The sequence below is a fragment of the Dipodomys merriami genome, unplaced genomic scaffold, assembly GCF_024711535.1.
Source record: "Dipodomys merriami isolate MVZ:Mamm:240054 unplaced genomic scaffold, mDipMer1.0.p SCAF_14, whole genome shotgun sequence".
Classification (NCBI taxonomy): Eukaryota; Metazoa; Chordata; class Mammalia; order Rodentia; family Heteromyidae; genus Dipodomys; species Dipodomys merriami.
Genome location: NW_027202715.1, coordinates 37,785,277 through 37,848,082, shown reverse-complemented (window position 1 = coordinate 37,848,082; position 62,806 = coordinate 37,785,277). Strand labels below are relative to the sequence as shown.

General features: G+C 37.4%; 2 protein-coding genes and 1 non-coding gene across 5 annotated transcripts in view; 2 read left to right on the top strand and 1 right to left on the bottom strand.

Moving 5' to 3' along the window:
• The first annotated feature begins 3,699 nt into the window (after positions 1-3,699).
• Positions 3,700-34,997, top strand: LOC138826160 (cytochrome P450 2C19-like). 2 transcript variants are annotated; one of them, XM_070021259.1, is made up of 9 exons: positions 3,700-3,933; positions 5,040-5,202; positions 5,367-5,516; positions 8,303-8,463; positions 9,903-10,079; positions 13,061-13,208; positions 21,206-21,393; positions 26,723-26,864; positions 34,480-34,997. In XM_070021259.1, exons 1-9 carry the CDS (start codon positions 3,766-3,768, stop codon positions 34,659-34,661), a joined length of 1,479 nt encoding a protein of 492 aa, XP_069877360.1. In that variant the 5' UTR covers positions 3,700-3,765; the 3' UTR covers positions 34,662-34,997. The 2 variants fall into 2 exon arrangements, with proteins under 2 accessions (XP_069877360.1, XP_069877362.1); XM_070021261.1 differs by lacking the exon at positions 26,723-26,864 and having other exon boundaries at positions 34,480-34,627.
• LOC138826232 (U6 spliceosomal RNA) lies at positions 23,251-23,353 on the top strand. The gene has a single exon (XR_011371594.1). It is a non-coding gene; the product is annotated as a U6 spliceosomal RNA (small nuclear RNA).
• Positions 34,998-57,779: 22,782 nt separating the features above from the next.
• The window catches only part of LOC138826159 (cytochrome P450 2C5-like), a 23,603-nt gene continuing 18,576 nt past the window's right edge, over positions 57,780-62,806 (bottom strand). For both annotated transcript variants that reach the window (XM_070021257.1, XM_070021258.1), the window contains exons 8-9: positions 61,603-61,744; positions 57,780-58,302 (exon numbers count right to left, since the gene is read on the bottom strand). In XM_070021257.1, the coding sequence (XP_069877358.1) occupies positions 58,121-58,302; positions 61,603-61,744 (324 nt within the window). In that variant the 3' untranslated portion in view covers positions 57,780-58,120. The remainder of the gene's footprint in view (positions 58,303-61,602; positions 61,745-62,806) is intronic.

Sequence of the window (62,806 nt, the reverse complement as noted above, 5' to 3'; positions counted from 1 at the left end):
AGGATTTTTGTTTCTTAATATTGCACTGATTTGTTGTCCAGTGTTGTTTCTTTGTTTGGCCTAAAAGCTGACACCTCACCTTTTAGCATTCTCAGATCTGCATAAGGGATTATTTTACTGTTTGTATTAGCTTAGAATATCTTAATTACTGCTATATTACAAGCATGGTAATAGATTCTTATAATCCCAGCTACTTGAGAGGTTGAGGCAGGATAATGATAAGTTTAAGGTCAGGCACAGTAAAGCTCCAGACACGTTGTCTCAAAAATGAGATTCAAACAAAAGGGCTGGGGTTATGGCTCAAGTAGTAGAATACTTGCTTAGTATACAAGAGATGCTGGGTGCCTTCCCACATTATTTCATAGAAATGTTATTGCTAGGTATAAAATTCTTCCTTGAAGCTTTCCTGTCTGTATTTTAAATATATTATGGTAACACATGCTGACTTCCACAGTTTCTAAAGGAAAGTAAGCCAGTTGTTCATATTGAGACTACTGTATGTGAGGAATTGCTTCTCTCTTGCTGCTTTTCAGTGTTTTCTTTCTCTTTAATTTTAGGCAGATTGATTAAAATATGCTGTGTTATGAATTTCTTTGTCTTTGTCTTTACTTTCATTGAATTTCCTACATAAATATCATTCATGACTTTCCTTGAATTGGAAATTTTTCAGCCATTATTTGTTGTTTTTCAAGAATGGGAAGAGTGTTTTAATATTTCCAGTAATTCAAGTCTCTACTCCTGAATACAAAGTAAATAGCACAAGTTCAAGATTAACAGATACTAATTGAAATGCTAAATGATAAATATACAGGGTAATTATCCATTTTGAAGTTCAACATTTTGAAGGTAGTTCTATATGATAAAAATTGTTCAGAGACTAAACACATGTCATACTATAGAAAGAAGAGCACTGAGCATGAGCTGGTGGCTCACGCCTGTAATCCTAGCTACTCAGGAGGCTGAGAGCTGAAGATCATGGTTCAAAGCCAGCCCAGACAGGAAAGTCCTTGAGAATCTTATCTCCAATAAACTACTAGAAAACCGGAAGTGGCGGTGTGGCTCAAGCGGTAGTGTGCTTGCCTTGAGCTGAAGAGCTGATGGATAGCACCCAAGCCCAGAGTTCAAGCCCCAGGACTGACCAAAAAAAAAAAAAAAAAAAAAAAAAAAAGAAAAAGAAAAAGAAAGAAAGAAAGAAATGAGCACTGATTTTTCTAGATACTTTTAACATTTGACAACATATGGTATTTTATATTGACTTTGTAAGCAAGCACCATATTTTTTAACAGATGTCATTTCTCTTCTGATTATTCTATCCCATTATGAATTACCTCTGTTGGGAAAAGGAGCAGAAAAAATGTTTTCATCAAAACATAAATCTGTGTGCCTGAAATACATGGTGTTCTGAATATAATAAAAAATACACACAAACAATAATCCATCTTTACCAATTTGAAAACTCATCAAATCATTACAGCGGAAATACTGAGGTCTTGGGAGACACAAAAAAATCAATAGTGCAGTATATTCATACATCCAAAAGTTATATTCTACGCCCAATAAAACCTTTCCTTTATGCAAGGATACTGGCAGGAAGGTAAATTGAATTATCTATAAAAAATATTATGTTTCTCTTTTACTGTTGCTAAAAAATATTTTAGGCTATAATGCTGTTAGCAAATGCTATCCTGTTGTACGTCATCAACATAATGTTTTACTTTTCTGTGGAAATTTAGAAACATTGGGATTGTTTGATCCTACAATAGTTCTTTTTAAAAAATTGCTGAGCTCACAGATAATATTGCAGAATATTGACACTACTTCATATTCACACCAGTATGTTCAAGAGTTATAGTTAATCCAAAAAACCACAAGCACTTGCTATCTATTTTCTTATTAAGAATAACAATTCTTATGGGAATGAGAAATTATCTCGTTTGTGTTAGCTATTACATGACTTAATCTCAAAGCTAAGTTTAAAGAGGGTTGATGGATCACTAGCGTTTCTAGATAGTGAGAAGCTCTGAGTACATATATATATAACTTCAGAGGCTGAGCTCTGAAAATGGCTGCTGAAAACCAGGAAAAGAAAGTCCATTAGATTCTTATCTTTAATTCACTCCTAACAAAAAATGGAACTAGAGCTTTGTCTTCAATGGTAGGGCACTAGCTTTGAGCACAAATACTCAGGGATAGCATCCAAGTCCTAAGTTCAAGACCCCAGAGCTGGCACACACAAAATAAAAGAGATAAGATGATGATGGGTGACATAGCTCACTATTCTTCCTATAGATACACTCCATATACACTGTATATTCTCATACCTAATTCTTAACAAAGCTGCTATAAATGTGAGTGCTATGGAAAAGAAATTTTGATTTATCAAGAGTGCTGAGGCCATACTGAGGGAAAAGTAGTTACATAGACTGTAGAGATAGAAGTCCCAAGGCACACACAGTGGGCACTGAAGCCATACATTCCATGCATGGATGCCTCTAAATCACAGGAAAAGCCAGCAAGAAAATCAGCAGAGACAAGAGATGATACATACATAAGAACCCATGATGAGTTAATGTAACATACACACACTCACACACGCATAAACTATACATAGACACACACACACATATATATATATATATGTATTATTAATCTATCAGGAATAATGATATTGCATCAATTACAGAGAAATGGATGGACCTAGAAAAAAATTCATACTGAGTGAGTTAAATCAGCCTGAGAGAGATAGAATGCTTGATTTATCTACTATATGGAAATTACATTTAAAATATAAACACATATTAAAGCATGCATAGGAGTATGTACACAGTCAAACTGAAAAAGCCTGGTTTGCATGGTATAACTCCTTCAACATTTAACAAGCAGTTCAGTGAAGTGAATACTAGGAAGCTGAAAGCTGGCTGGTCTGAGTCAGGGTACAATCTAAGGGGAGGCGCGGTCATGTGGAGAGAAGAATGTCGAGGGTAAGAAGTCTACTAGCCACGCAGCATCCACGTTCTCCTATACTCCTGCTCCTCCCTTACCTCATTAGAAAAAGAAAAATAATGATGAGCTTAGCTTTCCATTTTTCTGTTCTATAATGGTCAAGGACCTGCAACTTTTGGTCAGTACTTATCAAAATGCATGACTGATGCTAAGAATTTTACATTTGGTTAGAAATAACAATGGACAAGTCTACCAACTTGTTGAAGAGTCTCAGTAGTGACAACACATCTGGAAGTGTTGAATAGAGCAAAAAACAAGTTTAAATACACATTTCCTGGAAAATACAGAATATCATAAATTCCAAAACTTCCCAACGTGTCACTAATCTGAGAATCAAGAAATATATTCTTTATTTGACTTATGTAATTGTAACCCCTCTGTACATCTACCTTAGAATAGCAACAAAAATGTTTAAAAATGAATACCATGTTTGAATAATGTTCAAGTTGTTGACTTTAATACTTCTCAAGCATAGCTGAACATTGAAAGAAGGCAGGTTTGTATTTTAAGTACCAGTATTTGATCACTAAAAAGTGCAACTAAATCACAATTGCCTCTGTGCCCTCTGGAAAGAGGGACATGTGTACAGGTCATTCTACTTTTACCTCTACCATCAGGACAAAGTCTAATCAGAAGAAAGATTAAAGTAAACTTCTACCTAATTCATGACTAAAGCATTAAAGAGGCACACCTACAGTCTCAGGGAGCATTATAAAAGGTCTGCCCTGCAAGCTCACAGTACTCTCAGAAGAGAAGGCCTCAATGGGTCCAGTAGTTGTCCTGGTGCTAGGTCTCTCCTGTCTGCTTCTCTTTTCAATATGGAGACAGAACTCTGGGAGAAGGAAGCTCCCTCCAGGTCCCACTCCTTTCCCAATTATTGGAAATATTCTGCAGATTGACATTAAAGACATCACCAAATCTTTAACCAAGGTAAGTACTCTTCATGTTTGCCCAATGGTCTCTGACAGATATAAATGAATATTTATTTATTTTAAATGTATTGCTGAAGGTAGAATAGCATGATTTGTTATCATAAAACAAAATCCTTGTATAAAGTGTTACATGCTTGTGACTTTTCAAGTTTGTATTTTAGTCATGGAATGAACTAATGTATTATGTGAGTGGGTTACTGTCTATTTTAGTCTCCGTCACAAAATTGCAAATGTTATGGATGGTTCTCCCCAGCTTAATTAGACAGTCAAGTTTATGATTTTTTTCCTGCAGATTCTTTGAAAGGAAAATTCTGTGATTAAATGGTCAATTCAAAAAGTCAAATAGCATATTAGACACTGATTTTTTTTCAGAATCATTGTGAAAGTTAACTTCTCTGAGAAGCTATGAGTGATTGATAGGTAATATCTGTGAGGATGAGAGAACACCTGGATTTTTGCATAAAACTTTTGTCTGGGGCAAATAATGTTGCGAGTTGAGAAATTGTTTTTGAAGATGATTCATGTACTGGGGCACACCCTCTGTTTCTAATACCAATAGATCCCAAACTATACTTGCCTGTACAAGCACCTGTGCTGACTTAAAACTGCCGGTTTTCCTTGTTTGTCAAAGGAAATAAGATTCTCAAGAATAAGTGCTTCAGAAGTTATCTGAAAGCAGTAATCTGCCACTGGTTTGGTGTACAAATGAGAATTAAACATATCTCAAGCATGGAATGTTGAATAAGCAGAGTTCAACTACAAATTGTCTATTCATTATCAGTGGGCCTCTAGAAATGAATTTAGATCCCACAGCCGTCTGCCTTGTTCTTTGTGAATCATGATAAGCTTGTGTGTGTTTTGATGTGAAGATGAGTTATTATGGAGTATCAACTCCCTGCTCCATTGCATGGCACAGTGCAGGCCATCTCTAAATGACAGCTGTAACAAGCCTCCTCTATAACATATGATCTTTGCAAATATTTTAAGTTGTGTTTGCCAAAATAAAGAAACACAAAATAAACTAATGCTATCAGTTTTGCTCAGGCTCACTCTGAGGAGCAAATAGTGACTTCTTTCGCTACTATTTTTTTTCTCATTTTCCAGTTCTCGAAAGTCTATGGCCCTGTGTTCACTCTGTATTTGGGCCTGCAGCCCACTGTGGTGTTGCATGGATATGAAGCAGTGAAGGAAGCTCTGATTGACCATGGGGAGGAGTTCTCTGGAAGAGGCAGGCTCCCATTGGCTGAAAAAACTAACAGAGGCCTTGGTAAGTGTACATATCCAAGTGTGTGTATATTTGTGTGTGGGCAGAGGATGTGTGGATAAGGAGGATGGGAAAAGAGCCAAAGCTTGGCCATCCCTGTACCTGCCATCTGTCAGCTTCCTTTTCCTTGCTTGACTTCATCCATGTTTCTGCTTCCCTTCATTTAGGAATTGTTTTCAGCAATGGACACAGATGGAGAGAGATGAGGCGCTTCTCACTCATGACCTTGCGGAATTTGGGGATGGGGAAGAGGAGCATTGAAGAGCGTGTTCAAGAGGAAGCATGCTGCCTCGTGGAGGAGTTGAGGAAAACCAAGGGTGGGATCTGCTTTATTTTATTTATTTATTTATTTATTTATTTATTTATTTTGGGTCCGTTCGTGGGACCTGAACTCTGGGCCTGGGCGCTCTTTAGCTCAAGGCTATAGTACTCTTTCACTTGAGCCACAGTACCACTTCTGGCTTTTTTCTTTTTGCTTATGTGGTGCTGAGGAATATGAACCCAGAGCTTCAGGCATGCAAGGCAAGCGCTCTTCCACTGAGCTACCTTCCCAGCCCAAGGGAGCTGCTTTATATCACTATTTTAGAGAGGAATATAAAAGGCTCCATTAAGTCCCTTCTATTTAAGAAATGGGTTATTTTGTCTTCCAATCAGAAATCGTGAATGTAAATTTCCTTTTTTGTTTTATGGCGTAATTGGGGTTTGAACTCTGGACTTTAAACTCTTGCCCAGATCATGGCTGGTGCTCTACCATTTGAGCTATCCCTCCAGTTCAAGCTTCTAGCTGGTGAGATACGATAGGTGTCATAGATTTGCAGTGATTTGTTTGCCTGGGCTTGTTCCCAACCACAATACCCAGATTTCAGCCCCCAGAATACCTAGGGCTCTCTTCATGAACAACACCATACAAGGGTTGCCAAAAGGAAATTCTCAAGTGGTTGAAGGGAAGAGTGTTGTTTATTGAGAGAGGGAGAAAGCAACCTTGAGCCTCACAAAATAGAGTTGGGCAGAGCAATAGAGATAATGGCAGGAGGAGAAAAATTATATAGGGGAGGGCGGGGGAAGGAATGTGTCCATGGTGTAAGCAGAGATGATCTCAGCGTCTGGAGAACCTCACACTGCACCCAGGCATGCCAGTTGCTTGGGTTACAGATGCTGGGCAGGGACTTCTAGAATTCAAGAGGAGAGAACCAACTGACTGGGTCTCTAGTGTCTGGCCTCCTTGGCAGACCAAACACACCAGTGTCTGGCTAAATAGATGTTTTGAGTTTCTTTTCTAAAAAAGTTAAGGAGCAATGCTTCTCACTTAGCATAATTGAGGGTACGTAGCCATTAAATGATCTTGCTTGCTAAATGAACAGGGTGATAATGACCCTGTCTACCTTCAGAGACCCCCTCACAAAGATGCAACTATATGGTATGCTCATTATCATTGACTTCTCAATACCCATGCCAGAATTTTGGATAGTCATGGAGTGGTGTAAGATAAGATTTTATTGGTTTTATTGTCTCAAAAAAATTCATCTAAAAAATTATTTCTCTGAAAACGCAATTGCTATACCCCAACATTATTTCTTCTTACCCAAAACTTTAGAATTTTATTTATATGTTTTGACTAATTATGTACTCTATCATGAATCTGGAAATACACACTTTGATTTAATTATGACTCAATTAGCTTTATTTCAACTATTATGATCAGTTCTTTATCCAGTCTTCTTTTAGTGTATTCTAGCTCAATTTTCAATTTTGTCTATCACTTTTTCTCCCTGTATATTGGATGTTATATTAAAAATCTTCTGTTAATTACACACTTACCCAAATGCAATGGATAGCATTGTCCACTTGGATTCCACATAACCTGGCTTTTAAAATTCATTATTCCAAATAAAAAGAAAGACTTAAAATCAGACTTAACCTGTGAATGTCACACCTGCAGTCATAGCAAATCTCAACAACTTCTCAGATAACTGCCCCATTCATAGTTATAATAAAAGTTTTTCTGAGAGCTTAGACTCATTTCAATCATTAACTAGCCTACATACATGCAACCAGCTCAATGACACTTGTTTAATCCAAACAACCACATCAATTCACAATGTCTTTAATTCATGACTACTTACTTTCAGTTTAAACTCAGTAGAATTTTACATGTTGATGATTTGCTCATAGCCATTTCATTGTACAGAGTGCCAAAAATAATGTTTTCTTTAATTAACCTGTCAAATAATAGAACCTGAGATGAAGACAAATTTAAATATATATGTACATATTATTTATTGTAGAATTCTAAAAATTCAGCCCTATCCATAAATTAAATTTTGTGTTTGATTAGACTTAGTGTCTACATATTCCTTAGGGAGGGGAAATTTACTTAATAATTTTAAAATGAAAAAGAATCTCCCATTTATTAATGCTATGTTTTTGTTTGCCTTCTCTGATTTTACATTTAATAACAGGCTTAAATTTAATTATTACTAAATTAGTAATATTAGTGAGAGAAGAGATGGGTTAAGAGCGATGGGTCATAATGTTGTTAGACATTCATATACTGTTTTCTAGAATGGGAACTTCTTTGTACAACTACTTAAAAATAATGATAAAAAATTAAAAAAAATTAGTCATTCCCCTTTTCTTCATAAAACATGAAACCATTCTGCTTTTGACCTTGGTTCCTTATAGTACTTGAACTCTGGTAAAATCTCTCTTTAGTTTCTCTCCATTGGTAATTCAAAAAAGTTATAGACACCTGATATTCCATCACCATCCTTCTCAGTTTTGGATACTCTATAGGTTTTGGAAACAGATATATTGCTACTCTGAATGGTTGACTATTAGGTATGTAAAAGTCTTCTTTTTCCAAAATAGCATATATCTGATTGAAAGACTATAGGTAAAGGCAATTAGTATGAACTGACATTATTTTGCTAGTTGGTTTGTACTGGCCAACTCAGGCTCCAGGTTAAAAATATGCAGGTTTAATTCAAATAGGATATTTGGCTGTTAGAGGAATTTATAAGTAAAACAGTAATAAAATGGTAAAGATGACAAAGGCTGAGTACAGTATTTCATATGCATATTTCATTTGTTTCTGACTCTTCAGGCTCACCCTGTGACCCCACCTTCATCCTGGGCTGTGCTCCCTGCAATGTCATCTGCTCCATTGTTTTCCAGAATCGTTTTGATTATAAAGACCAGAACTTCCTGAACTTGATGGAGAAATTGAATGACAATGTCAAGATTGGGAGCTCACCATGGATGCAGGTGAAGCCAAGATCTTTTCTTCCTAAGAAAACACTTATCTTTTTATTTTTTTCAACAGACCCAAATTAAATAAAGAGCCACTAGTAAGGTGAATACTTGGACCCAACAGTGCTACCTAAAGAATGGTAGAGTGCCATTCAGGAAGTTACTGCCTATGGCCACACATTCTAGCATTTTCCCTATTCTATTTTTGTAGTAGCTTCAAAATTTCTGGTTTTATATTAAGATCCTTGATCAACTTTCAATTGATATTACTTCAGGTTAATAGATAAGGTCTAGTTCATTTTCTGCAGTTCCAAAATGAAGTCTGTTGAAATTGGTTTGGGAAGCAGGGAAGGAAATGATGAGGGAGAGTAGCAGAGGAGTCTAGATTTATTGTTTCATCTAGATATATTGTAAAACTGGGCCTTGTTGGCTCATACCTAAAATGTTAGTTACTCAGGAGACTGAGACCTGGAAGATCAGGGATTTGAGCCAGCCAGGGCAGAGAAGTCTGACAGAATCCATCTCCCAAATAAAAAGTCAGAAAAAACAAGTCATGACCAAGAAATTGAAGCAAGAATCTGGGGCTCTGACTTCAAACCCTGGTACTGACACCAAAAGGAAAAATGCATTTTATTTATATATGGACATGTCAAAATGAGAACCTTTGACAGCTAACTGATAATAATAGAAATGGAAGAAAAACAATATAATCAGCTGAGAAAGATGTCTAAACCTTTAGGATTTACTCAAGGTAATGCACTCAAGCAATTAATTTGATATTTCCCAATAAATCCCAAATGGATTTTCCTATTAATTGCTTTGTTCAGGTCCTGATAGATGCCTAGTGGATCAGTGGATATCCAGGTGCTTACTGAAAGCTTACATTTCCCACAGGTTTGTTTTCAGACATCTCATATTCATGCTATTACAGAGCAGAAGTATTTTTCCTCAGAAAGGAAGCATATTTGCAACAATAGAAACTACTAGGAATCACTGAGTAGAGTCAGAGTGTTTGCTGATTCCACTGTGAACTTAGATGAAGAGGTAGCCTGGGGAGAAATGACAAAATTAAACCATAAAAATCACAATGGAAGTGGCGCTGTGGCTCAAGCGGTAGAGAGCTTGCATTGAGCTGAAGAGTGCAAGGACAGCACCCAAGCCCAGAGTTCAAGCCCCAAGATGGACCAAAAAAAATCTTCACAATGTTTTATAGACTTTGGCATGTCTTAAACTCTGTAAAAGTTAATAACTATGTGATCACAGGGAGGTTAGATACTCTGTTATGAGACTAAATTTTAGAGCATCTTTGAACCTCTCTCATTTTATATGTTCCATCGAAAATTCCCTTCAAGATGGAATCCATGTGTCATATTTATTTACAGCCAAGTTTTCTATAATATGTATATAGTATGTATATATAAATATATTTAATAACTTATTACTTTTGCTTTCAGATCTACAACCTTTTCCCTGATCTCATTGATTGTCTACCAGGAAGTCATAAAACATTACTAAAAAATTTTGATGATATAAATAGTTACATTTTGAAGAAAATAAATGATCATGAAGAATCACTGGATGTTAACAATCCAAGAGACTTGATTGATTGTTTCCTGATTAAAAAGAAACAGGTATATGTCAAAAATTATATTTATTTGAATCCTTGAGCATTCTGTGACATATTAAATAATCTGTGTTACTTGAAATGTTTAAACCATCAGACCAGCAGTGCTTGAAAAAGTAAGTTATCAGTTGTATAAAGGAAGCTACACTAAGCATTCTGGAAAACTTAAAATTAATTTCTCAAATAATTAGAATACATTTACTCTTTTTATATAAAATAATATAATAAGGAGAAGCAGAATGCCCATGGCAGGTGAATAGAAACAATTTTCCTGCAAAATATGTGTCATTATGTAAAGATGGGTGTCATTATTATATAGAATAGAATATGTGAATATTATGCATGTTCTCTAAGTCAGAATTGGTTTTGAAGAGATAATTCTGGGATAATCCTTAATTGGTCATTGTAAATGTTCCTTATAAAGGATTATAATTGTTTTATTTAAAAATATATATATCACAATTTTTATTAACAAATTTATTGTGCAAAGGCTTCTATTGTGATATGTTACTGATGCATATAATGTAATGTAATCAATTTCACCTCTTCTGTTATGTTTGCTAATTCATCTTCTTTATATAGATTTTACAGGTTTTCCTTATGTTTTATCATATGAACATACAATGAGTATGTTATATATGTAACATATATGTAAAATACATATAGATAATGCATAGATAATATAGATATTATATACATATATAATATACTGCAATAAGCTAAGCAAATTTTTTAAATTTTATTTTTTATTGTGAAGATACTATACAGAGGGTTACAGTTACATGAGTAAGGTAATGAGTACACTTCCTATTGTGCATTGTTACCCCCTCCATTGTTTTACCCCTACTATCCCTTCCCTCCCTACCTTCTCTGAGGTTCTTTTTTTTTTTTTGATTGTGATTAAATGATTACATAATTTCCTGAATTTCACAGTATTGTGGAATAATGATGCTCATTTAAAGTCACAAGTTCATTCTAACTTTCCTGGAGCAAATTGTCTATCACAGTCTATAACATATAGTGGTGTACACATGTTATACACCTTACATGTGATCAGCAGCATGGGGATATTTAGTTAAGCTAAGCAAATTTGAATCCTTAATATTTACCATGGGATTACTATAACACACTTATGACAGTCTACTGTGAAATTAGAGTGAATTAGTGTCTGAGAACATTTTTAATCCTCCCCCTAAAACTGCAGCCTTCTTTAGTTGTTTTTGTCACACTTTATATCTTTAATACATTGGGTATTCATAGAATTCATCTATGATTATTGCCTCCTATACTTCCCTTAAATATATATATACATATATATACATACACATATATATATATATATAAAATCTAAAAAGAGGTTGAATAAAAAATGTAGTATAATTAACATTCAGATTTTCTGTATGGTTATATTTAACAAGGATATGTATTTCTTGACTTGGAGTGAATTTATTGTTGAATATGCTTTAGTTTGTACTTGAAAGCTGATTCCCCTTCACACTTCTTGTATGGCAGATCTATTCATGGCCGACTCTCTTCTCTTTTATTTATCTTAGAATTATTAACTTCTCCTGCATAATGATAGCATATGAGATAAAATTAGTGTTTTAGTCCATGACATGGAATCATTAGATTTTCATTCTTTTAGATTTCCATTAATTTTTCAACACTTATACAGCCTAGAGTACAATAGTCTATGTTACCTGCAACTATTAAATCTCCAAATTTATTATGTCATATGGAACCTTGAATATTGGTGTTTGAATATACTATTCTAGAGTAAGTTGACCTCAAGATTTAAGAGTAGCTGTAATTTGATGATCATAGAAAAGTACATAAAGTAGATATTACCAAAGTTTGTTTAACTTGACCAGCTTTCAAAGCATGTGATGTTGATATAGTCAAAGGAGATGACCCTTTTCCAGGAAAGTACAAATGTTGAGAGGACCCGTTCATTTTCATTGTTTTAATTACATATTATTAGACATACTGCAAGTCATCTGGAGATTACAAAAGCATGATGGACTTAATGTTGGCCCAGACACCAGTTAGAAAATGATGTATTTTGACCATTTAATGATTTCCTCATTCAACATCTAAAACTGCAGCCTTGTTGACAACTTGGTTTTGGGCCATCTTCTCAGTCCTTGGCACTGCTTCATCCATCCTCTCTCCTTTGTTCCAATGAAAAGTTAACGTGAACACGTTTTGTCTTCATGATTAGTGTCACTTTAGCTCATGCATTCCTAGTCATTCCTACTCAGGTTCCCTAGACCACCTGACTTGGTGCTTCCCATCTGCTGACTCATCGTGTTTTGATGAACCCATTCTCATTCCTTGTGATTCCTAAGTTTTGCTGCCTTTTAGCATTTTCACAAGCAATATTGAGCATATGCAAATGTGTGATACAAGAAGTTAAGTTGCAATGAGGAGCCATGCTTGTAATACTACTATCAAGGGGCTGAGATCTAAGGATCAAAGTTTGAAGGCAGCCTGGACATAAAAGTCTTTTTGAGACTCTTATCTCCCAATTAAACAGAAAATAGTGGGAAGTGGAGCTGTGGTTCAAGTGGTATAGCACTAGCCTTGAGAAAAGAAGCTCAAGGACAATGCCCACACTCTGTTCAATAACATCAACTGCAAAAAATTTTAATTGCAGATATTTGCTTCAGGCTTACAACACCTATGTCCCTAACTTTCCTACTTGCAGTATTCAATTTTCTGACCCTTTAATATTTAGAAAAAATTCAGTTATTAGTAGCTTAAATGAATGATGAGTTTCATGACCACAGATTCAGTTATAGCCCAGATCAGTTAGAGTCAGGACAGCCCAGGAGGCCTGAAGCCTTACTAAGTCTAAACTAGTCACCATCCCACTGTCAATTGTGCATTGCTCTTATTCCTTTACTCTCCAACTTCATACCACTGTGAGATACTGAATTCACTGTCATAACGTGTGCTGGTAAATAATATAATTGCATCAAATCTTAGGAGCAGGAAAATCACAAGGAATCATCGGAATTTACTAATGAAAATTTGACAATGGTTGCATCTGATTTATTTGGTGCTGGGACAGAAACGACGAGCACAACACTGAGATACTCCCTGCTGCTCCTGCTGAAGCACCCTCATGTCATAGGTAGGAGCACAGGGGAGACCTAGCTGAAACTTCGGAAAATATAGGAAAGATGCTGGTAGTGATTTGCCTTGTCAGGTATGTTTCACAGCTCAACATCCTGTGCCACCAGCTGAAATCAGAGACAAGTGATGAGAACAATGTAGTAGGAAAAGCAGCAAGACTCTGTCTTGACATCCAATAACATACTGATTTTACACCCAAAACTCCAGCTTTTACAATGGGTTCTTCTATATATTTTTCCTCATTCTGACTATTCTAATGCTGCCATAGGCCAAAGAGATCTCTTGTCACCAATGCATAAGTACAAGTTCTAAAAATTAATGAGGAAGTATGAGATAAATTCCATTCCTGAATATTTTCTCATTAGAAATGCACACATGCCATACCAGAAGGTATTTAACAATTTCAGAAATCTAAGTCCATAAAACTTATGTTTGGTAAAGTTACAATTTTACACGGGCATCTGTAAATTTTATCTTTTACAATGTTGTTTTGTATTTATAGAGTTTTAGGTGTGGAAACACTATGTAAAGTTTTAGGAGATAATTATGAAATAATTCAATTGAGAATTAGACCTCTCACAACAAAAAGGAAAAGAGAATACTAACTGGATAACATGTCTACCAAAATTCTGATACTCAGAGTAGATTTAACTGTGATAAAATAACTGAGCCAGACACATGTTGCTTTCACCTAAATGTGGTAACAGGAATAGTTCTGAGGGAAGAAAAACCAAGCTATGTCTCCAAAATTCCCATAAAGTTTCTCCCTTTTTATTTTGCCAGTCCTGAGGCTTGAACTCAGGGGCTGGGTACTGTCTCTGATCTTCTTTTGCTCAAGGCTGTCACTCTACACTTGAGCCACAACCCTACTTCTGCCTTCTTCTGTGTATGTGGTACTGAGGAATAAAACCCAGGGCTTCATGCATTGTAGGCAAGCACTCTACCACTAGGCCACATCCCCAACCTCATAAAGTTTCCTATTTAGAAGTAACAAGTATTAAAGAAAATAGTAAAGAATTTAGCAAACAGACTCTCCATGTTCAAATTTTTACCACACCTCCACTCCTCAGGTGAAAAGGAAAACTCTCTCCACACCAAGAAGACTCTCTCTCTCTCTCTCTCTCTCTCTCTCTCTCTCTCACACACACACACACACACACACACACACTCTGTACAAAGAACTCTGTACTTAGAAATTTTGGGTAAAGAGAGTGAAGTATAAAGTTGAGAGGCCTGGCCAAGCCCTCTTGTTTTTGATGTATAACATTTTGTGTATATATCTTTTATTGTAAAGACACTGTACAGATGAGTTACAGTTACATGAAAAAGGTAATGAGTAAATTTCCTATGGAACATTGTTACCTCCTCCTTTGTTTTCCCCCTACCATTCCTTCCTTCTCCACCTCAACATCCTCCCTCCCCCACCCACAAAGTTGTAAAGTTCGTTTTTAATATAGTGTCTTGTACATATTGTTACAATGGGTCAACCTGTATCCTATTTCAGCATTTTGTTATTTCCCTTCCCTTCCTCAAATTAGAAAAATGTAGGGCACTGGAATCAAATACAGTGAAGACAGTGGTTATGTCATAGGGGAAGAACATACAAAAGAAACAAAAATATCACATAGTACATTATAAATACATTGAAAACAGCAGCAAAAAAGATAAAACTTTGTGTCTCTGTCTCGGACAGGCTCTGTTGGGACGACGACGGAGGACACCTAGTGGAGGAACTGGAATAGGTGGGGAGATGGCAAACAGACAACTCACACACAAGAGGAGTGAATGCTGAGTGCGATTTATTGCAGAGGATGACAAGCTTTTATAGCAAAAGTCTCCATGAGAAAGGGCAAAAGATTATACAATCTTGTTGCAAGGCTTCATTCTTGGGTGGTCACCAGCTGGTCACCTGATCTTGTTTTTTGGATGACGAGCTATGACGATAGGCACTTGTTCCAGGCTTTACCTCTATTTTTAAGAAATACAATTGGTTTTGACGTTTATCACCTATTAACCACTAACCAGAGCATATGGGCAAGGTGCTGGATGGAAAGGCATGAACTCTAGTACATTATTGTTACTTTTGTTTAGTTTTATACTTTATACGTTTCACATCTTTTTTAAGCAATTGTGCTCTTTGCCATTCTTTAGAGGGTTCCCAATTTGTGGCCAAAAATCTTGATATTCAGTATACTTAGTTAAATCTGGCCATATATCAAATTTAAGCTCATAGTGTCTTTTCTGTAACCCTTTCACATAATCGTTTACTCTTCTCTATAGAGGCCTTAACTGTCTCAGAAGATCATTCTTGTTCCTTCTTTGATAGTAAGCATCAAGGAGACCTAGATCTAGCAAGTCTCTCAGTAAATGAAAGAGAGTAATAGGAAGTTCTTTCTCCTAAGTAGTTTTCCCAACGATTGCCATCCTTATCATACACACCTGTAAAAAGCTATGGATCTGGGGGAAGTCTCTGGGGTCCTCTAGATAATGGAGGATCCCACCATTTTCCTCTGATAAGAAATTGCCACCTTCCATCTACCAACCTTTTAGGAATCTTATTTAGCTTTGGTCTAAATATCCCTCTACATCTTTCTTATCTACAGGATATCTATATGAGTCTATTGTATATGCTTTAGAATTAAAGGAAAGTCTCCAGTAGCCATACACTCTTTCTGCTCCAGCCATGCTTACAGCTTCTTGTAAATCTCTTACAAACAATTCCTTTTGCTGAAGTGATGTCATGAAACCCCCAATACTTTTATATTTACTTATGACTTGTCTACTAGCCTCCATAAGAGGGGCTTTCAGGGTAGCACTTAACTCTGGTGAGTTAGTCATATTCTCAAGACACTCATCAGATGTTGGAGTCAACAACACTTTTAAGAAAGAGCTTTAAATAAGGGAATGTTGAGCATGAGTAAGTACAATAAGCAGCAGGAACAGTAAAAGATGAATAGGCACTCCTATACAGTGAAGAAAAGAAAAACAGGAACAGAAACACATCTTTCCCAGGGGCTTGTCAGCCTTTCCAGGAGGTAGGCCTCTTTGAAGCCCCATTTTCTGAGGTAGACTTCGGTGAAGTCCCATTCTCAGAGATAGGTGAAGCCCCATTCTCAGGTCTGAAAGCAGGTGTTCCATGCTAAGCAGACTCCACTGAAGTAGGCATGGCATGTCTCTATCTTTGGGGTGATTTCACTTAGCATCACCTTGTATGTTCATATGTACACAGCTTTTGACCTTTAGTGCTAGTCATAGACATATACTAGTTTATATATATATATATATATATATATATATATTATATACCAAATTTTCTTGATCCATTCATCTATGGAGGGTCATCTGGGTTGGTTCTATGTCTTTGCTATGGTGAATAATGCTGCGATAAACATAGTTGTCCTGGTAGATTCAGTATAGCCTTGTTTGTGATTGTTTGGGTAAATGTCCAAAAGTGGGATTGCTGGGTCATAGTGGAGCTCTATGTGTAATCTTTTGAGGAACCTCCATACTGCTTTCCATAGAGGTTGAACAAGTTTACACTCACACCAACAATGCAGTAGGGCTCCTTTGAGACCACATCCCTTGCAGGTGATGCACAACTTTCTGTCTGTCTTTTTTCCTGAAATTTTTCCATATTGAAGAACTCTAAGAACCTCCATATTTTACCAATTTGATAGAAAATTCTCTCTAAGTGTCCAGCAGAATAAAGGGGTAAAAGCCTTCACTCAGCATAAAGTTGTAGCATTCCAGAATACCAGGGTTAGAAAGATCATCACAAGTTTCAGAAAGACACAACTAGGTCAGATATCAAGAGATGATGGGATTGCATCATAATTCTTAAGAGTGGGCTGGGAAGGTGGTTCCATGGTAGAGCACTTGCCTTGCATGCATGAGGCCCTGAGTTTGATTCCTCAGCACCACATAAGCAGGAAAAAAGCCTGAAGTGGCACGTGGCTGAAGTGGTAGAGCACTAGCCTTGAGCTGAAGAGCTGAGGGGCGACGGTAGCCTGGCCCAGAGTTCAGGCACCACTACAAGACCCCCTCCAAAAATAATTATTAAGAGTAAAAAGAAAAGATGGGAGAGTAGACTTCCATATCAGGCATAAACTTGATACCCCATTATCTCTTTTTTCACACAATATGGTATAATATGGTGTAATGCATTTTGTTCAGTTATCTCAAACCAAGTTAAGGAAATCATGGACTCCAGAAACCAGGACAGGAATGTTATGGTGTATTCTGAAACTCACTGAGGCTGCTACAAACTCAGATAACACCCACATCAGAACAAACCAGAAACCAATGATGCAAGGAGGGAAGGGAGGCACTGAGAATGAAGGAGACATGGACAAGAGTCTCAGAATTCTTACTTACTGATCATGTATTGCTAGGTGTTTTACACAACTATTTCTGCATTTTCAAATAATTCTAGGTCAGGAAATAGAAAGAAATGGGAAGTACAATAAATGGAATGCAATTCTAATTTCCACCCAGGGCACAATATTGCTGAGCCAGAATGATTGAAATTGTGAATACTGGTTCAAAAACTGATGTTTTAAGACCACACTAAAGCTACCAGCACGACTATGTTTATTGCAGCACTATTTACTTTAGCTAAGATATGGAACCAACCCAGATGTCCCTCAGTAGATGAATGGATCAAGAAAATGTGGTATATATACACAATGGAATTCTATGCCTCCATCAAAAAGAATGACATTGCCCCATTTCTTAGGAAATGGAAAGGCTTGGAAAAAATTCTATTAAGTGAAGTAAGCCAGGCCCAAAGAAACATAGGTCCCATGGTTTCTCTTATTTGCAATATTAGTATATGTCTGAATCAAGCAGAAAAGGTCAGATAAGGTGATATTAGGGAAATGAACCCTAAGATATGTATTCAAATGTTTTTTTTTTTCATGTGATTGTTTCTAACACATTTATAAGATTATTTGTTTGTTGCTTTGTATGTCCCTCCGCACAGTATAACCTCAGTTTTCACTGTATTTGATGTCGGTATAATTTGTGGAGGGGAAGGGGAAAACAAATCGTTTAAATAGGAATACAGGTGGACCCAGTGCAACAATGAGATATACAAGTCGTTATGTCGAAAACGAACTTCACAACTTTGGTGGGGGCGGGGAGTGGGGCGGATTGGGGGAGGGACCGTTGAGGATGGGAAGGGATGGGAAGGGGAAACAAAGGAGGAGGCTACAATGCTTGATAAGAAATGTACTCATTATCTCGCCCATGTAATTGTAACCCCTCTGTACAGTGTTTTCACAATAAAAATTTACTGATGTTTTATCTAGTATATTGTGAATGAAGTAAGGGGAAACATACATGTTTATCTCTATGTGCCTATTTGTAGATGTGGGTAAATATATAAGACAGAGATGTGAATGCATATTTTACTTTCCCAAGCTAGCATATAAATAAATATTCTCTAAAATAATTAAAAAATCAACGGGGCATCTGGCACCAGTGGCTCATGCCTGGATTCTTATGTACTCAGAAGGCTGATAACTGAGGATTGAAATTTGAAGCCAGGCCAGGTATTAAAGTTAATGAGACTCTTATTTCCAATGAACTACTCAGAAAAAGCCAGAAGTGGTGTTGTGGCTCAAGTGGTAGAGCACAAAGTACATATTATTGAGCACAAAGAAACTCAAGGACAGCAGCCAGGCCCTGAATTCAAGCTGCAGGTCCAGTGGAAGAAAAAAGAAAGCATCATTGTTTAGAAAATGAACATTATTTTCCAAAGCAGATTCTACAATGTCCAATATGGATATCATCAGAAAGTGGTTCAATAATGGGAGTAGTACTGTACACTGTACACATGCATACAAAAAGATATACACTATTTGTGTTTTTGTGTTTTTGAGTTCGGTTGTGGGCCTGAACTCTGGGCTTAGGCCTCGTCCCTCAGCTCTTCAGCTCAAGGCTAGCGCTCTACCATTTGAGCCACAGCACCACTCCCAGCTTTTTTGTTCTGCTTATGGGGTGCTGAGGAATAGAAAACCCAGGGCCTCATGCATGCAAGGCAAGTGCTCCACTTTGAGCCACCTTCCCAGCCCATACACTGTTTATTTAATGCTTAAATATTAATTATTTGAAAATAAAAATGTTTATTTTTGTTTTTCTTTGAGGACTATCATTTCTTCTTCTGCATTTTATTAGTTTACATGTATTGTACAAAAGTATTTAATGCTGATACTTCCATAGATGCATACAAAGGTTTTCATTTTTATTATTAAATAGCTGTACAATTAAATAGCTGTTTCAATTCAGCAAGCCTTTCATGCATTGGATTGTGTCTGGACCAAAGTCAATCCCTATAATATACATTCATTCATAGTTTCACTTAATTATGTCCTAGTTTGTGAAATATATTCTTCTCTTCATATCAACTACAGAAAAAACTAAACTCCTTTTTAAAAAGACACATTATTTACTTAGGATCCATAAACTAATAGAATTTGAGAGGCACCTTAATTTAAAATTATCTCTTTTATCAACAAAAATATTTCTGAATTTGAACAAAATGGGACTATTTTATTAACATCGTAAAAGTGATACTTAGAACAATTTATGTTGGCTAGCCCATGAATTACCATTCATATTTGTGGAGATTTGTGAAATCTGGAGATATAAGTGAAGATAATAGTGTCCTCAAAATGTACTTTTATTGTCAATATTTTATTCCCTTTATTTTAAAATGTTTTATTATTGCAGATTTATAAGAATATCATTCCTATGATAATATACTTCTTACATATTAAATAAAGTTGTACTAAATAAAGGTATTTTACTTCAATATATAAACTATATTAAATGTACATTAATAGTCTTTTTTGTGTGTTTTTCTTAACAAGAAACTAACCTCTATGCCTTGATTAACTCATTATAAGGCTACTAAGCAGGAGGATGATGTGTGTACATGCTGAAGTCTTAATACTCCATGGGATATGAATTTTTTTACTTCAAATCTTGTTAAGATTCACTATCACAATTTATTTAGCACTGACTTACTATAATCAATGTGTCTCTTTCTTCCTGTTTCGCCATCTCTTTTTTTTGTGTGTGTGAAAATACTGTCCAGAGGGGTTACAATTACATGGACAAGATAGTGAGTACATTTCTTATCAAGCATTGTAGCCTCCTCCTTTGTTTACCCTTCCCATCCCTTCCCAGACTTCCCCCGCCCTCCCAACCCAATCCTCCCCACCCCACCACCAAAGTTGTAAAGTTCATTTTCAACATGACAACTTGTACTTCTCATTGTTGCAATGGGTCCACCTGTATCCTTATTTAAATGACTTGTTTTTCCCATTCCCCTCTACAAATAATACCGACATCAAATACAGTGAAAGCAGGAGTTATACTGTGGGGAAAAGACATACAAAGCAACAAAGAAATAATCTTATAAATGCTTTAGAAACAAATGCATGAAAGAAAAAAAACATTTAAATACATATCTTAGGGTTCATTTTCCTAACATCACTTTATCTGACCTTTTCTGCTTGACTCATATACATACTAGATATTGCAAATAAGGGAAACCATGGGACCTATGGTTCTTTGGGCTTGGCTTACTTCACTTAATATAATTTTTTCCAAACCTTTCCATTTCCTCACAAATGGGGCAATGTCATTCTTTCTGATGGAGGCATAGAATTCCATTGTGTATATATACCACATTTTCTTGATTCATTCATCTACTGAGGGGCATCTGGTTTGGTTCCATATCTTAGCTATGGTAAATAATGCTGCAATAAACATAATTGTGCTGGTAGCTTTAGTGCGGTCTTGTTTATAAGCATTTGGGTAAATGCCCAAAAGTGGGATTGCTGGGTCATAGGGGAGCTCTATGTGGAGTCTTCTGAGGAACCTCCATACTGCTTTCCAAAGTGGTTGAACAAGTTTACACTCCCACCAACAATGAAGTAACCTTACTACATTGAACCTTACTTACCATTTCTTATTATGTCTCACCAGCTAAAGTGAAGGAAGAGATTGACCATGTGATTGGCAGGCACCGCAGCCCCTGCATGCAGGACAGGAGCCAAATGCCCTACACAGATGCTGTGCTGCATGAGATCCAGAGATACATTGATCTTGTGCCCATGAACGTGCCCCATGCAGTGACCCATGACATTAAGTTCAGAGACTACATCATTCCCAAGGTGAGCTTGTTTCTTTTCTGCTGAGCCTCCGTAGAAAGCCTGAGCTCTTGAGGTCACTGCAGGATTCCTCTCCTCCACATGAGAGAGCTGCAAAAGTCTCACAGTTGGCTGCTCAGGAGAGGTTGTGGTATAGCAAGTTTGGGGTTGTATATACATGCAAAATTATCCCTGGTTTCCCACACTGTGAATCCGAACTTTGTTCTGCCCCTTAAATTCTTTTTGTTCTGGGGACTTCTCCTTGTTCTTGTCTTTTTTTTTCTTCTAGTTCCTCCTCCTCCTCTTCCTGTTCCTCTGGCTGTTCCTCCTTCTCCTCCTCTTCCTCCTGCTGTTCCTCCTGCTGTTCCTCCTCCTCCTCTTCCTACTCCTTCTATTCCTCTTTCTTCTCCTTGTCCTCCTCCTTGATCTTTTGGCTATGCTTAGTTTTTGTATTACCAAATGAGTACAAAAACTTATTATTTATCAATTTCCCAAGACGTTGTGCTGGGATATATTTTATTCCTCCAGTAAAGTTATAGATAAATTTGGGAGAAAATGTTACCTTGATTTCCTCAATTCATGAATGAGTCATGCTTCCAATTTACCTATGCCTTACTTTATTTTCCAAGTAATATTTTGTTTTCAATAGAGTCGATTACAAATATATTCATAGACTTTGTTTAAATGCATAACGCTTTGCCTATTACTACTTTAATTTTTCATTGGCTTGGTGCTTGTTGGCCTGTGCACTGTCAGTGAGCTAATTTTCTCAAATCTCCTGCTCTACCAGTTTGCACCACAGTTCCACTTCCAGTTTTCTGGTGGTTAACTGGAGATAAGAGACTCATGGACTTTGTTGCCTGGGCTGGTTTGAACCATGATGCTTAGATCTCAACCTCCTGAGCAGCTAAGATTACAGACATAGCCACCAGTGCCTGGCTTGATTGTTATTATTTTTATGATTTGCTATCATTTGTACCTGATATATAAAACCATAATTGCTTTAATCATTCTGATGACCTCATGAAATGTAGACTCATGAAATTTACTAGTCATTGCTAATGAATTCTCTGTAGATTTGTTCGGAAGTGTAGGGTGTGTTACCATAATATCTGGTTTAATAGATTCTACTTGCTTTTCCCATTCTTGTGCCTATAATTGTGCTTTGTTGAATTTTTGTACTGGTAGCCAGGATGGTATGAACAAAATAGATTTTAGTGGTCATCTTTGTTTCATTATGATTGGCAGAAAAGATTTCTAGCTTGGTATTTCACAGTCAATTCTGGTATCTTAAGTAGATTTGTTTTTTTTAAATAACATTAGGGAAGTTTGCCCTGTGTTCTTACATATGTATGAATTCTGAACATAAACATGGTAATATTTTGAATCAGATCTATTCTCTGTAATGATTCTTCTTCTTTGAAAAGTTTTAATTATACAGGTGATGTGCAGAGGGGTTACAGTTACATAATTCAGGTAGAGTAGGTTTCTTCTTGGACACTTCCACCCTTTCCTTGGCTCTCTCTCAGTTTTTCCTTCCCACCCCATCCACAAGTTGTACAGTTCATTTTGAACATAGTGTCTGGTGAGTGCCACTGCTGCATTTGTTCACCCTTTGTCCCTCTATTTCTGTGCCTCCCCTTACACTCCCAAAGACAGATAAATGAACAAACAGAACAAAGAGGAAGAAAACAAAAAACAGCAAAAGAAGGAAAAAACCCTCATTTTCATTCCTGGAGTTCATTCCAATAAATATTTCTTTGTATGATCAGATGCACCTAGGCATTGAACCTTTGTGTTCTCCCCAAAGTATCCTCCTATGGTCTCACAGTGTGAATGCCTAGGTTTCTTCTTTTTATGCGTTTAAAATTTTAGTGTGGTGCTGTCTTAGGCAGCACATATAATAATAAGAAACAATACAGAGAAGATTAGCACGCCCCTGTGTAAGGGTGACTCTCAAATTTGTGAATCATTCCATGTTTTTATCAAAATGGATACCAGGCAATGGAAACACTGGAGGAGGGACATTAGAGGCACAGGAATGGAGGAAGGAAGGGTAAGCAAATGCAGTCATTGTATTCTAGATGGGTAGTTGTTGACCTTCTATTGCTTTATGCCCTTCTTGCTTTTAAGGTTTCTGCTGTTGAGAAATCTGGTGTTATGCTGATGGGCCTGACACCATAACGATTCATTGCTTTTCTTTGGCAGCTGTCAGTACTGTTTACTGTTTCTGAATATTTAATGTTTAACTATCATGTGTCTTGGAGTGAGTGTTTTTGGATATGATCTCTATTTGCTGTTCTAAAAACCTCGTGTACCTGGATTGTTAAAGATTTAGGAAATAGTCTCACAACCTTTTATTGACTATGTTTTGTATTATTTTAGCATGGGCCTTTTCTTCAGCCTCTATGTCTATGTACCATAGGTTTGACCTTTCAAGTTTCCCAGGTGGGCTTGTATAATCTTTTCATATTTTTCACCTAGTTCTTCATCTGACTATTCTATCTACTTTTTCTTTGATCCCTGATATTCTGTTTCAATTTGATTCACTCTTTTCTATTGAGTTCTTTTTATTCAATTATTCTATTGAGTTCCTTTCATTTTCAAAATTTTAGTTTAACTATTTTTTAATATTTCTATATCTTTATTGAACTCCTCATTTATATATTGCATTGTTTGTGTTACTTCATTTAGTTTATTTGTATCCATTTCAAATTCACTCATTTTTTATACTTGTTCTTTTTATTTTATTGAAATCATTTTGTTGAAATAAATTTTTTCTTTTAATTTTAATTTTTATTGTGAAAATATTGTAGAGAGGGGTTACAATTACATGGGCAAGACAATGAGTACATTTCTTATCAAGCATTGTAGCCTCCTCCTTTGTTTCCCCTTCCCATCCCGTCCCATCCTCCCTCCGCCCCCCCCATCTAATTCTCCCCCCCCACTAAAGTTGTAAATTTCGTTTTTCTATATAAAGACTAGTACATCTCCTTGTTGAAAGGGATCCACCTGTATCCCTATTTAAACGATTTGTTTTTTCCCTTCCCTTCCACAAATTATGCCTACATCAAATACAGTGAAAGAAAGGGTTATACAACGGGGGGGGGGGGGCGTGGGTAACATCAAAACAACAAAGAAATAATCTTATAAATATGTTAAAAACAATTGCCTGAAACAAAAAAACATTTGAATACATATCTTTGAGTTCATTTCCCTAACATCAACTTATTGGACCTTTTCTGCTTGACTCAGTTTTATACTAGTTATGGCAAATAAGGGAAACCATGGGACCTAAGTTTTTTTGGGTCTGGCTTACTTCACTTAATATAATTTTTTCCAAGTATTTCCATTTCCTAACAAATGTGGCAATGTCATTCTTTCTGATGGAGACATTTTCTTGATCCATTCACCTACTGAGGGGCATCTGTGTTGGTTCCATATCTTAGCTATGGTAAATAATGCTGCAATAAACATAGTGATACTGGTAGCTTTAGTGTGGTCTTGTTTGTGATCATTTAGGTAAATGTCCAAAAGTGGGATTACTGGGTCATAGGAGAGTTCTATGTGGAGTCTTTTGAGGAACCTCCATACTACTTTCCAAAGTGGTTGAACAAGTTTACACTCCCACCAACAGTGCAGTAAGGTTCCCTTCTGTCCACATCCCCTCCAGCATCTGTTGTTATTAGAGTTCATGGGTGAGGTGGTATCATAATGTTGTTTGGATTTACATTTCTTTTATGGCTAGAGAGGTTGAGCATTTCTTCATGTGTCTATTGGCCATCTTTCTTTCCTCTTCACAGAAGTTTCCTTTAAGTCTTTAGCCCACTTATTTATTGGTCAGTTGTTTCTTGGAAGAGTTGTTGTTGGGGGATTTAAGTTTTTGAGTTCCAGGTATATTTTACATATGAGACCCTTGTCCATTGTAAGGCTAGTGAACATCTTCTCCCAATCCTGTGCTTTCTATTAATCTTGCTAGCTATGTCCTTTCGCATACAGAAACTCTGCAATTTCATGCAACCCCATTTGTCCAAACTTTCTTTTATTGTTGTGTTTCTGGGACTTTATTAAGAAAATTTTGGCCTGTGCCAAGGAGTCCTAGGGTGTCTCCTCTTCCATCCGGTAATATTTTCAGAATGTCTGCTTTGACTCCGAGGTCTTTGATCCATTTGGAGTTGATTCTGGTGCAGGGTGATATATAAGGATCTAGCTTTAGTTTTCTACATGTAGTTAACCAATTTTGCCAGCACCATTTACTGAAGGGGCTGTCTTTCTTCCATTCTACTTTTTTAGCTCCCTTATTGAAAATTAGATGGCTATAGGTCTGTAGGTTCAATTCTGGGTTTTCAATTCTATTCCATTGGTTTTGAGTTCTGTTCTTGTGCCAGTACCAAGCTGTTTTGATTACTATGGCTTTGTAGTAGAGTTTGAAATTTGGTATTGATATTCCTCCAGCACTGTTCTTTCTGTTGAGGATTGTTTTAGTTATTCGGGGTCTTTTATTTTTCCATATGAATTTTTGGATTGCCTCTTCTATTTCCTTGAGGAATGAGGATGGAATATTGATAGGTATCGCATTGAATTTGTAGATAGCCTTGGGAAGTATTGCCATTTTCACTATGTTGATCTTTCCAATCCAGGAGCATAGGAGTTTTTGCCACTTGAAATAATTTTTCTTGCAATCATACATTTGAGTTCTTTGTGCTTTAATCTTCTTCAATATCCTTTGTGTCTATTGCTATAGAATTGTTAAACGTTGGAGATACTTGCCTTTTTCCATACATTCTGTGTTGATATATTTTGGTTCTGAGGCTAGTTCATTGGTTGGAAGTCTTCATTACCTATAGACCAGAAGATTGAACTAAGTGATCCTCATTGTATCTGTCACCGTTTTAACTATTTGTGTTCTGTGTTTTTTTGGTGAGGGTCATGGGAGGGGGAGTCATAAGGCTTGAACTCTGAGCCTGAGCATTGTCCCTGACCTTTTTTGTTCAAGTGGTTTACCACTCTGAGCCACAGTGGCAAATTCGAGATAACAGAATCATGGGCTTTCCTCCCTGAACTGTCTTTGAACTGTGGTCCTCAGATCTCAGCCTCCTGAGTATCTAGGATTATAGGTGTGAGCCTCTATTTACATATATATGCATATATGTATAGTTTATATATATGCATAGGTTTATACAGAACTAGGTATATATATGTATCAATCTATGTAGATCTATACTTCTATCTATCTAGCTATCTAACTATCTCTATCTATCTATCTATCTATCTATCTATCTATCTATCTATCTATCTATCTATCTATCTATCTATCTAATTAGCTTATGTTATCTGTGTGTATTGTTCCCAGGGCACAACCATATTGACATCACTGACATCTGTGCTGCATGACCCCAAGGAATTCCCCAATCCAGACAAGTTTGACCCTGGCCACTTTCTGGATGAAAGTGGTAACTTTAAGAAAAGTAACTACTTTATGCCTTTCTCAGCAGGTAATACAATTTCATTTCCATACCTCAGCATAACTTTGGGGGGGATGTCAGTGGGAACTTACATAAAGCCTCCTTGGGGCTGGCATATTTCCCAGAAGCTCCGGATTAGGAGCAGTACTCTCAATGCCCTTGCACTTTTCTGTTCATGATGCATCTCCACTGTTTGATCAGATTAGCGAGACCTCAGTTTCTCTGTGCATTTCTTCCAAGTTCAACAAGGTAAATCAAGGAATTCTGGCTTTCTTTCTTTACATATATCATAATGATCTCTTCCTAAACAGTAAAACTCATTTAGACTGCCCTCACTCACAATGAAAAAGATGATCTCATCAGAGGTCCGACCCACATCTTCTTGTGGCATTTGTCACCCCCAGGCTTCTCTATAGAATGAATCTCTCCCAAAAGGCACAGAAGAACACCAAAGGGCAGTGAGGGAAGATCATCACAGATGACAAGGCATGAGGATTTGTGGGTGGAGTATTAACTCAGTTGTCATGTTCTTGAACTTGACTATTAAACAGAAAATGGCATAAGCAACATTTTAAGACATTTAAGGTACTTCAACAGGGACAGATAGTAGATCGAAGACAGAGCAGAACATTAGAAAGAAAGTCAAGAACCACAAGAACAGAACACTTTTTTCAAAACTGTCAGAAACTGTCAAATATTGGTAGATTTCCCACAATGATCACAGAATACCCAGCTCTTCTTTCAGTCTAAGACATGTGACTGGATATTGTATCCCCACACCTGCAGTATGTGTGCTATGTGTCTGACCAGGGAGCAGCCCTCCTTCACTGACACTGTGACTTTTTGCCTTTTTTGTTTGTTTCTTTATTTGTCTGGTTTTGGGGTTATTTTATTGTCAGTTGTGGGGCTTGAAATCAGGGTTTGGGCCCTGTTCCTGACCTTTGTTGCTCAATGCTAGCATTCTCCCACTTTGAGCCACAGCAGTACTTCTGCTTTTTGGTGGATAATTGCATGTAAGAGTCTCAGGGACTTTCTTTCCCCAGGCTCACTTCTAATCATGATCCTGTGATCTCAGCTTCCCGAGTAGTTGAATTGTAGACATGAGCCACTGGCACCCAACTAATGACCTGTCCTTTGATATCTGCTTTACATCTGTCATATATATACCATGGGGAAAGGCAGTGATCTCTCTTCAAAAATTCACTTCTTTTTTACACAAAGGGAAACATTTTAATAATGAGAAAATTATGTTATCAAATGATTTGAGTGTCAGTGAACATCTGAATATGATATCTGGGAAGCTGAATGAGGGGAGGATTTTATGGCTTGAAGGGACACAAAGAGCACAAGAAAGGACATGAAATGCAATCTGTGTCTTGATGTCTATAGGAAATGTATCATAGCCAAAAGGAATTTCATGATGTAGTACTTCAAGTCTGTAATTTTTTGTAGGCTGATAAAATGGACAGTTGGGCTGTCAATATTAAAATGCAAAAAGTGTTCATCATGTTTCTGGGATCAGTGCACATGAGCAATATGAATGGGTTTTCTTAGAAAAACATAGATGTCTCTAGAACATACAAAGTGTATCATTGAAACCTGAGACTCAAACTTTTTATAAATAAATAATGAAATTTTGATTAAAATTGTAATAAATCCTAATCTATTCTTATTTTAATTTCTCACCAACATTTCATGAAGGAATTATTAGCATCCCCATTTAATATTAGGAGAAAATAAGGCTCAGATATTTTACTAACTTACCCCACATGGGTGGTTAATGACGGTGTCAAGATTTTACTTCTGTGTTGACTTGGAAAGCAGTATTTCCTACCACTAATTTTACATGTGATGAATTCCACTTGGAGTCATGGGTAGGTCTATGTCCTGCACTCCTACATATTTACTATTCTATAGGTACAAAGGTTAAGAGGAAATCCCAAAACACATGAACACATTCCTTTCTGATTAGTAGGGATAATACTAGAAGAGAAGGATGGGAGTAGGTCTTAAGGTTGAGGACAGAATGTATTAAATCCTTATCTCAACCACAGGAAAAAGTACAATTGGAAGCCAAAAGATCTTCTAGAATTATGATCCTTTCTTTTAGCAGGAAACATATTAGAGTAATGACATAATAATTTGGCAACTCACAACCTGGCATAGAGAAAGAGAAAAGAGGGAAGAGAAGACAAAAGTGGTTATCAACTCAAGATTCTTCTGCATTAATCTCCTATGATAGACTTACAAGTTTGTGTGTGCCTGTGCTACCATTCTCAGATTTTAAGATTTTGTTTTTTTTTTTTTAAATTGTATTTTATTTTATTTGAGAACATACTGTACAGAGGGGCTACAATTACATGGGCAGGATAATGCATACATTTCTTACGAAGCATTGCAGCCTCCTCCTTTGTTTACCCTTTACCTCCCTTCCCAGCCTCCCCCCTCCCCCCACCCAATTATACCCCCCTCCCTCCCCCACACCGACATTGTAAAGCTAGTTTTGACATGACATTTTGTACTTCTCATTGTTGCAACAGGTCCACCTGAATCCTTAAACGACTTGTTTGTCCCCATCTCCTCCACATGTTATACTGACATCAAATATAGTGAAAGCGGGGGTTACACTGTGGGGGAGGGACATACAAAGGAACAAAGAAATAATCTTATAAATGCATTAGAAACACATGCATGAAAAAAACGAAAACATTAAAATACATCTTTAAGGGTTCATTTTCCTAACATCACATTATCTGACCTTTTCCGCTTGACTCATACCTATACTAGATATTGCAAATAAGGGAAACCATGGGACCTATGCTTCTTTGGGCCTGGCTTACATCACTTAATATAATTTTTTCAAACCTTTCCATTTCCTAACAAATGGGGAAATGTCATTCTTTCTGATGGAGGCATAGAATTCCATTGTGTATATATACCACATTTTCTTGATCCATTCATCTACTGAGGGGCATCTGGTTTGGTTCCATATCTTAGCTATGGTAAATAATGCTGCAATAAACATAGTTGTGCTGGTAGCTTTAGTGTGGTCTTGTTTGTAAACATTTGGGTAAATGCCCAAAAGTGGGATTGCTGGATCATAGGGGAGATCTATGTGAAGTCTTTTGAGGAACCTCCATACTGCTTTCCAAAGTGGTTGAACAAGTTTACATTCCCACCAACAATGAAGTAAGGTTCCTTTCTGTCCATATCCCCTCCAGCATCTGTTGTTGTTAGAGTTCTTGATTTTTGCTGTTCTAACTGGAGTGAGGTGATGTCTCAATGTTGTTTTGATTTGCATTTCTTTTATGGCTAGGGATGTTGAACATTTCTTCATGTGTCTATTGGCCATCCTCCTTTCTTCTTCAGAGAAGCTTCTCTTTAAGTCTTTCACCAACTTATTTATTGGGCAGTTGTTTCTTTGAGGATTTGTTGTTGGGTGGTTTAATTTTTTGAGTTCCAAGTATATTTTAGATATGAGACCCTTGTCCGTTGTGTGGCTAGTAAAGATCTTCTCCCAATCGGTGGGCTTTCTATTGATCTTGCTAGCTATGTCATTTGCCCTGCAGAAGCTCTGCAACCTTATGCAATCCCATTTGTCCAACCTTTCTTTGATTTGTTGTGTTTCCGGGTCTCTATTCAGAAAATTTCGGCCTGAGCCAAGGAGACCTAGGTTTCTCCTATTCCATGCTGTAACTTTTTCAGAGTGTCTGCTTTCACTTCGAGGTCTTTGATCCATTTGGAGTTGATTCTGGTGCAGGGTGATATATAAGGATCTAGCTTTAGTTTTCTACATGTAGTTAACCAATTTTGCCAGCACCATTTACTGAAGAGGCTGTCTTTCTTCCATTCTATTGTTTTAGCTTCCTTATTGAAGATTAGATGGCTATAGGTCTGTAGGTTCAATTCTGGGTTTTCAATTCTATTCCATTGGTCCTGAGGTCTGTTCTTATACCAATACCAAGCTGTTTTGATTACTATGGCTTTATAGTAGAGTTTGAAATTTGGTATTGATATTCCTCCAGCAGTGTTCTTTCCGTTGAGGAGCGTTTTTGCTATTCGGGGTCTTTTGTTGTTCCATATGAATTTTTGGATTGCCTCTTCTATTTCCTTGAAGAATGAGGGTGGAATTTTGATAGGTATCGCGTTGAATTTGTAGATAGCCTTGGGAAGTATTGCCATTTTCACAATGTTAATATTGCCAATCCAGGAGCATGGGAGGTTTTGCCATTTTTTAAGTTCTGTGTTGATTTCCTTTTTCAAGATTTTAAAGTTTTCATCATAGAGGTCCTTCACTTCTTTGCTTAAGTTAATTCCTAGGTATTTTATTTTTTGTGGGGCTATTACAAATGGAGTTGCTTTCCTAATTTCAGCCACACTTTTCTCATTGTTGGGATACAGAAAAGCCATTGATTTTGGGGGATAATTTTATAACCTGCTACTTTGCCAAAGTTTTGAATCAGCTTGAGTAATTTGGGAGTGGAGTCTATGGGATTCTTTAAATACAAGATCATGTCATCTGCAAAGAGGGAGAGTTTTATTTCATCTTTCTCTATTTGGATCCCCTTTATGTCTGCATCTTGTCTTATTGCTGTAGCTAGGCATTCTAATACTAGATTGAAGAGAAGTGGAGAGAGTGGACATCCTTGTCTTGTTCCTGAGTTAAGAGGAAATGGCTTTAATTTTTCACCATTGAGTATAATGCTGGCTGTAGGTTTGTCATATACAGCCTTTATTGTATTGAGGAATGTTCCATGGATTCCTAATTTTTCCAAAACCTTCATCATAAAGGGGTGTTGGATCTTGTCAAGTGCTTTTTCTGCATCTATTGAGATAACCATGTGGTTCTTATTCTTGCTCCTGTTGATGTGATGAATAATATTAATTGATTTGCGTATATTGAACCAGCTTTGCATCCCTGAAATTAATCCTGTTTGATCATGGTGTATGATTTTTTGGATGAATTATTGAAGTCGATTGGCCAAAATTTTGTTGAGAAGTTTTGCATCAATGTTCATCAAAGAAATGGGTCTATAGTTCTCTTTCTTTGATGAGTCCCTGCCTGGTTTTGGGATGAGGGTTATGATGGCTTCATAGAATGTGTTCAATTTCATTGAAGAGTTGGAGGAGTATTGGTGTGAGCTCTGCTTTGAAGGCCTTGTAAAATTCCGCTGTAAAACCATCTGGTCCTGGACTTTTCTTAGCTGGGAGGTCTCTTATTGCTGTTTCTATTTCAATGCTTGATATGGGCCTGTTAAGCTGGTTTAACTCATCTTGGTTTAGTTTTGGCATGTCAATATTTGCTAAACAAACACATTTTCAATGTTAAAGTCTGGAACAAAATCTACCAAGCAAACGGCCCTCATAAACAGGTGGGAGTTGCAATCCTAATATCAGATAAAATAGACTTCAAATTAATATTCGTGAGAAGAGATAAAGAAGGTCGCTACATACTAATTAAAGGATCTCTCCTTCAGGAGGATATTACAATTCTAAATATCTATTCGCCAAACAATGGAGCACCCAAATTTATCAAAGAAACACTACTTTCCCTCAAATCCCATATAGATCCAAAGACATTAATTGTTGGGGATTTTAACACACCACTCTCCCCACTAGATAGATCAACTCGGCAAAAACTCAACAGAGAAACCGCAGATCTAAACAGCTGCATAGATCAACTAGACTTAACAGACATTTACCGAACATTTCACCCAGCAGCATCAGAATACACGTTCTTCTCAGCAGCACATGGAACGTTTTCTAAAATAGAATACATTTTAGGCCACAAAGCAAACTTGTCTAAATTCAGAAACATTGAAGTTATACCTTGCATTCTCTCTGACCACAAGGGAATAAAATTAGAACTCAACACCAAAAGCCACCAAAGAAAGCCCGGTATCACATGGAGGCTGAACAACACACTGCTGAATCATGAGTGGGTCATGGAAGAGATTAGAAAGGAAATTCAAATGTTCATGCTATTCAACAAAAATGAACACACAAATTACCAGCTCCTCTGGGACACAGCAAAGGCAGTATTCAGAGGCAAGTTTATAGCTCTGAGCTCCTACATCAACAAATTGGAGAGATCTGAAACTAACAATTTAATGACACATCTAAACCTCCTTGAAAAAGAATAGCAAGATAAACCCCAATCCAGTAGACGGAAAGAAATAATCAAAATTAAATCAGAATTAAATGAATTAGAATCCAAAAAAACTATAGAAAGAATCAACAAAACAAAGAGTTGGTTCTTCGAAAAACTTAAAAAAATTGACAGACCCTTAGCAAACCTTATCAGAAAAGGGAGAGAACACACCCAAATTAATAAACTCAGACATGAGAATGGAAACATCACCATGGAAACAACCAAGATTCAGAACATTATAAGGGAATACTTCTCAAAACTTTATGCTAATAAATTTGAGAACTTGACAGAAATGGACCTTTTCCTAGCAAATATTGACATGCCAAAACTAAACCAAGATGAGTTAAACCATTCTCAGATTTTAAAAACAAACAAACAAATGTATTAGTGAAGATTACATATTCCCAGGTATCTGTACAGATCTCCTGCTCTCTGTGCATTCGGTAATTCACTGAAGGCACATTGACACATTGTTTTTTTTTGGCTGGTATCTTTCGTATGGCCTTGTCAATTTTATTTTCCAAGAACAGTTTTTAGATTTACAGAGAAATCGAGAAAGAAGTCTCTAGAGTTCTTACATGCTTACTCCTCTTTTCCCCTAACTGTGCCATACATTAGTATGGTACATTCACTATAATAAGGAAATCAATAATGGCACATTACTATTAACTAAAGTTCAAAGTTTCCCTTCATCCCTCCCTTCCTTCCTTCCTGCCTTCCTTCCTGCCTTCCTTCCTTCCTTTCTTCCTTTCCTTCTTTCCCTTCCTTCCTTCCTTCCCGTCTGTCTTTTTCTTACTTCCCTTCCTTTTCTTTCTTTCTTTCTTTCTTTCTTTCTTTCTTTCTTTCTTTCTTTCTTTCTTTCTTTCTTTCTTTCTCTCTTTCTTTCTTTTCTTTCTTTCTTTTCTTTCTTTCTCTCTTTCTTTCTTTTCTTTCTTTCATCTTTCTCTTTCTGTCTATCACCCTCCTTGCCTCCCTCCCTCCTTCCCTCCCTTCATTCCTTCCTTCCTTCCTTCCTTCCTTCCTTCCCTCCTTCCTTCCTTCCTTCTTTCCTTCCTTCCTTCCTTGCTTCCTTCCTTCCTTTCTATCTTTCTTGGTTGTCGGGCTTGAATTCAGGGCCTGGGCACTGTGCTTGAGCCTCTTTGTATTCAAAGCGAGCACTCTACCACTTGAGTCACAGTACTCCTTCCAGTTTGGAGGCAGTAATTAGAGATAAGAGTCTCATGGGCACTTTCCTGACTGGGCTAGCTTCGAAACATGATCCTCAGATCTCAGCCTCCTGAGTGGCTAGGATTAAAGGCGTGAGCGACTAGTGCTCAGTCAAAATTTCTTTTTTTTAAAAAGATTTGCATTACTGGAGTTTGAACTCAAGGCTTTCAATACATTGACACATTCTTTTACCAGTTACAAACACACTCTCACACTTCTATACATTAAGTCATTTCTTGCTTTGACTTATTTTTTGTTTTTGGGGTTTTTTTTTTACAAAATTTTCAGGGAAACGGATTTGTGTTGGAGAAGGCCTGGCCCGCATGGAGCTGTTTTTATTCCTAACCACCATTTTACAGAACTTCAACCTGAAACCTCTCATGGATCCACGGGACCTCGATACCACTCCTGTTCTGAATGGGTTTGCCTCTTTGCCACCAGCATACAAGATCTGCTTTATTCCACTGTAAAGAAGAGCTCTGCTGTCTGGCTCCAGCTGTGCAGCAATCTGCAGTTCCCTCCTCTGAGCCACCACTCACCTCCTTCTCCTGCCACATCTCCCCTCTCCCTCCAGATCCAGGAAGATCCCTTCTTTATTTTGGAGGGATTGCTGTGTAATTGCACTATGGCATCTAAAATCTCTTATGCTTTGTAATAGTATTATTCACCACTCCACGTGCCAATACTTCTCTAATGCTCTTGACTAATATGCTAGTATGACAAAAGCAAATAATGATTACCGTGTGACAGGTCAGACTGCTTTCTCTGTATATCATCCATAATAAATATTATTTTTCATGCCTTTGGTCATTCTTGGACTGTCCTCTTTTGTTCAAAATTCAGTGAAGCAATGAAACAAACTAGAGTCCCATGTTGACCCCATTACAGCAAGCACTGGGAATGGGAAGGGGGAAACTGTAGGAAAACCCTTTAGCTACGTCACTTGTCATATCTGGAGATGTGGATTTAACATACAAAAGCAATGTGCAGAATATCTCCTCCTGGAGGAAAATAGTTGAGACACACATGGACAGAGTAAACATTAAAGGCTAGTGTTCACATCTTTATTTTGGTGTTAGTGTGAACAAAAAATAAAATCAAAGTATTCTTGTCAATTGATCTTTGTACCTGAAAGCCAGATATTATAATCATTTGCTCTATTATTTTTATTTATGCACATCAATGTACATTTTAAGATGTTTCATAGCTGCATACAATTTAGTTTGAGCATACCAGGTTTTCCTCCACTTTTGGCAGTACTAAGTTTTAAATTCAGGGCTTTGTTTTTCCTACACAAGAACTCTGTTGATTGGACCATTTCCTGCATCTATTTTTTCTACTTTGTACACATTGTTTTACACTCAACATCAATGTGATGTCAATTATAATAAGGGCACTGAAATCACTCCTCCCATTTCATTCTTCAAACTTTCACAATTGTGCATTAACACACAATTTTCCCTTCCTTCTACCTTGCCATGTACCACATGAGAAGTGCCGTCATTCCTTATCTGTGGTGGACTCTTTCCTAAAAGGAAGCCCCTTGATCCAGGATTTTATTTTAAATTTTATTTTATTGTAAAGTTTCTTACAGAGAGGTTACTGTTACATGAGAAAGGTAATGAGACAAGAACAATGTTCTTGTCCACCATTGTTAACCCATTCTTTGATATTTTCCTACTATTCCTTCTCTCTCCCACCTCCCCCAATCCTCCCTTCCACAGAAGTTGTAAAGTTCATTTCCAACAGTGTCTTGTGAGTGTCATTGTTGCTGTGGGTTACCTTGTGTCCTCGTTTCAGCATCTTGTCATTTCCCATTCCCTCCCAAAATTATATAAAAGTATATACAAGATGCTGAGAACCAAAATCAAATACACTGACAACAGGGGATATATCATAGTGGGAAGAACATACCAAAGATACAAAAAAATTACAGGTGAACCCATTACAACAAAGAGATATATACGTAATTATGTCGAAAAACGAACTTTACAACTTTGGTGGGGGGAGGAGGATCGGGTGTGGGAAGGTGGGGGCAGTATGGGAAGGAAGGGGAAGGGGAAACAAAGAAGAGGCAACAATGCTTGAGAAGAAATGTACACCTTATCTTGCCCATGTAATTGTAACTCTTCTGTACGGTACTTTCACAATTAAAAAAACATATATAAATTTAAAAAACACAAAAAGAGAAATGTACTCATTACCTTGCTAATGTAATTGTTAAAAAAAACAAAAAACAAAATCACCACGATCAAAGAAGAACGGCTTGTGCCCATGTCTTGGGGTCATTTTGCTTAGCATCATCTTATATGGTCATATGTACATAGCAATTATTAATCTCACATATTTGGGCCTAGATGCATACACAATCTGTACATGTATCAGTGGATTGTTATGCCTATTTATATATACAAGATGTATTTATACAGGACATAAGCATACATTATATATGGTTTTCCATAAAATTGGCTCACTATAAGATTATATTGAACAGATACTGGTAGTTCACGCCTATAATCCTAGCTACTCTGGAGGCTGAGATCAGAAGATTGGGGTTCCAAGCCAGCCCAGGCAGGAAAGTCCATGAGAATGTTATCTCCAATTCATCACGAAAATGCCAGAAGTGGTGTTGTGGCTCAACTGATAAAGCACTATCCTTGAACAAAAAGCTCAAGGACAGTGCCCAGGTCCCACATTGATCCCCAAGACCTGCTACTCAGCCCCTAAAAAAGCATTTTGTACAACTTGCTGTTTTCCTGTTGAAAAATATGCCATTCAAACTTTCAAGATATGGAAAAATTGGATATGAGTGTTTGCTATTTGAAATAAATAATATATAAAATATAAACTTATATTTATGGAGCCCCATGTTTTTATTTTTGGTGGAGTTGGAGTTTGCACTCAGGATTCCATCCTTTGTTGGCATACTGTCTTTGGTATTGTTCTACCACTTGAAACATCCCTGTAGCCTGATTTACTAGTAATTTTGGAGATGGAGTGTCATGTACATTTCTGCGGAGGCTGGCTTCAAACTGCATTCCTCCAGATCTCAGCCTTCTGAGTAGTTAATAATACTGGCAGATGCTACTGGACACAAGCTCCTTGTTAGGTTTTTAATAATTGTATACACTATACAGTATTTAAATCAGGTAACTATATACATTTCTTGGAACATGCAGTATGTCATATATCATTTATCTATTGTAAAACCCTTCAAAACCCTTCTTTGCCTCATGACATGAAGAGATGAGTGGGAATACTCATAGGGAATAAGGTAGATAATCTACAAAATAGCCACCAAATGTAGTTTATCCAAAATAGAAGATTTTCTTCTGTCAATCTTAAACTAAATTGTAATGGTTTAGAGTTCAGAGCTCTGTGAATTACAAACTCTATTTGATGAATGAACTAAAAAAGTTACATTTTAGTTTTGTCCTGGAAAAAGAGTTTATTCATCATAAAGTATTTGCAAGTTCTCAAGATAAAAAACACAAAGGGGTCCTAACCCTCATTTTAATCAATGGATACTACCATTATGAAACTCTTATTTGTTTTGAAATCAGTGATTAACATGAATATTGAAAAACAGTACAAACAGAGTACTTTTAATTTGTTTTAACTGAAGGTTTAACTATGGAGCGGCTTATGAGACTTGCTGTTTATGGGTTATATCTTTAACCTTGCAGTGGCATATCCTTGTCCAAAAAATGAACCTGACACCTGAGTTATAATGAGGAAATGATTTTTCTTTAGCCAAAGGTAGATTGAAAGTAGCATTGAAGTTTCTGTAAGTATCATTTGTGTGTGTGTGTGTTTATGTGTGTGTATGTGTGTGTCTGTGTGTGTGAGTGTGTGTGCTGATGGGCAGGGCCCGGGTAGTAACACTGAGCTTTTTTGTTCAGGACTAGCGCTCTACCACTTGAGCCATAGCTTCACTTGTGGATTTTTTGGTGGAAGATAAGCTTCCAAACTACCAAGGTTAACTAAGGGTCCAAACCAGGCCCAGGGCCACCTGCACTTCCCCCCTTCTCTTCCCATAAGAAAGCCCAAAGTATAAAGTTGGAACCATGACACACTAAAGAAGGATCCCCCTACAAATGAGTACCAATTCTTATCAAAACAGAATGAGACAAGATCAAGACAGAAACAGAAAAACTGAAGCCTGCTCCTTAGGCATGATGCAGAGAAGAGATGTGCCACCCCAGCAGTATGCCAGACTTCATAGAGTATGAGATCCAGATGAGCAGGCCCTGAATTTTAAACTTTAGTACTGTGAAAAATGAAGGGAAAAAATGATATGGTCAAAGTATATTGTACACATGTAGGAAGCACCTCAAATTGTACAATTGATGTATGCCAATATATATACTAGAACAGGTGATTAGTAATATAAAAACATAAACTCATATCTGGCTTTCAATTGGAAACATCTATTGACAACAATATTTACAGTTTTTAGTTTGCATCACACTAATGCTGAAGAAAAGACATGAACCCTAGCTTTTAATGTTTATTCCTGTCTATGTCTGTGTCACAGAGTATTTTCCTCCAGGAGGAGCTGCTTCTGGTCATTGCTTTTGTTTATTGAATGCACATCTCCAGATATGACAGGTAACATAACCAAGGAATTTTCCTACCATCTTCCCCGTCCCATTCCCAGTGCTTGCCATAATGTGGACAACATGGCACTCTATTTTGTTTCATTGATTCACTGAATTTTAAACAAAGTAAGAGAGCCCAAGAACATTTCATGCATGAAAAATAATATTTATTATGGATAATATATAGAGAAAGGAGTCTGAGTTGTCACATGGTAATCGTTTTTTTGTTTTGTCATACTAGCATATTAGCAAATCAGCATTAGAGAATTGTTAGCATGTGGGGTGTTGAATGAGACTATTATAAAGCTCAAGGGACTATAGATGTGACAGTGCAGTGACACAGGAAACCATCCAAGATGGAGAATGGATCTTCCTTGATCTGGAGGAGAGGGGAGATGTGAGAAGAGAGGACAGGAAGCATCCCTGACAGGGGAAGTTGGTGAGTGATGGCTCAGAGGAGGGAACTGCAGATTACTGCACAGCTGGAGCCAGACAGCAGAGCTCTTCTTTACACTGGAATGAAGCGCAGCTGGTATGATGGTGGCGAGGAGATAAACACATTTAGATCAGGAGTGGTATTGAGGTCCTCTGGCTCCTCGAGAGATTTCACCTTGACATTCTGTAGAATGGTGGTCAGGAATAAAAACAGCTCCATGCTCAACAGGCCTTCTCCAACACAAATACTTTTGCCTGAAATTTTTGTAAAAAAAAAATTCAAAGGAAGAAATGACTCTTTGTATTTAAGTGTGAGAGTATGAAGCATTGTATTTGTAACTGACAAAAGATGTGTCAATATTCTGTTGAAAGATTACTGAATTCATTGCAGATGGATATGCGGAGGTACACAGGTAAGACAATTTTTCTACTAACATGTAATCTTAACTTGTACATCATTGAACTAATTTTTAATCTGAGAATAGCAGTACACACCTGTAATTCCACCACAGATAACTAAGACAGAACAATCTTGAGTTGATAAAACATTTGAGCTACATTTTTAACATGCTGTCTTTAAAACAATCAAAGGCAAACTACACCAAACTAAATTATATTTAAAAGAAATACAGATCACCAGCTTCATGTTAACCTCTTATTAAGTATTTCTACATGATACATTCTCTTTTTAAAAATTTCCCTTCTCCCTTTCCTCTTTCTTTGTGTATATAAAAACATAGGAAGTTCCGGGAAGGTGGCCGAGGAGAAGCTGGAATCTGAACAAGCTCTCGCATAGAAAGCAGTTTTAGAGTTGCAGTGAACAGCCCTAAGCCAGAGAACCACACCAAGTGTGACATCACAGGACAGAGGGTTAGGCAAGAGAGGGGAAATCAAGGCAAAGAGCGGTCATGGAGGCGACTGCAGGGCACCATAACTGAGCCACTGAGTCCGGGATGAATGAGCCAGATGCGGCAGGCGAACGGATTCTACTCAACACCAGCAAGAACCGACAAGGAGCGGACATCTTCATCCTGTAGTTTGCAGACCAGAGACAACCCAGGAACCAAGACTCGGCGTGAGTAGAAGCCCGACTTCCTCACTCCTTCTCAGGGAGCAGAGGAGGGAAGGCCACCCCTCCCCCCCCCAGCACCCGTGATCTCCATCTTGGATACCGACAAAGCTCGGAGGAGCTGCCAGCTCCAGCTCAGGCTTTGGAATAAATCGAGTCATTTAGCAGGTCACAAGAACTTAACGGCGAAGTGACATGCCAGAGTCAGCTCCATCCAGGGAAAAGTCACCCAGCTCAGCGCCAGCCATAGGAGTGGCTTCCCGCACTGGGTAACCAGAGCCAGAGGCTGCCCCTCCCTCTAGCAGCCTACACAAACAATTGAAAAACAGAAACCCTGAGAATGGCTCCAGGCTGGGCTCTGTGAGGTTTTCACAAAATAGCCCCAGGGAAAAGCTACTGTTTGTTGAAATGCCTCAACTCTACCCAGAACCTAGCCTCATCACTGCATTCCCCTCTTTTGTGAATCTCAAACCAGATCACCCTCCCATTAAACTAACCTGGGAAGGGGATCTCAAAATCTTGGGTAAAGCAGAGCATTTTTCTGCCTGTTCGAACAATCTGACATAAGAATCCAATCAAGCCACAGGACCTCAAGCAGACCAGAGACTCCAAGAGGCTGGCTACAGACACAAGGGAGATACAGGATTTTTCCCACCCCTCCCAAAAAAATCAAAGAACTTTTTTTTTCTTTCCTCTTCTTCTTTTTCTTTTTTTTTTGGTTCCTTATATATAAGAAAAAAATTTTTCTTTTCTAAAACTTTTATTAATCTTTAATTTTTGCCTTTTTTGAAAAAAAATAGTTTTCCAGTAACTTTTTTTTATCCTCTTATAATTTTTATTTTAGGGGTACGTGAAGGTGCATTTTTCTTTCTTTTCTTGTCTTCTTTCTCTCTTTTATTTTCTTCTTTTTTAATTATCTTTTTGTTTTTGGTTTAGCTCTACTGAACTTCTGATCTTTTTATTCTCCCTTTCTTATCCTTCTCACCTTTTCCTCCCCTTTGTTCTTCTTTATACGACTTAACTCTTGTCCTGCACATCCTCAGACAAACCCGTAGTTAACTAGTAGATCCTATCCCCCATTGTGTACACACTTAATCCACAAATTTATTACTCAATTCAAAACCTCTGAGACTTAAATTCCTTAATAGCAGTACTATCTCTTTATACTTATATAACATTTTAAGCATTTTTTTTAAGTCTTTCACATCTCCTCTATGTCCCCCCCATCTCTCAATATACTCACGTTCCTCTCTAAATAGATTGTTCTTGAATCTCCATAATATCATTAATTTTTATTTGTCTATTTTTTCTGGTCTCTTTTCATTTCCCTTTCCCTTTCTTCTTTTTCCTCTCTCTCTCTACTTGCATCCTACCCAACCTATTTCCTGCTTTGAGATTAGGACATAGTTAACTCTCCCTGTGCCTCCCCACACCAATCCATTCCTGTTTTTTAATCACATCTCTCCCTAACCCTAATAATTTCTGGTTTTCCAAATTCTTCTCTGTGGTTCGAAGCCCATTAACATATAGTTGTTTGATGTTGAATAGATGTATCTGTTGAACTAGATTGTATCTGTAGAATATTGACTGTACAAATTCATACTTTGGTTGATGGTAGCCTTAAGATAGTGTGCTAGCACACAACTGGTGCTATTTCATCTCAAATGGGCAGAGTAAGCTGGAAAAACACAAGGAAAATGGCAAATCCAGGTATCTCAATTCCCAATCTTGATAATCAGGGGACAGAACAGATAATGAATAATCCAGAGGAGAGTTCCCAAATAACTCTACAAACACTGCTGGCAAACATGATAAATGAAAAGTTTGAAAACCTACAAAGGACTCTGTATGAGCGTGATAGGGAGAGAGAGGAGGCAACCCGAAAGTATATACAGGAATATTATAGCGTGAGGAAGCTACTCAAAAACTGATACAGGATTTGCATGAGCAGGCTGAGAAAACTTAAAGAGAACTGCAGGAATTCCACGAAAGGGAGGAAGCTAATCAAAGCATAATACAGGAATTGAGAGAGCAGGATGAGAATACACAAAGATCACTAAAGGCATTCATGGAATCCATTAACAAAGAGCTGAAGGAAGTCAGGGAGACCACAAAGGGAATACTGAATGGAACCCAACAGAAGGAATGGGAGTCCAAAGAAACCATAACCAATCAACTAAATGATTTAAGAATAAACACTGAACATCAAATTAAGGAAATAAAGAAATTCATACAAGACCTAAAACAGAATTTCAACAAAGAATTTGAAGCCATCAAAGCTGACCAGCTAGAAGGAAATGAGATAAAAAATAAAGTAGAGAGTCTTGACAGCAGGTTAGACCATGCAGAAGATCGAATCTCAGGGATTGAAAACAGCCTAGATATTATAGAGAAAGAACATACAACCATCCAAGACAAATCCAAGAAATATGATAGATCTATCCAACACTTGGAAGACACCATCAGAAAGCCTAATCTAAGGATAATGGGTGTAGAGGAGCACCTAGAAACAGAAGTTAATGGTCTAGGAAATTTGTTTAACAGGATCCTAGCAGAGAACTTCCCAAACATACAAAAAGATAGGCCTATTCAGATACAAGAAGCCTTTAGAACCCCAAATAGACCAGACCAGAATAGGACATCCCACTGTTACATTATAATCCACACAGGATCAACTCAGACCAAAGAAAAGATCGTTAAAGCTGTCCGGGAGAAAAGGTTAATCACCTACAAAGGGAAACCAATTAGAATCACCTCAGATTTCTCAGCAGAGACAATCAAAGCAAGAAGAGCCTGGAATGATGTATGCCATGCCCTAAAAACAAACAACTATTAACCAAGAATACTGTACCCAGCTAAACTCTCCTTCATAACTGAAGGGCAAATAAAAACCTTCCATAGCAAAGAAAAATTGAAACAATACATCTCCACCAAACCAGCCCTACAAAAGTTTCTTAAAGAAGTCCAACACATAGAAAACTAACAAGACCACAATAAAGGCCAAGAAACCACACCCAAACTGAGAAGCCAAGAACCATAGGAAGAACCCAGTTTTTGCAGCCCCCAAGAAGGTGGATAACATGGCAAGAACTCCCAAATACCTTTCAGTCCTATCTATCAACATTAATGGACTGAACTCTCCAATTAAGAGACATAGACTGTCTAGTTGGATTAAAGAACAAGACCCTTCTAGCTGCTGCCTTCAGGAGTCACATCTTGCCCGTAAAAACAAACACATTTTCAATGTGAAAGGCTGGAACAAAATCTACCAAGCAAACGGCTCTCATAAACAGGCAGGAGTTGCAATCCTAATATCAGAAAAAAAAGACTTCAAATTAAACTTCGTGAGAAGAGATAAAGAAGGTTGCTACATACTAATTAAAGGATCTCTCCTTCAGGAGGATATTACAATTCTAAATATCTATTCACCAAACAATGGAGCACCCAAATTTATCAAAGAAACACTACTTTCCCTCAAATCCCATATAGATCCAAAGACATTAATTGTTGGGGATTTTAACACATCACTCACCCCACTAGATAGATCAACTCGCCAAAAACTCAACAGAGAGACCGCAGATCAAAACAGCTGCATAGATGAACGATACTTAACAGACATCTACCGAACATTTCACCCAGCAGCATCAGAATACACGTTCTTCTCAGCAGCACATGGAACGTTTTCTAAAATAGAACACATTTTAGGCCACAAAGCAAACTTGTCTAAATTCAGAAACATTGAAATTATACCTTGCATTCTCTCTGACCACAAGGGAATAAAATTAGAACTCAACACCAAAAGCCACCAAAGAAAGCCCGGTATCACATGGAGGCTGAACAACACACTGCTGAATCATGAGTGGGTCATGGAAGAGATTAGAAAGGAAATTCAAATGTTCATGCTATTCAACAAAAATGAACACACAAATTACCAGCTACTCTGAGACACAGCAAAGGCAGTACTCAGAGGCAAGTTTATAGCTCTGAGCTCCTACATCAACAAATTGGAGAGATCTGAAACTGACAATTTAATGACACATCTAAACCTTCTTGAAAAAGAGCAGCAAGATAAACCCCAATCCAGTAGTCAGAAAGAAATAATTAAAATTAAATCAGAATTAAATGAATTAGAATCCAAAAAAACTATAGAAAGAATCAACAAAACAAAGAGTTGGTTCTTCGAAAAACTTAATAAAATTGATAGAACCTTAGTAAATCTTATCAGAAAAAGAAGAGAACACACCCAAATTAATAAACTCAGAGATGAGAATGGAAACATCACCACAGAAACAACCAAGATTCAGAACATTATAAAGGAATACTTCTCAAAACTTTATGCTAATAAGTTTGAGAACTTGACAGAAATGGACCTTTTCCTAGCAAATATTGACATGTCAAAACTAAACCAAGATGAGTTAAACCATCTTAACAGGCCCATATCAAGCATTGAAATAGAAACAGCAATAAGAGACCTCCCAGCTAAGAAAAGTCCAGGACCAGATGGTTTTACAGCGGAATTTTACAAGGCCTTCAAAGCAAAGCTTACACCAATACTTCTCCAACTCTTCAATGAAATTGAAACAGAATGCTCACTACCGATCACATTCTATGAAGCCATCATAACCCTCATCCCAAAACCAGGCAGGGACTCATCAAAGAAAGAGAACTATAGACCCATTTCTTTGATGAACATTGATGCAAAACTTCTCAACAAAATTTTGGCCAATCGACTTCAACAATTCATCCAAAAAATCATACACCACGATCAAACAGGATTAATTTCAGGGATGCAAAGCTGGTTCAATATACGCAAATCAATTAATATTATTCATCACATCAACAGGAGCAAGAATAAGAACCACATGGTTATCTCAAAAGATGCAGAAAAAGCACTTGACAAGATCCAACACCCCTTTATGATGAAGGTTTTGGAAAAATTAGGAATCCATGGAACATTCCTCAATACAATAAAGGCTGTATATGACAAACCTACAGCCAGCATTATACTTAATGGTGAAAAACTAAAGCCATTTCCTCTTAACTCAGGAACAAGACAAGGATGTCCACTCTCTCCACTTCTCTACAATCTAGTATTAGAATGTCTAGCTATAGCAATAAGACAAGATGCAGATATAAAGGGTATACAAATAAGGAAAGAAGAAATAAAACTCTCCCTCTTTGCAGATGACATGATCTTATATCTAAAAAATCCCATAGAAGTCGGGCGCTGGTGGCTCATGCCTGTAATCCTAGCTACTCAGGAGGCTGAGATCTGAGGATCACGGTTCAAAGCCAGCCTGGGCAGGAGAGACCGTGAGACTCCTATCTCCAGTAAACCACCAGAAAACCAGAAGTGGCGCTGTAGCTCAAGTGGTAGAGCGCTCGCCTTGAGCTGAAGAGCTGAGGGACAGCGCCCAGGCCCAGAGTTCAAGTCCCACGACCGACCAAAAAAAAAAAAATCCCATAGACTCCACTCCCAAATTACTCAAGCTCATTCAAAACTTTGGCAAAGTAGCAGGTTATAAAATTAACCCCCCAAAATCAATGGCTTTTCTGTATCCCAACAATGAGAAAAGTGTGGCTGAAATTAGGAAAGCAACTCCATTTGTAATAGCCCCACAGAAAATAAAATACCTAGGAATTAATTAACCAAAGAATTGAAGGACCTCTATGATGAAAACTTTAAAATCTTGAAAAAGGAAATCAACACAGAACTTAAAAAATGGCAAAACCTCCCAGGCTCCTGGATTGGAAAGATTAACATCCTGAAAATGGCAATACTTCTCAAGGCTATCTACAAACTCAACGCAATACCTATCAAAATTCCAACCTCATTCTTCAAGGAAATAGAAGAGGCAATCCAAAAATTCATATGGAACAACAAAAGACCCCAAATAGCAAAAACGCTCCTCAACGGAAAGAACACTGCTGGAGGAATATCAATACCAAATTTCAAACTCTACTATAAAGCCATAGTAATCAAAACAGCTTGTTATTGGTATAAGAACAGACCTCAGGACCAATGGAATAGAATTTAAAACCCAGAAATGAACCCAAGAACTATCTCCATCTAATCTTCGATAAGGGAGCTAAAACAATAGAATGGAAGAAATACAGCCTCTTCAGTAAATGGTGCTGGCAAAATTGGTTAACTACATGTAGAAAACTAAAGCTAGATCCTTATATATCACCCTGCACCAGAATCAACTCCAAATGGATCAAAGACCTCGAAGTGAAAGCAGACATTCTGAAAAAGTTACAGCATGGAATAGGAGAAACCTAGGTCTCCTTGGCTCAGGCCGAAATTTTCTGAATAGAGACCCGGAAACACAACAAATCAAAGAAAGGTTGGACAAATGGGATTGCATGTAGTTTCAGAGCTTCTGCAGGGCAAATGACATAGCTAGCAAGACCAATAGAAAGCCCACACATTGAGAGAAGATCTTTACTAGCCATACAACGGACAAGGGTCTCATATCTAAAATATACTTGGAACTCAAAAAATTAAATCCCCAAACAACAAATCCTCAAAGAAACAATTGCCCAATAAATAAGTGGACTAAAGACTTAAAGAGAAGCTTCTCTGAAGAAGAAAGAAGGATGGCCAATAGACACATGAAGAAATGCTCAACATCCCTAGCCATAAAAGAAATACAAATCAAAACAACATTGAGATACCACCTCACTCCAGTTAGAATGGCTATAATCAAGAACTCTAACAACAACAGATGCTAGAGGGGATGTGGACAGTAGGGAACCTTACTTCATTGTTGGTGGGAGTGTAAACTTGTTCAACCACTTTGGAAAGCAGTATGGAGGTTCCTCAAAAGACTTCACATAGAGCTCCCCTATGACCCAGCAATCCCACTTTTGGGCATTTACCCAAATGTTTACAAACAAGACCACACTAAAGCTACCAGCACAACTATATTTATTGCAGCATTATTTACCATAGCTAAGATATGGAACCAACCCAGATGCCCCTCAGTAGATGAATGGATCAACAAAATGTGGTATATATACACAATGGAATTCTATGCCTCCATCAGAAAGAATGACATTGCCCCATTTGTTAGGAAATGGAAAGACTTGGAAAAAATTATATTAAGTGAAGTAAGCCAAGCCCAAAGAAACATAGGTCCCATGGTTTCCCTTATTTGCAATATCTAGTATATGTATGAGTCAAGCAGAAAAGTTCAGATATGGTGATGTTAGGAAAATGAAACTTTAGACATGTATTTTAATGTTTTTCTTTCATGCATTTTTTTCTAAAGCATTTAAAAGATTATTTCTTTGTTGCTTTGTATGTCCCTCCCCCACAGTATAACCCCTGCTTTCACTGTATTTGATGTCGGTATAATTTGTGGAGGAGATGTGGAAAAACAATTCGTTTAAAGATACAGGTGGACCTGTTGCAACAATAAGAAGTAGAAGTTGTCATGTCGAAAACGAACTTTACAACTTGGGTGCGGGGAGGGGAGGGGGGGGAGGATTTGGTAGGGGGGCAGGGGGAAGGCTGGGAAGGGATGTGAAGAGTAAACAAAGGAGGAGGCTGCAATGCTTGATAAGAAATGTACTCATTATTTTGCCCATGTAATTGGAACCCCTCTGTACAATGTGTTCACAAAAAATAAAAATTATAATTAAAAAAAATAAAAAATAAAACTCTGCTTGATAAGAAATGGCCTCACTATCTTGCCCATGTAATTATAACCCCTCTGCATGGTATTTTCACAATAAAAAATCCTCTGTATTTCTTTTAATTGAAACATACTGAATTATAACATGTTTTAGGCCTGCTTTTTGAGCTTGGTTTTATTTTAGAAGAGAACAGCTGACTTTTTGTTTATTCTTATATTTTTAATGTAATTGTAAAGGAGATCTGAAGAGGGGTTATATAAGGTGTTATTAAATACCGTGGCACCCTGTCTAGGTTAGGTACCCTTTACTCCTTTAATTTTGATGGGAACCTGGAGAAAAGTTTCAAGTAAGATGATAAAAATATAGACAGATTCCTGCTTGTTTTTTTAAACTATACAAAAATATATCTGGTTGCTACCTTCAGGAGTTATGAGTGAGGGAAAAAGAGATGATTTGTCAAAATTGAAGGTAAGTCTTTCACAAATATTCCTATTTAGTCCAATGTACAACTTTCTCTGCTAGCCAAAATCTAGTGTGCAGGACGTTTCAGGCTCACGTCCTCTCCTAAGTTACCCTCTCCTTGTGGAGGAAAACCAGTTCCCTGATGAATGGAGACATGGCGGAAGGCTAGGAAGGGAATCCTCCATTGTCAGCCTTGTACCCTATCTTCTCTGACATCTGTTATTTCCAAAGAAAAATTTGTTAGAGGTTGAAGGAACACACATCGCCTATCTCTGTCTCCCTCTCTTTCTCTTCATTAGAATTATCTGACAACAAGATATCAATCCACAATAGACTTATTATTCAAATGAATTTTACTTTTTGTGGTACTGTGTTTGGAACTCAGAGCCTTGCTATAGCTTGGCAGCTGCTCTTCCACTCAAGCCTTGGCTCCCATTCTTATTTACTTTTTATTTTACAGGTAGCATCTTGCAATTTTGGCAGTTGGGCAAACACTGCCATCTTCCTCATCATAGCCATCTGGTTAGCTATAATTATAGGTTTGTAACATGACATCTGATGGCCTGTCCATCAGATGGCATCTTGCAAATTTTCTGCCTGGGCTGGTCTTGAACTATAAACCTCCTGATCTCCAAGTCTTTAGTAACTAGAATTATAGGTGTGAGCCATTATATGCAACCTCAACTTGGCTTTTGGTATTAAGACCAATATATGATCCCATGCCAGTTTGTCACAACTCCTGCCAAAAATCGCCTTCCAAGATAAACAGTTACAGCAACAGAGTGTATTGCCCTGCCTTTCTTACCACACTGCTATCCTTCCTTCTCTCAGCTGTCTTCCCAGTTATCTTTAGTTGGTGGAACAGATGGTTAAACAGTAAGCTGTTGTTAACAAATAAAATGAAGCATACTAGCAGTGTCTTGGCAACATTTGTTTTCTGGAAATCATTTAATTCTGTGGTTGTACCTACAACCTGCAGGTGTTTCTTCAGGATAGCAGACCGTACCTGAGGGCCATGCTTGTGGTCTCTGTGCCAGCTGCAAACAGATCAGTAGCACAGATTACCAAGTTTTCATAAGTAAATTGTGACTGTTTATTGTCTTTTTCCTAGGAGTACAAGGATGAAATTATTCCATATATGGCTTGCCAACAAAAAATAGAATAAATAAAAGGAGAAAAATTAGCAGCAGACACTCGCAACAAATATATGACAGAACAGAATGACAACAATATCTTGTCACTAGAGTGTCAGACAGAGAGAAGGCAAAGGGCAGAATATACTTGAAGAAATAATAGCTGACATTAGAAAGGACAAAATAATGGCATTTGCAGGGAAATGGATGGAACTAAAGGAAATTATTTTGAGTGAGTTAAGACAACAACAAAGAGACAAATGGCTCATAGTCTCCCTGATATGTGGATGTTAGCACCAAAATGCAAGAAGATAGGACAAAGTAAACAGGACTTGAGAAACAAAGGACAGCCACTCATTTTGTCGTATCATTACTAAATGACCCCATGTTTTTGAAAATATATATGGTAGATATATGCACCCAATGGAGGGAAGCCGGGAGGAGGTCACAGAATAAGTGGGAAAGGGAACAACATACTCAAAGGGGCCCATCAGCTGCACCGGACATAAAAGAAAAAGGACTAAGCAACCAAAAGACAGCCATGGGAAGGAAGGAAGAAGAGGGAAAGAGGGAACAGCTTACACTAAGCAAAAGGAAAGAAAGGTAAACATCACCTGATGTAGAAAAAATAATTTGTATTGTGAAAGCTCATAGAATTCACAAACTGTATAGACCATGATAATCACAATATGTTTGTGATTTTTTTTTGGGGGGGCGGGATCAGGTCGTGGCACCTGAATTCCAGCAGGGTGCTGTCCCTCAGCTCTTCAGCTCAAGGCTAGCGCTCTACCACTGGAGCCACAGAGCCACTTCCGGCTTTTGTTCCCCCTGCTTATCTTGCCCAGGTATTTGTTACCCATTTGTATGTTATTTTCACATTAAAAAAAGAATTTTACAAGGACACTCATAATTTTTATCCCTTACAATGTTATTTTATATTTAAAGAGTTGTACTTTTGAAAACACTGTGTTCAGATTTTATAAATAATGATAAAATAATTTTAAATGAGAATTAGTCCTCTGAGGGAAAAAAGGAGAGAATAGTAAACAGATAAGAATTGTTGACCAAAAATCTGACCCTCAGAGTAGATATACTTGTGATAAAAAAAAAATAACGGAGCCAGACAGAGGATGTTTTCACCTAAATGTGGCAACAGAAAAAATTCTGAAGGAAGAAAAAACAAGCTATGTCTCCCAATCTCCCATAGAGTTTACTATTTAGAAAAAGCAAGTGTGAAAGAAGATAGAAAAAGAACTTAGCAAACAGATTCTCTATGCACAAATTCTCCCCACACCTCCACTCATCAGGTGAAAAGAAAGGCTCTCTCTACAGAGAAATTTGAACCTGGAAAACTCTGTACTCAGAAAATTTGGGTAAAGTCAGTGAAGTACAAAAATGAGAGGTCAGGCAAAACCCTCTTGTTGTTTGTGATGCACAACTTTCTATCTCTCTTGTTTCCTGAAATTCTTCCAGATTTAACAACTTTAAGAACCTTCATGTTTTACCAGTTTGATAGAAAATTTTCTCCAAGTACCCAGAAGAACAGATGGAATAAGAACATTCACTTATTATAATGTTGTACCACTCCAGAATACCAGGATAAGAAAGATCATCACAACTTCCCGAAAGACACAACTAAGTCATATGTAAAGAGAAGATGGAGACTGCATCAGAATTCTTAAGAGTAACCACTACCTATGTATTGGTGAGAAAAGGTGGAAGAATTAGACTTCCACATCAGACACAATAGTCATACCCCATTTTCTCTTCTTTCACAAAATACTATATAACATATTTCATTCAGTTAGCTAAAGCCAAGACAAAGAAAATTATGGACTCCAGAAACAGGGACAGAAAAGTCATGGGGTTCTCTGAGACTGTCACTGACGCTGCTAGAAACTCAACTAAGAAAACACCCACATCATAACAAAGCAGAAACCAGTGATGCAAGGAGGGAGAGGAGACACTGAGAATGAAGGAGACATGGCCAAGAGTCTCAGATTTCCCACTGCTGACCATTTTCATATACTTTTTCAAAATACTGATTGTTTTGATTGTATTCTTTTTGGGGGTGTAGGGGGAAGAGGGTCTTGGGCTTCAGCTTTGGGCTGGGGCAATGTCCCTGACTTCTTTTTGCTCAAGGCTGATGCTCTACTACTTTGAGCCAAAGCACCACATCCAGCTTTCTGGTAGTTAAGTGCAGATAAGGGACTCATTGACTTTTCTAACTGGCTGGCTTGTAACCACGATCCTCAGATCTCAGTCTCCTAAGCAGCTAGAATTACAGATGTGAGAAACCACTACCCCTTTTGATTCTTCATATTTTTATGGTGCCTTTGCAATACTTTCTACATGATATATAGAAACATAATTCCTTTAACCAACTGGTGAACTTATAATATGTAAGCTCAGGAAATTTATTACTCATTGCTAATGATTTATTTATAGATATATTTGGAGCTTTCAGATGCATTTCCATAATATCTGAGTTAATATTTTTTGCGGGCTTTTCCAATTCTTGTGTCCATAATTTTGCTTTGCTGAATTTTTGCACTGGCAGCCAGGATGGTGTAAAACAAAACTGGTGTTGGTGGTTTTATTTGTGATTGGCAAAAAATGTTCAAGCTTGGTATTACACTGTCAAGTTTCATATCCTAAGTAGATTTTAGAAGATTTTTAAAAATATAACATTAGGGAACTTTACCCTATATTTTTATTTACGTATGAGTTTTGACATAATTACATTTATGTTTTGAATAGGGTAATTTCTCTGTAATGATTCCTCTTTTTAAAATATTTTTTAAAAGGGCGATGTTCAGAGAGGTTACAGTTGCATAAGTCAGGTAGAGTACATTTCTTGAACACTGTCACTCCTTCCCTGGCTTTTTTTCCCTTCCCAGCTTTTCCCTTCCATCCCCACCCAAAAGTTATACAGTTCATTTTCAACATAGTGTCTCTTGAATTCCACTGTTGCATTTGCTCAGCCTTTGTCCCTCATTTCTCTGTATATTATCTATAAGAAGTACTATTTTTCATGCCTGGGTAATTCTTGGACTGTCCTCCATTGTTGACAATTCAGTGAAGCAATGAAACAAAATAGAGTCTCATGTTGTCCACATTACAGGAAGCACTGGGAATGGAAATGGGAAGATGGTAGGAAAACTCCTTGACTATATCACCTGTCATATCTGGAGATGTGGATTTAGTGAACAAAAGCAATGTCCAGAGGCAGCTCCTCCTGGAGGAAAATACGCTGTGACATAGACATAGACAGCAATAAACATTAAAGGCTAGGGTTTGTGTGTTTACTTTGGCATTAGTGTGAACACAAAATAAAAATTGGGAATATTCTTGTCAATTGATGTTTCCAACTGAAAGCCAGATATGAGTTTATGTTTTTATATACGCAAAGAATAAGGAAAGGGAGAAAGGGAGAAGAGAAATTTTTAAAAAGAGAATGTATCATGTAGAAATACTTAATAAGAGGTTAACATGAAGCTGGTGATCTGTATTTCTTTTAAATATAATTTAGTTTGGTGTAGTTTGCCTTTGATTGTTTTAAAGACAGCATGTTAAAAATGTGGCTCAAATGTTTTATCAACTCAAGATTGTTCTGTCTTAGTTTCCTGTGGTGGAATTACAGGTGTGTACTGCTATTTTCAGATTAAAAATTAGTTCAATGATGTACAAGTTAAGATTACATGTTAGTAGAAAAATTGTCTTACCTGTGTACCTCCGCATATCCATCTGCAATGAATTCAGTAATCTTTCAACAGAATATTGACACATCTTTTGTCAGTTACAAATACAATGCTTCATACTCTCACACTTAAATACAAAGAGTCATTTCTTCCTTTGAACTTATTTTTACAGAAATTTCAGGCAAAAGGATTTGTGTTGGAGAAGGCCTGTCGAGCATGGAGCTGTTTTTATTCCTGACCACCATTCTACAGAATGTCAAGGTGAAATCTCTCGAGGAGCCAGAGGACCTCAATACCACTCCTGTTCTAAATGTGTTTATCTCCTCGCCACCATCATACCAGCTGCGCTTCATTCCAGTGTAAAGAAGAGCTCTGCTGTCTGGCTCCAGCTGTGCAGTAATCTGCAGTTCCCTCCTCTGAGCCATCACTCACCAACTTCCCCTGTCAGGGATGCTTCCTGTCCTCTCTTCTCACATCTCCCCTTTCCTCCAGATCAAGGAAGATCCATTCTCCATCTTGGATGGTTTCCTGTGTCACTGCACTGTCACATCTATAGTCCCTTGAGCTTTATAATAGTCTCATTCAACACCCCACATGCTAACAATTCTCTAATGCTGATTTGCTAATATGCTAGTATGACAAAACAAAAAAATGATTACCATGTGACAACTCAGACTCCTTTCTCTATATATTATCCATAATAAATATTATTTTTCATGCATGAAATGTTCTTGGGCTCTCTTACTTTGTTTAAAATTCAGTGAATCAATGAAACAAAATAGAGTGCCATGTTGTCCACATTACGGCAAGCACTGGGAATGGGACGGGGAAGATGGTAGGAAAATTCCTTGGTTATGTTACCTGTCATATCTGGAGATGTGCATTCAATAAACAAAAGCAATGACCAGAAGCAGCTCCTCCTGGAGGAAAATACTCTGTGACACAGACATAGACAGGAATAAACATTAAAAGCTAGGGTTCATGTCTTTTCTTCAGCATTAGTGTGATGCAAACTAAAAACTGTAAATATTGTTGTCAATAGATGTTTCCAATTGAAAGCCAGATATGAGTTTATGTTTTTATATTACTAATCACCTGTTCTAGTATATTTATTGGCATACATCAATTGTACAATTTGAGGTGCTTCCTACATGTGTACAATATACTTTGACCAAATCATTTTTTCCGTTCATTTTTCACAGTACTAAAGTTTAAATTCAGGGCCTGCTCATCTGGATCTCATACTCTATGAAGTCTGGCGTACTGCTGGGGTCGCACATCTCTGCATTATGCCTAAGGAGCAGGCTTCAGTTTTTCTGTTTCTGTCTTGATCTTGTCTCATTCTGTTTTGATAAGAATTGGTACTCATTTGTAGGGGGATCCTTCTTTAGTGTGTCATGGTTCCAACTTTATACTTTGTGCTTTCTTATGGGAAGAGAAGGGGGGAAGTGCAGGTGGCCCTTGGCCTGGTTTGGACCCTTAGTTAACCTTGGTAGTTTGGAAGCTTTTCTTCCACCAAAAAAGCCACAAGTGAAGCTGTGGCTCAGGTGGTACAGTGCTAGCCTTGAACAAAAAAGCTCAGTGTTACTACCCAGGCCCTGCCCATCAGCACACTCACTCACACGCACAGACACACACATACACACACATAAACACACACACACACACACACAAATGATACTTACAGAAACTTCAATGCTACTTTCAATCTACCTTTGGCTAAAGAAAAATCATTTCCTCATTATAACTCAGGTGTCAGGTTCATTTTTTGGACAAGGATATGCCACTGCAAGGTTAAAGATATAACCCATAAACAGCAAGTCTCATAAGCCGCTCCATAGTTAAAACCTTCAGTTAAAACAAATTAAAAGTTCTCTGTTTGTACTGTTTTTCAATATTCATAGTAATCACTGATTTCAAAACAAATAAGAGTTTCATAATGGTAGTATCCATTGATTAAAATGAGGGTTAGGACCCCTTTGTGTTTTTTATCTTGAGAAATTGCGAATAGTTTATCATGAAAGAACTCTTTTTCTAGGACAAAACTTAACAGTAACTTTTTTAGTTCATTCATCAAATAGAGTTTGTAATTCACAGAGCTCTGAACTCTAAACCATTGCAATTTAGTTTAAGATTGACAGAAGAAAATTTTCTATTTTGGATAAACTACATTTGGTGGCTATTTTGTAGATTATCTACCTTATTCCCTATGAGTATTCCCACTCATCTCTTCATGTCATGAGGCAAAGAAGGGTTTTGAAGAGTTTTAAAATACATGAATAATATATGACATATTGCATGTTCCACAAAATATATCTAGTTACCTGATTTAAATACTGTATCCTGCATACAATCATTAAAAACCTAACATGCAGCTTGGGTCGAGTGGCACTTGCCAGAATTATTAACTACGGGGAGGGTTGAGATCTGGAGGACTGCAGTTTGAAGCCAGACCCCGCAAAAATGTACATGACACTCCATCTCCAAAATTACTAGTAAATCAGGCTACAGGGATGTTTCAAGTGGTAGAACAACACCAAAGACAGTATGCCAACAAAGGATGGAATCCTGAGTGCAAACTCCAACTCCACCAAAAATAAAAACATGGGGCTCCATAAATATAATTTTATATTTTATATTATTTATTTCAAATATCAAACACTCATATCCAATTTTTCCATATCTTGAAAGTTTGACTGGCATATTTTTCAACACCACAACACCACTTCAGGCATTTTCATGATGAATTGGAGATAACATTCTCATGGACTTTCCTGCCTGGGCTGGCTTGGAACCCCAATCTTCTGATCTCAGCCTCCAGAGTAGCTAGGATTATAGGCGTGAACTACCAGTATCTGTTCAACATACTCTTATCGTGAGCCAATTTTATGGAAAACCATATATAATGTATGCTTATGTCCTGTATAAATACATCTTGTATATATAAACAGGCATAACGACCCACTGATACATGTACAGATTGTGTATGCATCTAGCCCCAAATATTTGAGATTAATAATTGCTATGTACATATGACCATATAAGATGATGCTAAGCAAAATCAACCCCAAGATATGGGCACAAGAGGTTCTTCTTTGGTGTTGGTGTTTTGGTTTGGTTTTTTTTAACAATTACATTAGCAAGGTAATGATTACATTTCTCTTTTTGTGTTTTTTAATTTTATATATATTTTTTTCATTGTGAAAGTACCGTTCAGAGGACTTACAATTACATGGGCAAGATAAGGTGTACATTTCTTCTCAAGCATTGTTGCCTCTTATTTGTTTCCCCTTCCCCTTCCTTCCCATACTGCCCCCACCTTCCCACACCTGATCCTCCTCCCCCAACCAAAGTTGTAAAGTTCGTTTTTCGACATAATGACTTGTACATCTCATTGTTGCAATGGGTCCACCTGTAATTTTTTTGTTTCTTTGGTATGTTCTTCCCACTATGATATATCCCCATGTCCCCTGTTATCAGTGTATTTGATTTTGGTTCCCTGCATCTTGTATATACTTTTATATAATTTTGGGAGGGAATGGGAAATGACAAGATGCTGAAACGAGGACACAGGGTAACCCACAGCAACAATGACACTCACAAGACACTGTTGGAAATGAACTTTACAACTTCTGTGGAAGGGAGGATTGGGGGAGGTGGGAGAGAGAAGGAATAGTAGGAAAATATCAAAGAATGGGTTAACAATGGTCGACAAGAACATTGTTCTTGTCTCATTACCTTTCTCATGTAACAGTAACCTCTCTGTAAGAAACTTTACAATAAAATAAAATTTAAAATAAAATCCTGCATCAAGGGGCTTCTTTTTAGGAAAGAGTCCACCACAGATAAGGAATGACGGTACTTCTCATGTGATACATGGCAAGGTAGAAGGAAGGGAAAATTGTGTGTTAATGCACAATTGTGAAAGTTTGAAGAATGAAATGGGAGGAGTGATTTCAGTGCCCTTATTATAATTGACATCACATTGATGTTGAGTGTAAAACAATGTGTACAAAGTAGAAAAAACAGATGCTGGATATGTCCAATTAGTAGAGTTCTTGTGTAGGAAGAACAAAGCCCTGAATTTAAAACTTAGTACTGCCAAAAGTGAAGGAAAACTGGTATGCTCAAACTAAATTGTATGCAGCTATGAAACATCTTAAAATGTACAATTGATGTGCATAAATAAAAATAATAGAGCAAATGATTATCAATATCTGGCTTTCAGTTGCAAAGATCAATTGATAAGAATACTTTGATTTTATTTTTTGTTCACACTAGCACCAAAATAAAGATGTGAACACTAGCCTTTAATGTTTATTCTGTCCATGTCTGTCTCAACTATTTTCCTCCAGGAGGAGATATTCTGGACATTGCTTTTGTTCGTTAAATCCACATCTCCAGATATGACAAGTGACATAGCCAAAGAGTTTTCCTACCATCTTCCCCTTCCCATTGCCAGTGCTTGCCGTAATGGGGTCAACATGGGACTCTAGTTTGTTTCATTGCTTCGCTGAATTTTGAACAAAGGAGGACAGTCCAAGAATGACCAAAGGCACAAAAAATTATATTTATAAGGGATGATATACAGAGAAAGCAGTCTGACCTGTCACACGGTAATCATTTTTTAGTTTTATCACACTAACATATTAGTCAATCAGCATTAGAGAAGTATTGGCAAGGGGAGTCGTGAATAAAATTATTATAAAGCATAAGAGATTTTAGATGTCATAGTGCAATTACATAGGAATCCCTCCAAAATAGAGCAAGGATCTTCCTGGATCTGGAGGGAGAGGGGAGATGGGGCAGGAGAAGGAGGTGAGTGGTGGCTCAGAGGAGGGAACTGCAGATTGCTGCACAGCTGGAGCCAGACAGCAGAGCTCTTCTTTACACTGGAATGAAGCGCAGCTGGTATGATGGTGGCAAAGAGGCAAGCCCATTCAGAACAGGAGTGATATCGAGGTCCTGTGGATCCATGAGAGGTTTCAGGTTGAAGTTCTGTAAAATGGTGGTTAGGAATAAAAACAGCTCCATGCGGGCCAGGCCTTCTCCAGCACAAAGCCGTTTCCCTGAAATTTTTGTAAAAAAAAACAAAAAACAAAAAACAAGTCAAAGCAAGAAATAACTCCATGTATACAAGTGTGAGAGTGTGAAGCATTGCATTTGTAACGGGTAAAAGAATGTGTCAATGTATTGAAAGCCTTGAGTTCAAACGCCAGTAATGCAAATCTTTTTTTTAAAAAGAAACTTTGACTGAGCACTAGTCCCTCAAGCCTTTAATCCTATCCACTCAGGAGGCAGATATCTAAGAATCACCATTCGAGCTAGCCCACTCAGGAAAACGCCCAGGAGACTCTTATCTCCAATTACCCACTCTAAAATGGAAGTAGTACTGTGACTCAAGTGGTAGAGTGCTCACCTTGAATACAAAGAGGCTCAAGCACAGTGCCCAGGCCCTGAATTCAAGCCCAACAACCAAGAAAGGTAGAAAGGTAGAAAGGAAGGAAGGAAGGAAGGAAGGAAGAGAGAGAGGGAGGGAGGGAGGGTGAGAGACAGAAAGAGAAAGAAAGACGAAAGAAAGAAAAGAAAGAAAGAGAGAGAGAAAGAAAGAAAGAAAGAAAGGAAGAAAGAAAGAAAGAAAGAAAGAAAGAAAGAAGGGAAGGAAGGAAGGAAGGAAAGAAGGAAGGAAGGGAAAGAAGGAAAGGAAGGAAGGAAGGAAGGAAGGAAGGAAGGAAGGAAGGAAGGAAGGAAGGAAGGAAGGAAGGAAGGAAGGAAGGGAGGAAGGGAAACTTTGAACTTTAGTTAATAATAATGTGCCATTATTGATTTTCTTCTTATAGTGAATGTACCATACTAATGTATGGCACAGTTAGGGGAAAAGAGGAGTAAGCATGTAAGAACTCTAGGGACTTCCATCTTGATTTCTCTGTAAATCTAAAAACTTTTTTTGGAAAATAAAATTGACAAGGCCATACTGAAGCTACCAGCAAAAAAAAAAAAAAAAAAGAATGTGTCAATGTGCCTTCAGTGAATTACCGAATGCACAGAGAGCAGGAAAGCTGTACAGATATCTGGGAATATGTAATCTTCACTAATACATTTGTTTGTTTGTTTTTAAAATCTGAGAATGGTAACACAGGCACACACAAACTTGTAAGTCTAACATAGGAGATTAATGCAGAAGAATCTCGAGGTGATAACCACTTTTGTCCTCTCTTCCCTCTTTTCTCTTTCTCTTTGCCAGGTTGTGGGTTGCCAAATTATTATATCATTACTCTAATATGTTCCCTGCTAAAGGAAAGGCTCATAATTCCAGAAGATCTTTTGGCTTCCAATTGTACTTTTTTCCTGTGGTTGAGATAAGGATTTAATACAGTCTGTCCTCAACCTTATGACCTATTCCCATCCTTCTCTTTTAGTATTATCCCTACTGATCAGAAAGGAATGTGATCATGTGTTTGGGATTTTCTCTTAACCTTTGTACCTATAGAATAGTAAATATGTAGGAGTGCAGGACATAGACCTACCCATGACTCTAAGTGGAATTCATCACATGTAAAAATAGTGGTAGGAAATACTGCTTTCCAAGTCAACACAGAAGTCAAATCTTGACACTGTCATTAACCACCCATGTGGGGTAAGTTAGTAAAATATCTGAGCCTTATTTTCTCCTAATATTAAATGGGGATGCTAATAATTCCTTCATGAAATGTTGCTGAGAAATTAAAATAAGAATAGGATTTATTACAATTTTAAACAAAATTTCATTATTTATTTATAAAAAGTTTGAGTCTCAGGTTTCAATGATACACTTTGTATGTTCTAGAGACATCTATGTTTTTCTAAGAAAACCCATTCATATTGCTCATGTGAACTGTCCCCAGAAAAATGATGAACAATTTTTGCATTTTAATATTGACAGCCCAACTGTCCATTTTATCAGCCTACATTAAATTACAAAGTTTAAGTACTACATCATGAAATTCCTTTTGGCTATGATACATTTCCTATAGACATCAAGACACAGACCACATTTCATGTCCTTTCTTGTGCTCTTTGTGTCCCTTCAAGCCATAAAATCCTCCCCTCATTCAGCTTCCCAAATATCATATTCAGATTTTCACTGACACTCAAATCATTTGAAACCATAATTTTCTCATTATTTAAAATGTTTCCCTTTGTGTAAAAAAAAAAGTGAATTTTTGAAGAACGATCACTGCCTTTCCCATGGTATCTATATGACAGATGTAAAGCAGATACCAAGGGTCAGGTCATTAGTTGGGTGCCAGTGGCTCATGTCTACAATCCAACTACTCGGGAAGCTGAGATCACAGGATTATGATTAGAAGTGAGCCTGGAGAAAGAAAGTCCCTGAGACTCTTACATGCAATTATCCACCAAAAAGCAGAAGTACTGTTGTGGCTCAAAGTGGGAGAATGCTTGCATTGAGCAACAAAGGTCAGGAACAGGGCCCAAACCCTGATTTCAAGCCCCACAACTGACAATAAAAATAACCCCAAAACCAGAAAAATAAAGAAACAAACAAAAAAGACAAAAAGTCACAGTGTCAGTGAAGGAGGGCTGCTCCCTGGTCAGACACATAGCACACATACTGCAGGTGTGGGGATACAATATCCAGACACATGTCTTAGACTGAAAGAAGAGCTGAGTGCTCTGTGATCATTGTGGGAAATCTACCAATATTTGACAGTTTCTGACAGTTTTGTAAAAAGTGTTCTGTTCTTGTGGTTCTTGACTTTCTTTCTAATGTTCTGCTCTGTCTTCGATCTACTATCTGTCCCTGTTGAAGTACCTTAAATGTCTTAAAATGTTGCTTATGCCATTTTCTGTTTAATAATCAAGTTCAAGGACATGACAAATGAGTTAATACTCCACCCACAAATCCTCATGTCTTGTCATCTGTGATGATCTTCCCTAACTGCCCTTTGGTGTACTTCTGTGTCTATTGGGAGAGAATCATTCTATAGAGAAGCCTGGGGGGTGATAAATGCCACAAAAAGATGTGGGAGGGACCTCTGATGAGATCATATTTCTCATTGTGAGTGAGGGCAGTATAAATGAGTTTCACTGTTTAGAAAGAGATCATTATGATATATGTAAAGAATGAATGCCAGAATTGCTTGCTTTACCTTGTTGAACTTGGAAGAAATGAACGGAGAAACTGAGGTCTCGCTAATCTGATCAAACAGTGGAGATGCATAATGAACAGAAAAGTGCAAGGGCATTGAAAGTGCTGCTCCTAATCAGGAGCTTACGGGAAATATGCCAGCCCCAAGGAGGCTTTATGTATGTTCCAACTGACATCCCCCCCAAAGTTATCCTGAGGTATGGAAATGAAATTGTATTACCTGCTGAGAAAGGCATAAAGTAGTTACTTTTCTTAAAGTTACCACTTTCATCCAAAAAGTGGCCAGGGTCAAACTTGTCTGGATTGGGGAATTCCTTGGGGTCATGCAACACAGATGTCAGTGATGTCAATATGGTTGTGCCCTGGGAACAATACACACAGATAACATAAGTTAATTAGATAGATAGATAGATAGATAAATAGATAGATAGATAGATAGATAGATAGATAGATAGATAGATAGATAGATAGATATAGCTATACATCTACATAGATTTATACAGATATATACCTAGATATATATAAACCTATGCAAATATATATAAACTATACATACATGCATATATATGTAAATAGAGACTCACACCTGTAATCCTAGATACTGAGGAGGCTGAGATCTGAGGACTACAGTTCAAAGACAGTGCAGGCAGGGAAGTCCATGATGCTGTTATCTCCTATTTGCAACTGTGGCTCAGAGCGGTAAACCACTTGAACAAAAAAGGTCAAGGACAGTGCTCAGGCTCTGAGTTCAAGCCCCATGACCACCACCCCATGACCCTCGCCAAAAAAACACAAAGCACAAATAGTTAAAATGGTGACAGATACAATGAGAATCACTTAGTTCAATCTTCTGGTCTATAGGTAATGAAGACTTCCAAACAATGAACTGGCTTCAGAACCAAAATATATCAACACAGAATGTATGGAAAAAGGCAAGTATCTCCAAAGTTTAACAATTCTATAGCAATAGACATAAGGATATTGAAGAAGATTAAAGCCCAAAGAACTCAAATGCATGATTGCAAGAAAAATGATTTCAAGTGGCAAAAACGCCTATGCTTCTAGGTTGGAAAGATTAACATCATGAAAATGGCAATACTTCCCAAGGCTTTCTACAAATTCAATGGGATACCTGTCAATATTCCATCCTCATTTCTCAAGGAAATAGAAGAGGCAATCCAAAAATTCATATGGAACAATAAAAGACCCTGCATAGCTTAAACAATCCTCAACAGAAAGAACAGTGCTGGAGGAATATCAATACCAAATTTCAAACTATACTACAAAGCCATTGTAATCAAAACAGCTTGGTATTGGCACAAGAATAGACCTCAGGACCAATGGAATAGAATTGAAAACCCAGAAATGAACCTACAGACCTATAGCCATCTAATCTTTGATAAGGGAGCTAAAAAAGTAGAATG

Bases quoted from the DNA above. Each gene is read 5' to 3' on its own strand.
- LOC138826160 (XM_070021259.1), top strand. From the start codon at position 3,766: ATGGGTCCAGTAGTTGTCCTGGTGCTAGGTCTCTCCTGTCTGCTTCTC. The intron at 3,934-5,039 runs GTAAGTACTCTT...CTCATTTTCCAG, and splicing joins TCACCAAATCTTTAACCAAG to TTCTCGAAAGTCTATGGCCC. The intron at 26,865-34,479 runs GTAATACAATTT...CAAAATTTTCAG, and splicing joins CTTTATGCCTTTCTCAGCAG to GGAAACGGATTTGTGTTGGA.